Here is a 63,150-nt window from a genome sequence, read left to right as displayed (position 1 = left end):
TTAGAGGATTGGACAGAATAGGCGCAGGAAATTGTTTCCTGATGTTGGGGGAGTTCAGAACCAGGGGTCACAGTTTAAGAATAAGGGGCAGACCATTTAGGACTGAGATGAGGAAAAACCTTTTCACCCAGCGAGCTGTGAGTCTGTGGAATTCTCTGCCACAGAAGGCAGTGGAGGCCAATTCACTGGATGTTGTCAAGAGAGAGTTAGATTTAGCTCTTAGGGCTAAGGGAATCAAGGGATATGGGGGGAAAAGCTGGAACGGGGTACTGATTTGGGATAATCAGCCATGATCATATTGAATGGCGGTGCAGGCTCGAAGGGCCAAATGACCTACTCCTGCACCTATTTTCTATGTTTCTATGTTTCAAAGTAATCTGTGGCACTTATGTAACTCTGGCCCTTTTACATAGAAACATAGAAACATAGAAAATAGGTGCAGGAGTAGGCCATTCGGCCCTTTGAGCCTGCACCGCCATTCAATATGATCATGGCTGATCATTCAACTCAGTATCCCGTACCTGCCTTCTCTCCATACCCTCTGGAGTACAAGGGCCACATCTAACTCCCTCTTAAATATAGCCAATGAACTGGCTTCAATTACCTTCTGTTGCAAAGAATTCCACAGATTCACCACTCTCTGTGTGATAAAAAACTTTCTCATCTCGGTCCTAAAAGACTTCCCCCTTATCCTTAAACTGTGACCCCTTGTTCTGGACTTCCCCAATATCGGGAACAATCTTCCTGCATCTAGCCTGTCCAACCCCTTAAGAATTTTGTAAGTTTCTATAAGATCCCCCTCAATCTTCTAAATTCCAGCGAGTACAAGCCGAGTCTATCCAGTCTTTCTTCATATGAAAGTCCTGCCATCCCAGGAATCAATCTGGTGAACCTTCTCTGTACTCCCTCTATGGCAAGAATGTCTTTCCTCAGATTAGGAGACCAAAACTGTACGTAATACTCCAGGAGTGGTCTCACCAATGCCCTGTTCAACTGCAGCAGAACCTCCCTGCTCCTATACTCAAATCCCCTCGCTATGAATCTGTTCTGGACAAAGTCAGCAATAATGAGTTCACTTTTTACAATCAACAAATTTAAAAGCATCAACTTTCGAACTACATTTTAAGCAGGGAAGATAGACACAAAATGCTGGAGTAACTCAGCGGGTCTGGCAGCATCTCTGGAGAAAAGGAATAGGTGACATTTTGGGAGACCCTTCGTCAGACTGAGAGCAAGGATCTTCAGATTTTAAGCAGAGGTTTGTGGGAAGCACTGTAACTTTATGGGTGGCACGGTGGAGCAGCGGTAGAGTTGCTGCCAGACCCGCAGCACCTGCAGCGCCGGAGACCAGGTTCGATCCCGACTACGGGTGCTGTCTGTACGGAGTTTGTACATTCTCCCCGTGACCACATGGGTTTTCTCCAAGATCTTCGGCTTCCTCCCACACTCCAAAGACGTACAGGTTTGTAGGTTAATTGGCTTGGTGTGTAAATTGTTCCTAGTGCGTGTAGGATAGTGTTAATGTGCGGGGATCGCTGGTCGGCACGGACTCGGTGGGCCGAAGGGCCTGTTTCCGCGCTTTATCTCTAAACTGAGAACGCATGACTTTGGGACTTAAGCTTTTAAACGTAATTCCTTAATGGGGAAAATATCTTAAAATTGTTAAGACGCAAAACTGATGCCAGATTCAATGTGATAATATCATCTCGTATCATTTTTACTTCATCATATCATATCATATACATACAGCCGGAAACAGGCCTTTTCGGCCCTCCAAGTCCGTGCCGCCCAGCGATCCCCGCACATTAACACTATCCTACACCCACTAGGGACAATTTTTACATTTACCCAGCCAATTAACCTACATACCTGTACGTCTTTGGAGTGTGGGAGGAAACCGAAGATCTCGGAGAAAACCCACGCAGGTCACGGGGAGAACGTACAAACTCCTTACAGTGCAGCACCCGTAGTCAGGACCGAACCTGAGTCTCCGGCGCTGCATTCGCTGTACTTGTTAACTCATAAGTGTTTCTGAGAATTAAATTAAAGCATGCATCATTGAATCTTTAACAATAGGACTTAAAGAAACCTTTGATTAATTAAGATGTGCTTTGCTTGCAGTGCCACGATAATATCAATAAAATCAATAATATCTTGTGCAGTAGCTGTGCACTATATCAATAGAATCAGGAAACAAATCCAATACTCTTTATTGGGTTATTTGTAATTTACACGGACATGATTTAGTTGTTTATGATTTATGGTAATGTTGTTTTATGTCACATTACCCTGCCTATATTTCAACAAAAGCATTAGAAGCAAAAAATAATGACTCATATTGTATTGTTTAGAATAAAGGCAGGAATTAAATCGCAGAGCAAATAAATTAGTCTGGTGTTCGGAAGAAATCTCCTGCAGCCTCTACAATGAGCAATATCTTATCTTTGATGATTTAAAGACACTTGACTGATTAAATCTAATTGAAAGATACAGCATCATAAGGTCACAAGATCATAAGTGATATAAGCAGAATTAGGCCATTCGGTCCATCAAGTGTACTTCACCATTCAATCAAGGCTGATCTATCTGTCCCCCTCCTAACCCCAATCTCCTGCTTTCTCCCCATAACCCCTGACACCCTTACTAATCAAGAATCTAACTATCTCCGCTTAAAAATATCCATTGACTTGGTCTCCACAGCCTTCTGTGGCAAAGAATTCCACAGATTCACCACCCTCCGACTAAAGAAATCCTTCCTCATCTCCTTCCACTTCCTCCCCACGCCCACTCTATCCAAACCTTTCACGATTCGGAAGGTTTAAGTAAGATCCTCCCTCATTCTTCTAAACTCCAGCAAGTACAGGCCCAGTGCCATCAAAGGCTCATCATATGTTAATCCACTCATTCCTGGGATCATTCTTGTAAACCTCCTCTGGACTCTCTTCAGAGCCAGCACATCCAAGTGCCCTTCGGCCAACCGAGTTCATGCCGACCATCGATCACCCATTCACACTAGTTCCATGTTATCCCACATTCACATCCAAATCTTACACACATGGAGCAATACGTTCAAGGACGTATTAACCTACAAATCCTCACATCCTTGGGATGTGAGAGGAAACCAGAGCACATGGAGAAAACCCACGCATGCAAACTCCACACTGACAGCACTCAAGGGCAGGATCAAACCAGGTTCTCTGGTGCTGTGAGGCAGCAGCTCCACCAGCTGTGCTACTGTGCTGACACTTCAATAACTAGTGACAAAGCTTATGATATCCTTGTCACTAAGAATAAAAATCTTGTGGTTCTGCTCTCTTTCCCTATTGTGTCCGCCTCCTCTCCTACATTTAATTTCCTTGTACATCTAAAAAAGCTTCCTCCCAATTCATTTATATCTACCGTTCTGAAGTACAAATACCGTCCTGATTCAGGGAAATGGGATTAGTGTAGAAGGGCAAACAGGTTGGCAAGGGCTAGGTGCGTCCATTTTCATTCAGTACAACTCCGTGACTCTATGAAGAAACAATGAACTGCAGATCCTGGAATCTTTCGCAAAGCACAAAATGTTGTGGTAATTCAATAGGTCAGGCAGTATCTAAACATAGAAAATAGGTGCAGGAGTAAACCATTCGGTCCTTCGAGCCTGCACCGCCATTCAATATGATCATGGCTGATCATCCAGAATCAGTACCCCATTCCTGCTTTCCCCCCATATCCCTTGATTCCCTTAGCACTAAGAGCTAAATCTAACTCTCTCTTGAAAACATCCAGTGAATTGGCCTCCACTGCCTTCTGTGGCAGAGAATTTCACAGATTCACAACTCTCTGGGTGAAAAGGTTTTTCCTCATCTGAGACCTAAGTGGCCCACCCCTTATTCTTAAACTGTGGCCCCTGGTTCTGGACCCCCAACATCGGGAAAATGTATCCTGCATCTAGCCTGTCCAATCCCTTGAGAATTTTATATGTTTCTATAAGATCCCGTCTCATCCTTCTAAATTCCAGTGAATGCAAGCCCAGTCGACTCATTCTTTCAGCATACGCCAGTCCAACCATCCCGGGAATTAACCCGGTGAACCTATGCTGCACTCTCTCAATAGCAAGAATGTCCTTCCTCAAACTAGTAGGATAGACAATGTTTTGGTCAGGACCCTTCTTCGGACTCCGGAGATTTTCAGAGTCTGAACAAAGGTCCCGACCCAAAACATCACCTATCTATGTCCTCCAGGAGATGCTGCCTGATCCATTGAGTTACTTCACCTCTCTGTGTTTCGTGTCCAATGACTCTATCATTATGACTTGATGAGTCAGCAAAAATCTCAGATGCCCAGCCTTTGATTCTCTGCACACTGTAGGTTCTGTGCAACCGTGCCTCCAACTTCGAGATACCCTGGGTCCTCACTGAAACAATCACAATCACTCACTATGGCCACTGCCAATTCCAACCCCAGCATTTTACCTCTCATTTTCCAACCCATCCTTTACTCTGCTCCCTTAACTCCAAGTAATGCAGACCTGAAGGGGTGTGAGTAACATCGGGTCATGCCACCTATTGTCAGGCCTGCCTGCACCACTTAACTCACGAGAGAGCAACGGTTCACATTGTCAGAACTGATCACTTTTTCAGGATCATCTAGATTGCTTTAACAATCCCAGTTTTTCCCTGCCTTAGATAGACGCAAAATGCTGGAGTAACTCAGCGGGTCAGGCAGCATCTCTGGAGAGAAGGAATAGGTGACGCTTCGGGTCGAGACCCTTCTTCAGACTGAGAGTCAGTGGAGAGGGATACTGGAGGTATGAAAAGGTTCAGAACAAATTAGACCCGGCACCAATGACCAAGGAAAGATGGAGCCCACAATGGTCCATTGTTGGCTGTGGAAGAGGTGATAACGAAGGGATCTAATGAAGCAAACAGTGAAACAAGCAGGACAACTAGGGACAGAGAGAGAGGGAATGCAAGAGTGACTTGAAATTAGAGAAATCAATATTCATACCGTTGGGCTGTAAGCTGCCCAAGTGCAAAATGAGGTGCTGTTCCTCCAATTTCAGTGTGGCTTCCTTGGTCCTCTCTTTAAACCTCTTTTCCTTGTCTCCACTATCTTCCATTCCAATAACTGTCTCATCCAACATCAGCTCCAAAAAAGTTTACCTCCAGGCTCAAATCAAATAACAGCTACAACGAGTTAATGGCTTTCTAGTTCTGCTTCCCTTCCTTCACCTGCCCTACCCAACTGGACACTAACTTTATGATGCTCCCACCTGCTTTAATCCCGTACTCACACATTGCACTTATTTCCCCTCTATTCCCTGCAAGCCCATTACATCGAAGAGAACCACCTTATTTTATTATCTCCATGTTCTCATCAGCCTCGCCCAGATTTTACTACACACCTACATAATGAAGGTCGTAAATTTACTTAGCAACCTGCACAATCTGGGTTGTGGGAGGAAACTGAGAAACTGAGATGGGAACTAGCCAAAGTAAGTTTGCTTAAAAGGTAACTTGGACAGAGTATTACAAGATAAATCTGAGATATTGCATATTGGGAAGTGAAACCAGGGCAGGGTCATCACAGTGAACAGCGGGGCACGGAGTGCTGCAGAGCAGAAGGATCTAGGAGTATGAATACATAGTCCTCTGAAAGTGGCATTGCAGGTAGATTAGGGTGGTGAAGAATGCTTTTGGCACGCTGGCCTTTATGAGTCAAGGAACTGAGTATAGAAGTCGAGACATTATATTACAGTTTTACAAGACGTTGGTGAGGCCACGCTTGGAGAACTGTGTTCAGTTTTGGTCACTGCAATAGGAAAGATGTCCTTCTGCTGGAAAGAATGTAGAGAAAATTTACAAGGATGTTGCCAGTAATCGAGAGCCTGGCCTATAGGGAGAGGTTGGTCAGACTAGGGCTACTCCTTGGAGCACAGCAGGCTGAGAGGTGATCACACGGAGGTGTATAAAACCATGAGGTGGACGGACAGGGTGAATGCATAAAGTATTTTACCCAAGGTAGGGGGATGCAGCATTGGAGGGCATATGTTTATGGTGAGAGGGGAAATATGTAATAGGAACCTAAGGGACAACATTTTCACACAGAGGGTGGTGGGTGTATGGAACAAGCTGCCAGATCAAGTTGTTGAGGAAGGTACTATAACAACATTTAAAAGACATTTGGACAGGAACTTGGACAGGAAAGATTTAGAGGGATACTCGACCAAGTGGACCCCTTGGGTCCAAACCTCTCCTGCATTGGTGCAACATGCTCCACTCCCCCCCTCCCCTCCCCTCCCCCTCTCCCCCCCTCCATCCTCCCCCCTCCGCTCCCCTCTCCCTCCTCCCCCCTCCCCTCTCCCTCCAACCACCCTCCCCCTCCCCTCCCCCACCCCCCCCCCTCCCTTCCCCCTGCCTCCTTCCCTCCCTCCTCCCCTCCCTCCTCCATTCCCCCATCCAACCCCCCTTCCCCTCCTCTCCCCCTCCCCTCCCCTTCCGCCCTTCCCCTCCCCCCTTCTCCTCCCCCTTTCCCCTCCCCCCCACTCCATCCCCCTCAACCCCCCTTATCCTCCCTCCGCCCCCTCCCTCCCCCCTCCCTCCGCCCCCTCACCCCTCCCTCCCTAGGAGATAGATTTAAACTTTAAAATGTGAATAACTTTAAAAATATAACACCGATTTAAATTAAACTTCTTCCATTAGCACCAAAGGGACGACATTGAGTAAGGTGGGCCTAACATTGCCAGGCTATCGTGTACCATTTTGGCTGTAGTTCAGGAACAAACAAACAAACAAATAAGAGTTTTAGTATATAGATAAATCAAACACGGGCAAATGGGGCCAGCTTAGATGGCATCTCAGTAGGCTTGGACGAGTTGGGCTAAATACACTGTTTCAGTGCAATATGACTCTATGAATCTAAATGCCAGCCAGCTAAATAAATTAATCACGTTCAAATGAGAGGCTGATGTTAACCTCTTCACCCAGGCAGTAAGTTTACTTTTATTTCATTTGAATTTACAGGAGATGCAGAACATCACAGTTAATTAACTCATTTTACATTTATTGTCTTAAAACAGAATTCTTCATTGTCTATCATCCGGTGTGGCCAGTGTTTTCTTTCTGGATTCTGGACACCTTCAAAAGCAGAGAAATGTGAGCATGTAAAGCTAGGGATATTGGGAAAGGATGTATCTTGAATTGAACCTCTTGAAGTAAAATTATCTGAAAGGTAAACAGAATTAAAATGCATGAGAGGAGAAGTCATTATGCAATTTCCAAAGCTCATTATTGATCATAAGATAACATAGACAGTAAATCCTCCCAATAACAGACATCTATACAACGGATTGTGGTTTAGTTTAGTTTAGTTTAGAGACAGGCTTGGAAACAGGCCGTTCGGCCCATCGAGTCTGTGCCAACCAGTGACCCTCGCACACTAACATTATCCTACACACACTAGGGACAATTTACAATTTATACCAAGCCAATTAGCCTACAAACCCATACATCTGTGAAGTGCGGGAGGAAACCGAAGATCTCGGAGAAAACCCACGCGTTCATGTGGAGAATGTACAAACTCCGTACAGACGGCACCCGTGGTCAGGATCGTACCCGGGTCTGTGGCACTGAAAGCGCTGTAAGGCAGCAACTCTACCGCTGTGCCGCCCATTGGTTACAGCGGATTGAAGCACCTGTGGCACCTCCACCCCCCCCAGTTACACCGTGTGGCGGGAGCTTCTGGTCGTGGGAGCGGAGAGAGCGAGCAGCCTGAAGGTGGCGTGAGTACCGGGCCCGTCCCTGGTGCACCGTGTGCGAGCCAGGGGCTCTGCGGCTCCCCGACTTGTGAATTCCCGCTGGTTTAACCCCCGCCCCGCGATGCCGCGTTTCTTCCCTCCCAGCCGTGGGTTAAACGAGTTAATATTCACCAATGACATTCGGTTATAGCAGACATGCGGCAATACCAGACACCCCCCCCCCCCCCCGTGTCCCCCCCCCCCCCTCCCCGTGGTCCGTTATAGCGAGGGCTGAATGTACTCACATTCCTGTGAATATATTCCTGTGCCGCACCTGAGACGATTTAAGGTAACTGACCTACAACAACACTCCCCCACCCCCTGCCCTTTTTAATGCCCTGTCCCTTTGACCCCCCCCCCCTCCTCTCTTCCCTGTGCCCATCCTGGATTTGCATCCGTCTCTCCCATCTATCTCTTCACGGTTCACATTTCTTCTATCCTTATATGTATAGAACTGGAGGACATGGAGCACATGCAGACAGACGGGATTAATTTAGCTAGACCACATTTGGCAGAGCCATTGTGAGCCGAAAGCTATTCCTGTGCTATACTGGTCAATTTTCTACGTATTTTTAAAAGGCAATTTCTGCATTGAACTCGTACAACGTAGAATTCAGATATTCATGGCACAGCCGAGAAACATTACGTAATTAAGAAGATTAATGCTCTTCCATACTTACTGCCCAGGTGGGGCTTTAGCAGCGTCAAACATTTTCTTCCTGCCTTCCATTCCGGACATTGCTTCCACATTTTTACGCCAGTCACTGACTCCGGCTGGACGTTCCTAAGGGTGGGATACAACACCTGTCAACAGCAGTCGCTTTAATCACAAAGGAAACGTGTTAATGTCTTAACGCTCCCATTTTACCCAACAGAAGGAACGGGTGCAGAGAGGATTTACAAGGATGTTGCCAGGACTCGAGTGTCTGAGCTACAGGGAGAGGTCGAGCAGGCTGGGTCTCTATTCCTTGGTGCGCAGGAGGATGAGGTGTGTAAAACCATGAGAGGAATAGATCGGGTAGATCAGAGTCCTTTGCCCAGAGTAGGGGAATCAAGAACCAGAGGATATAGGTTTAAGGTGAGGGGGATAGATTTAATAGGAATCTGAGTGGTAACTTTTTCACACAAAGAGTGGTGGGTGAATGGAACGAGCTGCTGGAGGAGGTAGTAGAGGCAGGTACTATTGCAATGTTAAAGAAACATTTAGTCATCTACATGGATAAGACAGGTTTTTGAGATATGGGCCTAACAAGGTGTGACTAGTATAGAAGGGGCATGTTGGTTGACATGGGCAAGCTGGGCTGAAGGGCTGTTTCTACTCTATGACTATAAAGTGAGCTACCACTGATTTTATACAACCTCAGAATGAAAGGTTGATGAATGTATCTATAAAAGGGCACCTTTCACAACTTCAAGTTATCCAAAAGTACTTCTGAAGTGTGGCCTCTGAAGGTAAAGTTATTGAACCTTTTTGAATACAGGCTGGCTCTGAAATTCAATGACATTATAAACTAGGCTATATCATCTTTTTACATTTACAGTTAAGCAAAAAAAGAATTAAGTGCCAACTATAAACACAGGTCTACCACCGATTTTCGACAACTGGCACCTCCTTTAATCCTGACAAAATTATGAGAGAGCATTTGAAATCCTCCCTGGAAGTCCCCCCGAAATAAAGGCATGTGGAATTGTAACAAAGGATTTGAACTTAAGTCCTGGTATTAATTCTTCAAAGTGCCCCCAGTAAATGGCTTTCTCAGTTTGAAGCAGGGTGCAAATAATAGTTACCAATGCACGGCATTCAATCATGGGAAGTAATGAGAGGACAAGTATATTCCAATTATCCATAAACTACTAAGGTATCACTGAAATAGATTTAAGGTGAGAGTGGCAAAGTTTAAAGGAGACTGGACCAAGTGGACCCGTTGGGCCCAAACCTCTCCTGCATTGGTGCAGCACCCTGTCCTCCCCCCTCCCCTCTCTCCTCAACCCCCCCTCCCCTCTCCCTTCTCCCCCACTCCCCCCTCCTCCCCTCCCCCTCCCCTCTTTTTAAACTTAAAAATGTGAATAACTTTAAAAATATAACACCGATTTCAATAAAACTACTTGCATTATCACTAAAGTGACAATGGTGAGTAAGGTGGGCCTAAAATTGTGGCGCTATCGTGTACCGTTTTGGCTGAAGTTCAGTCACAAACAAGATAACAAACGAGAGTTTTAGTATATAGATGTGTTTTTACACAGCGGGTGGTGAGTACCATGAAGGTGCTGCCAGTGGTTGCAGTTGAAGGAGATACATTTGGAAAGGCATATGGGTAGGCAGGGAATGGAGGGATATTGGTTATGTGCAGGTAGATGAGTGAAGGTCTTGGATGTTCGGCATGGACATTGTGGGCCGGAGGACCTGTTCTTGTGCTGTACTGTTCCATGCCCTATGTTCGATGTCTATGTCTATGTCCTATGTTCGATGTCTATGTTCTATGTTCGATGTCTATGTTCTATGTTCGATGTCTATGTTCTATGTTTGATGTCTATGTTTTATGTTCGATGTCTATGTTCTATGTTCGATGTCTATGTTCTATGTTCGATGTTTATGTTCTATGTTCGATGTCTATGTCCTATGTTCGATGTCTATGTTCTATGTTCGATGTCTATGCCCTATGTTCGATGTCTATGTCCTCTGTTCGATGTCTATGCCCTATGTTCGATGTCTATGTCCTCTGTTCGAAGTCTATGTCCTCTGTTCGATGTCTATGTCCTATGCTCGATGTCTATGTTCTATGTTCGATGTCTATGTCCTATGTTCGATGTCTATGTCCAATGTTCGAGGTCTATGTCCTATGTTAGATGTCTATGTTCTATGAAATGGCCGTATATCTTCCTTGGTGAATGGGTAACGAGACTTTTCTCTGGTTGCTGTTTGTTCTTGTACCTTTTCTGAATCTTCCTTTTTGACCGACTTCAGGTTGGCTCTGAGGTCCATGGACACTTTATGCTTGGAACCCAGCAGAGCCCTCAACATAGCATCAGCGGAAACGCGGACCCGACGAAGGGTGGGGCGCTTGAACTTCCCTCTCAGATCAAAAACTTTCAGACTCAGGTCCTGGATCTTAAATGTTAGACAAAAAAACAGAAAGCAGAGTCAGACAAAAAATAAATGCTACATTGCATTCGTTGGTCAAACAAAGGCCTACTTTGATTTATTGATCGAAAGCTCGTCCATCAATCACCCGTTCACACTTGTTATATGTTGTCCCACTTTCACACCCATCCCCAACACGCTAGTGACAATTCTACAGAGGCCAATTAATGTACAAACTCACACGTCCAGGATGTGGGCAGAAAATGGAACACCAGGAGAAAACCCACGCGGTCACAGGGAGAACATACAAACTCCGCACAAGCAGCACCCAAGGTCAGGATCGAATAGGGGTGCCAACTATGTCACTCCCAAATACGGGACAAGGTGACGTCACTGCCCCGTGCCCCACGTGACCTCACCCAGCCAACGGCCACGTGCTCCAGCTCCACCAATGGCGGCCGCCCGGGCTGGGAGGCAGGTTGCTATGCAACCTCCATTAGGCGGCAGAGGTCAGCAAGGAGGTAATAAGCAGGAATACTGCACCCTGCACCAATATCTTGGGGCGGCACTGTGGTGCAGCGGTAGAGTTGCTGCCTTACAGCGAATGCAGCGCCGGAGACTCAGGTTCGATCCTGACCATGGGCGCCGTCTGTACGGAGTTTGTACGTTCTCCCCGTGACCTGCGTGGGTTTTCTCCGAGATCTTTGGTTTCCTCCCACACTCCAAAGACGTACAGGTATGTAGGTTAATTGACTGGGTAAATGTAAAAATTGTCCCTAGTGTGTAGGATAGTGTTAATGGGCGGGGATCGCTGGGTGGCGTGGACTCGGTGGGCCGAAGGGCCTGTTTCCGCGCTGTATCTCTAAATCTAAAATCTAAATCTAGTAGATGATGGGAATTAGTGGTCTGAAGAAGATCCTGACCTGAAATGGCACCTATCCATTCCCTCCACAGATGCTGACTGACCTGTTGAATTCCTCCTGAATGTTTGTATTTTGTTTAAATTAGTGCTTAGCCTGGTTAAAACTTAGAAACAAGGAACTGCAGATGCTGGTTAATACACAAAAGGACACAAAGTGCTGGAGTAACTCAGCAGTTCAGGCAGCATCTCTGGAGAACATGGATAGCTGGCTTTTTGGGTCAGGACCCTTCTTCAGATTGATTGTGATGGAGGGGGGGGGGGGGGTGGGAAAAAGTTAAATGAGAGGAGAGACAGGACAATGCCTGGCGGGGAATAGGTGGAATAAAAAGGAGCCATTGATGCAGGACTAAAGAAATGTGAAGAAGGGTTTCGACCCGAAACAGCACCTATCCATGTTCTCCCGAGATGCTGCCTGACCCGCTGAGTTACTCCAGCGCTTTGTGTCCTTTTCTGGTTGGAACTTGCAAGTACACGGCACAGGGTGGCACGGTGGCGCAGCAATAGAGTTGCTGCCTTACAGCGCTTGCAGCACCAGAGACCCTGGTTCGATCCCGACTATGGTGGCTGTCTGTATGGAGTTTGTATGTTCTCCCCTTTCTCCCCTGCGTGGGTTTTCTCCGAGATCTTCAGTTTCCTCCCACGCTCCAAAGATGTACAGGTTTGTAGGTTAATTGGCTTTGTATGAATGTAAAATTGTCCCTAGTATGTGTAGGATGGTGTTAAGGCGCGGGGCTCGCAGGTCGGTGTGGACTCAGTGGGCCGATGGGCCTGTTTCTGCGCTGTATATCTAAACTGAACTAAACTACAGTTGTAAAGTCATCAACATCCTGCAGTGTTTAAGATATTTCAGCTTTTAACGTAACGTGTGTGCGTGTGCGTGTGCGTGTGCGTGTGCGTGTGCGCGCGCGCGTGTGTGTGTGTGTGCGTGTGTGCGTGTGTGCGTGTATATGTGTGTTCTGATACTAATTTAAATTGCTGCCTCTGGCGTCTTTATGCGTGAGGAACTGCATAAACTCACAAGGCTGCAGGCGGTGAACTTGTTTACAACAAGCAGCTCTCCAGACTGGTTTGACAAGCTTCTCTGGCAATTACTGCAACTCACAGAGCCACCAGTCTCATGACATTATATATAATGAGATTGTAACCTTAAAGTCACAGTTACCTTTTATGAGTAATTCCAGTGCATCACACGCTCCTAAATAATCACCTGAAAATTCAACCTATTAACTATTTTTGAGCCTAAATCTTCACACATTCTCTACTCGGGAGGGCTTAGAGAGAAGGTGGACACAAAATGCTGGAGTAACTCAGCGGGTCAGGCAGCATCTCTGGAGAGAAGGAATGGGTGACGTTTCGGATTGAGACCCTTCTTCAGTCCGAAGAAGGGTCTCGACCCGAAATGTCACCCATCATCTGTCTGAAGAAGGGTCTCGACTTGAAACGTCACCAATTCCTTCTCTCTAGAGATGCTGCCTGACCCACTGAGTTACTCCAGCATTTTGTGTCTACCTCCGATTTAAACCAGCATCTGTAGTTTTCTTTCCCACAGGGATTAGAGAGAGTTTAGAAAGAAACAGTGTGGAAACTGCCCCTTCGGCCCACTGAGTCCACGCCGACCTGCAATCCCTACACACTAGAACCATCCTGCACACTAGGGGCAATTTACAACTTTCACGGAAGCCAATTAACCTACAAACCTGTACGTCTTTGGAATGTTGGAAACCGGAGCAACCAGGGAAAACCCACACGGTCACAGGGAGAATGTACAAGCTCCATGCAGACAGCACCTGACAGAATCAAACCCGTGTCTTTGGCGTTACACAGTGCCCTCCATAATGTTTGGGACAAAGACCCATCATTTATTTATTTGCCTCTGTACTCCACAATTTGAGATTTGAAATAGAAAAAATCACATGTGGTTCAAGTGCACATTGTACATTTATACATTTTGGTTTCACCATGTAGAAAATACAGCAGTGTTTATACATAGTTCCCTCATTTCAGGGCACCATGATGTTTGGGACACAGCAATGTCATGTAAATGAAAGTAGTCATGTTTAGTATTTTGTTGCGTATCCTTTGCATGCAATGACTGCTTGAAGTCTGCGATTCATGGACATCACCAGTTGCTGGGTGTCTTCTCTGGTGATGCTCTGCCAGGCCTGTATTGCAGCCATCTTTAGCTTCTGCTTGTTTTGGGGGCTAGTCCTCTTCAGTTTTCTCTTCAGCATATAAAAGGCATGCTCAATTGGGTTCAGATCAATTAGGTGATTGAATTGGCCTTGCAGTGTAGCCTCTGTATTTCTGTTCATGAAGTCTTCTGCGGACAGTGGTCATTGACAAATCCACTCCTGAAGAGTGTTTCTGATCTGTCGGACAGGTGTTTGGGGATTTTTCTTTATTAACGAGAGACTTTTTCTGTCATCAGCTGTGGAGGTCTGCCTTGGCCTGCCAGTCCCTTTGCGATTAATAAGCTCTCTTGCTTCTTAATGATGTTCCAAAGAGTGGGTTTTGGTATGCCTAAGGTTTGGCTGATGTCTCTTAACAGTTTTATTCTTGTTTCTCAGTCTCATAATGGCTTATTTGACTTTCATTGGCACAACTTTGGTCCTCATGTTGATAAACAGCAATAAAAGTTTCCAAAGGTGATGGCAAGACTGGAGGAAAGATTAGGCGCTGAGAACTCTCTTGTACCTGCATTGAGGAGGCATTTAAACACACCTGAGCAATTACAAACACCTGTGAACCCATGTGTCCCAAACATAATGGTGCCCTGAAATGGGGGGAGCTATGTATAAACACAGCTGTAATTTCTACATGGTGAAACCAAAATGTATAAAACTGGCCTTTAATAAAATCTGACAATGCGCACCTTAACCACATGTGATTTTTTTAAAATTACAAATCTCAAATTGTGGAGTACAGAGGCAAATAAATAAATGATGGGTCTTTGTCCCAAACATTATGGAGGGCACTGTAAGGCAGCAACTCTACCACTGTGCCACCATGCCACCCCCATAGTGTTATACTCAGTAGTTTTCGTACCTATCTTTATAGGAAACATGCTTACCATAGATGTAGTTCCTTGTGGTCATATATCTTCCCTAGTTTAGTTTATTATTATTGTAACATGCACCGAGGTACAGTGAAAAGCCTTTTTGTTGCATGCTATCCAGCCGGCGAAAAGACTATACGTGATTACAATCGAGATAGCCACAGTGTAAAGAAATAAAGATTTAAACGTGTGGAGCGATTGTAACAAATGATAGCAGATCCACTTCTGGATGCAAAGAGTCGCCTGGCTTCGGCCATCTTGGTCAGTCGGGCTGTTTAGAGGGGTGTCCCCACCAAACTCTGCCCCTCAATGTCCATCAGTGGAACGACTCTCGATTGTGGCCGTCAAGGAACAGTGAACATTTTACCCGCATCAGGACCGAGAATGGAAAGAGGAAGCGGTGGGTGTAAAGAGATGAGGGGGGGGGGGGGGGGGGGGGGGAGGTGAGGCAAGTGCTGTTAAGTGCTGCAGAGACACAAGAAACTGCAGTTGCTGGAATCCTGAGCAAAACACATAGCGCTGGAGGAACTCAGCGGGTCAGACAACATCTGTGGAGAGGATGCGAAGGAAGGAACTGCAGATGCTGGTTTAAACAGAAGATAGACACAAAATGCTGGAGTAACTCAGCGGGACTGGCAGTAACGCTGGAGAGAAGGAATGGGTGATGTTTTGGATCGAGACCCTTCTTCAGTCTGAAAAAGGGTCTCAACCCGAAATGTCACCCATTCCTTCTCTCAAGAGATGCTGCCTGTCCCGCTGATTTACTCCAGCTTTTTGTGTCTATTATCAGTGGATAGGATGGACAGATGACATTTCAGGTAAGAGTCCTTCTTCGGAACCATCTATTTTGCATCAGAGATGGGGACATGAGGAGGATAATGAAGATTTCACAGGAGGGCGGGTTTGGGATCAGTCACAGGATAGAACTAATGTATGGGTGTGATTGTTGGCGCGGACCTGGTGGGCCAAAGTGCCTGTTTCCACTCTGTATCTCTAGAACTATAACTGAGAAACATATCCTCCAGAGATGCTGTCTGAACTGCTGAGTTACTCAAGCTCTTTGGGTTTAACTTGAAACTATCGTTCAGTTCAGTTCTGTTCAAAGTCTGAAGAAGGGTCTCGACATGAAACGTCACCCATTCCTTCTCTCCAGGCATGCTGCCTGTCCCGCTGAGTTACTCCAGCTTTTTGTGTCTATCTTCTGTTCAAAGACTGTCTTTCGTCGAAACGCAAGTGTCTCTGAAGGGGAACCTGCAACAGCGTGAGGGTGAGGGTGATGAACCCACCACGGATGCCATACCTCTCTCTTGTTATGTAGCACCTTGGCCTCAAAATCATACCGCTCCTCGTCCACGATGTGTACTTTCTCTTGAAGTTCGCTGCACAGTTCCTGAGATTTTGATGAAGCCAATGTTGGTTTTGCAGCAAAATTCAGAAGCAAAAACATAACATTAATTATTAACAATCCATTCTCCTTTTCAATGACAGCTTCATGTTTTCATTTATATGAATCTTTAACATGCAGGAGAATATTTGTCACGGGTTGAGCATTTTGGATTCTGGATGCCAAGTGTATAAGAGAAATTAATGCTTACTACCATTGGAAAACAGTTTTTTTTTTACAGGAGAAATGTGTAGGAAGGAACTGCAGATGCTGGTTTACACTGAAGATAGACACTAAATGCTGGATTGACTCAGCGGGTCAGGCAGCATCTCTGGAGAGAAGGAACGGGGGACGTTTTGGGTTGAGCCCTTTTTCAGACAGTCTGATTCCATGCTGTCTCTCTAAACTAAACTAAGCTCATCACACTAATGCTAGGAAGAGGAACAAAGGTATCAGAAAGTGATATTTTAAGGTGTGACAAAAAGGAGGAGAAATATGGAGAAGTTGAGAGAGGGAAGTGCAGAGTTATCTCTGGATTGGTCCAACCAGCAATGATAAGGAAATAACATCATAGTCTAAGGTCCTTCCTCTACTGGACATTGAGGGGCAGAGTCCAGTCAAAGCTGCTGGTTGGCGCGGAATCGGTGGGCCGGAGAGCCTGTTTACGCGCTGTATCTCGAAACTAAACTAAATTAAACTAAACTAAACCCTTCAAACAGGGGAAGGGATTTCATTCCAGAGGGCCACATCAGTGGCAAGGGTGTTTTGTTTAAAGATAGGCATGAAAACTACTGAGTATGATACTATTGAACATATAGAGAATACGCATATATTTTTTATTCTGAATAAAGTTTATTTTTAAAATTAAAACAAAAACCCAGGAAAGCAAATTAAACGCGAATGAAAGAAATTCAGTGTTTCCTATGTCACAAAGACCTTGTCCAACGTGTGGAAACCAAATGGAAAATGAGTCCAAATTCTGCAGTCTGCACTTCTTTGATAGATCCTCATAATTTCAAGGTTTTTTTTTCTTAATATCAAAATCATATTAAAACTCATTGCATTTCAAAATAAAAGGGTAAACGTACCTGCAGCTGGCTGAAGGACAGCCCTGCTATTTTTATTATGGGGACCCGTTCTCCAAGAAACTTTTCTTTTTCTTCATCTCTTTCCATCATTTCTTGCTCTAATTCCTCTTTAGCCTTTGCCAGCAACATGCTCTAGAGAGCAAACACAAAGTTGTTTATTTCCCGCCCTGCCCTGAACAACAAGTTCTGATTTTAGTAATCCGTCACGTTGAAAAGAAAATGGTGTAAACAAAGATTGACTGCTGGCAGGAAAATTACTGTGTTTTCTAAGATAAATCGCACACTTTAAATGCTGTGTTGTTTTTATTTGTACAAATGTAATATAGTTCTGGTGTAAAAGACTGGAACTTGGTGCGTTGGCCAAAAATACCTGAGTTATTTATACTTGTTCTAAAACATATGGTAAATCCTGATAAATGCTGGTAGAGTATGTGTCACTGTTTAAGTAGGTACTCATGCAAATGTCAAGGACATCAAAGGTTATAACGGCTACAAGGGATTTCATTATATACAACTGACTTAAACTGGCAGAAAACCATGATAAAGTTGTCTGAAAAGCCTAGTCATTCAAATATTCTAGAAATCAGAGACAGTAAAGGATTCAGAAATGCTATTAAAAGAGATTGTTTTAGATCGAGTGAGTTTAGTTTAGCTTAGTTTATTTTATTTTAGTTTAGAGATACAGTGCAGGCACAGGCCCTTCGGCCCCATGTCCATGCCGGCCAGCAGCCACCGTGCCACCCATTAATAATGTATAATGTGATCTTCCACATACAGAAGGTTTTGAAAAACTAGTCTTTGAGATACAGATAACCCTTGTTATAGCTAAAAATGTATTTATGTTGCTGCAAGCTAAAAATACTAACGTATGTTTGTTACATTGTTTAATCGAGTATCAGTGCATAAGTGTCGCTCAGAGCAATTGATTGTCAATTTCTATGATCTCCACTGTGTAACTTGCAGCCTGTGTTTACTTTAGACTTTAGAGATGCAGTGCAGAAACAGAACCGAGTCCGCACCGATCACTATCCTGCACACTAAAGACAATGTACAATTTTACCGAAGCCAATTAACCTACACACCTTTAGCTCTTTGGAGTGTGGGAGGAAACCGGAGCACCTGGAGAAAACCCACGTGATCACAGGGAGAAAGTACAAACACCACACAGATAGCACCCGTAGTCACGATCGAACCCGGGTCTCTGGCGTAGCAACTCTGTAAGGCTGCAACTCTTATGAAACAAAATACAGAGCGGAGGTGCAGAACCTGGCGGACTGGTGCTCGGATAACAACCTGTCCCTAAATACCACCAAGACCAAGGAGCTGATCATCAACTTCCGTAGGTCACATAACGGGGAATATGCCTCGATCTCTATCAACGGGGACAGTGTGGAGAGAGTGTCCAGCTTCAAGTTGCTGGGCACTCACATTTCGGAGGACCTAACATGGTCCAATAACACTGCTGCGCTGGTCAAGAAGGCACAGCAAAGACTGTTCTACCTAAGAACACTGAAAAAGTCTGGTCTACCCCAACAGCTGCTGACGACCTTCTACCGCTGCACCATAGAGAGCATCCTAACGCATGGCATCCCTGTGTGGTACCTCAGCTGCACGGAGGCAGAAAGGAAAGCTCTACAGCGGGTAGTCCATAGAGCTCAGAGGGCCATCGGAACACAGCTACCAGACTTGGAGGGCATCTACAACACACGATGCCTCAGAAAAGCCACCAGCATCCACAAAGACTCTTCACACCCCTGCAACAGTCTGTGCGAACTCCTTCCATCGGGCAGACGATACAAGGCCTTCTACGCCCGCACCTCCAGACTCAGGAACAGCTTCATCCCCAGGGCCATAGCTGCTATGAACCGGTCCTGCTGAGCCGGATGGTCACATCGCACAGTGATCCGGCACAGATCTACTTGCACTTTATCCTGTCTAAAACTGTTACAATTGTCCCGTTGGGTTGCTGTTGTCTAAATTAATTAAACTATTGCATCGTATGGGAGGCGCATTCCCAATCTCGTTGCACCCCTGGGTACAATGACAATAAAGATATATTGTATTGTATATTGTATTGTACCTCTGCACCACTGTGCAGCCTCTTCCCCACTGTGTTCTCAAAGAGATGGTGGTGTCTGATTACTGTGGCGACGTTTATAACCAAACTCCGTTATAAAGAGGTCTGTAATAATGAGGATAGACTGTATATATACAGGAAACATCTTTTTGCCACCAGGTATCATGTGGCCTTTCTCCAATGCATGTCCTTATTGATAAAGGGCAAAAAGCAGCTGAGAGGAGAAGAAATAACAGGCGTACTTGTCCTTCAACTGTTGCCCATCCTACAGTGAGACAAGTTGCATTGAAGGGAAACCCATTTTTTGGACTAAAATAATCACCTCACTGAAGGAAGATTGGGTGAAGACAAGCACCCTTGTGTGAAAATTACTGAGGTACACCTGTGGTTAATTCAAATGAAAATGTTCAAATTTATACAAGATTACCTTAAGCATGAGCTTGCGAGATGCTGAAATCTTTGATTTTTTCTATAGAGAAATTGAAAAACTGGTTAATTGCCAGTGAATTAATCACTCAATATTTTTTAGCTAATACATGAAAGGACGCAGTGCTGGAGTAACTCAGTGGGTCAGGCAGCATCGCTGGAGAGCAGGGATAGGTGACTTTTCGGGTCGGGACCCTTCTTCAGACTGATTGAGGTGGGTGGGGAGAAAGAAAGCTGGAAGAGTCTAACTTTCTTTCCTCCGCAACCCTAGGGATTAATAAAATAAAATGTGAAATTGCCTATTTTGGCAGGAGAATAAAATGAAAAGAATATTGTTTAAATGGTGGAAGGTTGTGGATCTGTGCAATGCAAACTGCTCTTGGTATCCTTATGGATAATTAACAGCAAACCAATATGTAGATACTGCAAATACTGAGAATGTACAACAGAACATTACTTCTCAGAGAAATTATAACAAATGTAGCGAGGTTATGCTTCTTTTATTAAGGTGATAGGTGAGGCCATACCTGGAGTCCTTATTAATGGAAGGATCTTAACAAATTGGCAGCTGTTCAGGGAAAATATAGCTGACCAGGACTTGTGATAGTTCATTAGGTCATAAGTGATAGGAGCAGAATTAAACCATTCGTCCCATCAAGCCTACTCCTCCATTCAATCACGGCTGATCTATCTTTCCCTCTTAACCCCAGTCTCCTGCCTTCTCCCCATCACCCCTGACACTCGTACTAATCAAGAATCTATTTCTCTGCCTTAAAAATACCCATTGGCTTGGCCTCCACAGGCTTCTGTGGCAAATAATTCCACAGATTCAGCACCCTCTGAAATTCATCCTCATCTCCTTCATAAAGGAACATCCTTTAATTCTGAGGCTTTGGCCTCAGATCTTAGACTCTCCCACTAGTGGAAATATCCTCTCCACATCAACTCTATCTTGGCCATTCACAATTTGATAAGATAGGTGAGTTACCTTAGAGGAAAGAGTGGACAGATTAGGCTTGTATCCACTGGAGTGAGAGTTAACTTGCTTGAAACATATAAGATCCTGGGGGTGTAGATGTGGATAGAATGATTTATTTGGTTGTTAGAACCCAATGTTTAAAATAAGGTGTCATTCAATAAAGACAGAGATGATATTTTTCCTTTCATTAGTTTGTGAATGTTTAGAACTTCCTTTAATGAGTATGAAAGCAGAGTTTTTAAACATTACTAAGGCAGTGGTAGAGAGATATTTGATAAAGAATGGTGTGTAAAATTATCGCAGGTAGGTGGTAATGTAATGTTGAGGTTACAGTCAGATTAACAAAGATCTTATTGAATAGCAGAGCAGGCTTGAAGGGCTCGTTGGCCTTCTCCTATCTAATCGATATGTATTTAAATACTGGTACCAAGGTTAAGTCAATGATTACTGCTCCGTACATTAGACAACAGATTACAATAAATCTTTCTTCCAACATCTGTGTATTAAAAAAACAAATTTATCATCAGCACATTTTGTAAGTTGATGAGAAAATAATCCTGGTAAGTGTTGCCATCACTGTGAAACAAACCAATCCAAAAACTAAAGAAAACACTACTTCTATTAGAACATAACAATTAGGCTACAAGTTGGTTATAACTAACATGCAAGTCATCATTATATTTTTCTACAACAATCAGAAATTCAATATCACTGTCCATTGATTTATTTTTGTTAATATTCCTTAGAAAGGTTTATCGTGAAAACATTACACACACATGCACACACACATACACACACACACACACACACACACACACACACACACACACACACACACACACACACACACACACACACACACACACATACATGCACACACACACACGTACACATGCACACACACACAGATCAGTACCAAATTGTGAGTTAGTATGAAAGAGTAAACTGCAGGCAGGAGGAAATAATTAAATGAATGCAAGGTTTCAAAAGAAGTAAGTGAACTGACCTCTCGTCTGTATGAATAATAATGGAGAAAAGACGCAAATGTTATTGTAAATCTTAAAGATTAGAACTTTTATCAGTTATTATTATTGTGATACGTTAATTATACTTACACATTTTCAGGCATTTTGGCAGTAGGGCTGGAATAAAGAAAGAAAGAAATTAAGACGTTGTCAGGTTGCAACCTCACTCCTAATTGTGTGGTGGCCACACTACAGTAAACACTGATAACAGGGCACTCAGCTAAACGTACGTAAAAATCTGTGATTACTTTACATGGCCTGGACCTTACATTTTAGATAAGAAGGAAATGTCACTGAAGTGCCTGTAACACTAACACATTAAACAGATTGAGTTACATAAGACTTTTTGTTATCTCGCAGCCTTTCAATAAAATTAGCTACTAGAATTTAATATGATCTTTACCGAGCAATTCCAATAAATAATTGTGACACTGAAATTTCCAAATTTAAACACTCATCAGGAGATGAACTTTATGAAAGATAATCCTAGATCTTGGCTGGGTGACAATTACATTTATTTCACTATACTATTTAAAATCCAATGAGCAACAGAATCTAGTGTAATATTTCCTAGTATAGTGCCATTGTCATATTATTCATGAATGTAGTTTGGTACAGATCCCAATTCACGGGCCTGGAAGACCTATTTGTGTGGCTATCTTCTCAAAGTGACCTTACAATATACCAAATATTTTTTTATATTCAGGGAAGTCAATTATCTTCCAACAGTATAAAATCATTATCAAAATTTGATCATTTCTTGGGATTGTCAGAGGTTGGGGGAAAACCTGATAGAATTATGTAAAGGATGAGAGGCATGCATAGGGTCAATAATAGTCATAACCTTTTATACAGAGTAGAAATGTTGATGATACTAAGCTGGGGGGTAGTGTGAATTGTGAGGAAGATGCAATAAGGCTGCAGGGTGACTTGGACAGGTTGTGTGAGTGGGCGGATACATGGCAGATGCAGTTTAATGTAGATAAGTGTGAGGTTATTCACTTTGGAAGTAAGAATAGAAAGGCAGATTATTATCTGAATGGTGTCAAGTTAGGAAGAGGGGATGTTCAACGAGATCTGGGTGTCCTAGTGCATCAGTCACTGAAAGGAAGCATGCAGGTACAGCAGGCAGTGAAGAAAGCCAATGGAATGTTGGCCTTCGTAACAAGAGGAGTTGAGTATAGGAGCAAAGAGGTCCTTCTACAGTTGTACCGGGCCCTGGTGAGACCGCACCTGGAGTACTGTGTGCAGTTTTGGTCTCCAAATTTGAGGAAGGATATTCTTGCTATTGAGGGCGTGCAGCGTAGGTTCACTAGGTTGATTCCCGGAATGGCGGGACTGTTGTATGTTGAAAGGCTGGAGCAATTAGGCTTGTATACACTGGAATTTAGAAGGATGAGGGGGGATCTTATTGAAACGTATAAGATAATTAGGGGATTGGCCACATTAGAGGCAGGAAACATGTTCCCAATGTTGGGGGAGTCCAGAACAAGGGGCCACAGTTTAAGAATAAGGGGTAGGCCATTTAGAACGGAGATGAGGAAGAACTTTTTCAGTCAGAGAGTGGTGAAGGTGTGGAATTCTCTGCCTCAGAAGGCAGTGTAGGCCAGTTCGTTGGATGCTTTCAAGAGAGAGCTGGATAGAGCTCTTAAGGATAGCGGAGTGAGGGGGTATGGGGAGAAGGCAGGAACGGGGTACTGATTGAGAGTGATCAGCCATGATCGTATTGAATGGCGGTGCTGGCTCGAAGGGCTGAATGGCCTACTCCTGCACCTATTGTCTATTGACTAAAGGTCTTATAGTGATGTACGAAATCATGAGAGGAATTGAACAGGTAAACACACAGTCTTTTGCCCAAATTAGGGGACTCGAGAACCTGAGGACATAGGTTTAAGGTGATGGGGGAAAGATTTAATAGGAACCTGAGGGGTAAACTTTTTTCCACAAAGTGTGATGGGTGTATGGAACGAGCTGGCGGAGAGGGTAGTTAGGGCAGGTTTAAGAATAGGTACATGGATAGGATAGGTTTAGAGGGATGTGGGCCAAACACAGACAGGTGGGGCTAGTACAGATGGGACATGTTGATCAGTGTGGGCAAGTTGGGCGGAAGGGCCTGTTTCCACGCTGTATGACCCTATGACTCCATGAAACTAAAGGACATAGATTTAAGGTGAGATGGACAATGGTCCAGATGATGATGATACATGCTGATAGATGCACCTCCTTGAGGCAGCACCTCATGAAGATACTTTCAATGGTGCTGAGGTCTGTGCCTGTTATGGACCAGGCTGAGTTCTTTCATTTCTGTGTGTTGAAATTGCCAACAACATAGACAGTCAGAATGATTTGTAGGAGCAGGGAACTGCAGATGCTGGTTTACAAACATTGTATAAACATTGTATGCACTTATTTTAATGTGATTGCATCCAATTCTGATAGCACTGGGCATCCATGGGTGAAAATGATCTTAGCCTGAATGTGTTTGTTGTCAATGAATTGCTGCTGCTCTGGATCCAGGAATGAGGGAATCATTTTATGTTGCTCACTTTGAGACAACTTCCTGTGGGACCTTCCTTGTGTCACCAACTTTTTGTCTGCTTCTTCCTGTCATTGAGAGCATTATGCTGGGATTGTATGGAGTCCATTTTTTGACCATCTTGAATCAATGCAGACTTCATTAAAACAGCCTTGAAAGTTTAGAGATACAGCATCCAACATAGCAAGTCCACACATTGGCCACGCTAGATCTATGTTACCCCACCTGCTCATCTACTCCCTGCACATTAAAGGCAATTCCCACAGCCCAATTAACCTATAAACCTGCACAGACTTTGGATGTGGGAGGAAATCAGAGAACCCACAGAAAACCCATGCAGTCACAGGGAGAACGTGCAAACTCCACACAAACAGCACCCAAGGTCAGTATTGAACCTGGGTCTCTGGTGCTGTAAGGTAGTGGTTCTACCAGCAGTGCCACTGTGCTGCCCACATGAAGTCACGAGAAGCTGAAATTGAGTTCTACATGTTACCATCACAGCTACTTACTCTACCTTGGAACAGTTTATTAAATGTATAATTGATATGTTGACACTTTGTCAAAGGCATGGGAGGAAATGTTGGTTCTCTTCCATTCCCAGTCATCCCATCCCTGTAACACCACCACTGTACCCCCCCCCCCCTCCCACACACCTCTTTTATTGCTAACATCATGAGGTAGACAGTAACTCAAGACCGCTCTCTGGTGGGATGGTTCAATTGCCTGATCACAGCTGCGAAGAAACTATCCCTGATTCTGGAGATGTGTGTTTTCACACATCAAAGGTTTCAAAGGTCTTTTATTGTCACGTGTACCAATTAAGGTACAGTGATATGCGAATTACCATACAGCCATACGGGAAAAAAAGCAACAAGACACACAACTACATAAAAGTTAACATAAACATCCACCACAGCGGATTCCCCACATTCCTCATTGTGATGGAAGGCAAAAAGGTCCAAGCTTCTTCCTCTTTATTTCTCCTGCGGTCGGGGCAGTCGAACCATCCGTCGGGGCGATCAAAGCTTCCGCAGCCGGCGGTCGAAGCTCCCATGTCAGGGCGATCAAAACTCCCGCGTCAGGGCGGTCAAAACTCCCGTGGCTTGGAGTTCCCAATGTCGGACCCTGACCGGAGACCGTGGGTTCCGTGATGTTAAGTCCGCAAGCACCCATGGTTGGAGCTCCGAGGTAGATCCATGGCAACGGGATCACGGGCTCCATGATGTTAAGTCCAAAGGCTCCCGCGGTGGAGCTCTCAAACGTCGGTCTCCAGCAAAGGCCGCCAACTCCTCGAAATTAGGCGGTAGTGCGGACGGAGATACGATATGGAAGAAAATCACATCTCCGTCGAGGTAAAGATTAGAAAAAGTTTCCCCCAACTCCTCCCCCACACCCCACATAAAAGAAGCTAAAGAACACTAAAAACATACATTTAACACATACTATTTAAACACAAAGAAGGAAAGGACAGACAGACTGTTGGCATGGCAGCCATTGCTGGCGCCACCCGGTGATGGGAGAGGGGAGATGAGGGAGTGACCAGGATGAGACTCGTCCTTGATTATGCTGGTGGCCTTGTAGTAATTGAAAATCTGGCAAATGTAAAAAAGGTAATATTGGGGGAAAAATTGTAACTCCTTCATTTTTCGACACACCTGGCTGCAAAGGGAGCAAAGAATTAATAAAACTCAATTTGCTTTAAATCACAAACATTCACAATTACGCAATATTTACAAGAACTGTTCATCATTTTTATACATGTCTGGATTTGTATAGATGTGTGTGGCATTCCTTTGTAAAATCTAGCTTTTCCCTTCCCAATTCTTCATGCAGGACAGGTCGTTTGTAAATGTTCTTTTCCTATGTGGATTCACTCTGATTTAGACTTTGCTTTTAGACTTTAGAGATACAGCGCAGAAATGCCCACTCGGCTTACTGAGTCCGCGCCGACCAGCTGTCACCTTGTACACTAGCACCATCCCACACACACAAAGGACAATTTACAATTATACCAAGCCAATTAGCATTTTTGTTTTCCCAAAGTCAATTAACCTACAAACCTGTACGTCATTGGAGTGTGGGAGGAAACTGAAGCACCCGGAGAATAGTCCTGCAGTCACGAGGAGAACATACAAACTCCGTACTGACAGCACCCCTAGTCAGGATTGAATCCGGGTCATGGTTCTGTAAGGCACCCAGTCTACCTCTGCACCACTGTGCCGCCTTACTCAGTATCTAGTTAACCCTGAAAGACTATTTGACATAAAGTAATTTAAGACAGTGACTAAATTTAAGGAATATTTGGCATAAAGTAATTTCAAGCCAGTGCCATTTAAAAATTGGAATCTAGACATACTTTCAATATCTCAGGTAGCTGTTGACTCCTGCATACAGGCAGTCACTGACGTTCTCCATTGAAAGAGCACTCATGGTATTTCAATCCTTACTGCCAGAGGGCAGCAGTCACAGCAATCCTCTCACTTCACAAGGACTGCAGTTTACCCTGTGAAGCAGGGAGCCGTTGACTTCTCAGATGTCACTGGCTGCACTCCGCATGTCAACTCTGAGATGTACTGAAAGTGAAGTGGACTCTACGCACTTGATATCTGGTCAGTGTGTGACCATACATAGAGCATCTTTCAGGTCAGTGCCCAGTGTTCCGTCAGTCTTCATGTTACCTTCATTGTGTGATGCAGCGGTAGAGTTGCTGCCTCACAGCGCCGGAAACTCAGGTTTGATCCTGTCGATGGGTGCTGTCTGTCCAGAGTTTGTACCTTCTCCCTGTGACTGCCTGGGTTGTCTCCGGGTGCTCTGGTTTCCTCCCACACACCAAGGATGTACAGGTTTGTAGGTCAATTTGGTTTTGCTAAAAATTGTAAATTGTCCGTGGTGTATAGGATAGTGCAACTGTATGGGGATTGCAACTCCCTGTAGCTTACACGAGTCCCACCAGCCTACGTTTGGCCCACATCTCTCTAAACCCATCCTATCCATGTACCTGTCTAAATATTTCTTAAACATTGCAACAGTACCTGCCTCAACTACCCCCGCCAGCATCTCGTTTCGTACACCCACCACCCTTTGTGTAAAAATTAAATCTACTAGACCAAGTTCAACAGTTCAACAGTTCAACAGTTCAACAGAGCTTTATTTCTCATTCGGTACCAAGGTACCGAACGAAACTACATAGCAGTCACACACAAAAAAGAACACAAGACACATGACCCCAACACAAACGTCCATCACAGTGACTCCAAACACCCCCTCACTGTGATGGAGGCAACAAAACTTCCACTCTCTTCCCCACGCCCACGGACAGACAACTCGTCCCCGACCGACCCGCACAGTCCCCGCAAGGGGATGGAAGTCCCCGCGGCCGAGTCGCACCGGGCGCTGAAACGTCTCGCGGCCGAGCCGGGCGATTGAAGGCCCCGCGACCGAGCCGTGCGCAGCTAAGTCCCGCGGCCGAGCCGCGCCGGGCGATGTGGAACTGGTTAAGTGGACCCATTGGGCCCAAACCTCTCCTGCATTAGTGCAGCACCCTCTCCTCCCCCACTCCCTCCTCCCCCACTCCCCCCTCCCCTCTTCCCCAACCCCCCCTCCCCCTTCTCTTCCCCCTCCCTCTCCCCTCCCTTCTGCCCCCTCCCTCCCTCCTCCCTCCACCCCCCTTACCCTCCCCCACCCCCTTCTCCTCCCCCTTCCCCTCCCCCACACCATCCCCCTCAACCCCCCTTATCCTCCCCCTACCTCCCTCTGCCTCTCCCTCCCTCCCTCCCCCTCCCTCCCTAGGAGATAGATTTAAACTTTAAAATGTGAATAACTTAAAAAATATAACACCGATTTCAATGAAACTTCTTCCATTAGCACCAAAGGGACGACGGTGAGTAAGGTGGGCCTAAAATTGTTGCGCTATCGTATACTGTTTTGGCTGTAGTTCAGGAACAAACAAACATACAAACAAACGAGAGTTTTAATATATAGATGTCAGATTGCACTGAGAGGTTAACCAAATAGTCTTAGCGTGTCTCCCACATCTGATCGAGGTGCAGAGTGCCAATGAGCACCATCCACTGCCACTGACTCCCAGTCCTTTATGAATTGCGAGCTCACTTCAGGTAGTGGCAGACACCCAGGATATTGTGTCTCCTATTGAGGCAGCAACAAATAACCATGCAACAGTGGCTCCATGCAACCATGTAAATGAACAGGCAGCATAAACCTGGCATGCCACTTGCATCAGAAGCATCAGTTATAGATCGAAGATAGACACAAAAAGCTGGAGTAACTCAACGGGACAGGCAGCATCTCTGGAGAGAAGGAATGGGTGACGTTTCAGTCTGAAGAAGGGTCTCAACCCGAATCGTCACCCATTCCTTCTCTCCAGAGATGCTGCCTGGCCCACTGTTACTCCAGCTTTTTGCGTCTATCTTCAGTTTAAAACAGCATCTGCAGTTCCTTCCTACACAGTTTTCGATCGAATATTGAACGGTGAATTCTCTAATTTTAAGTAACTTTCACCTACATTCCCCTCCCCTCCCTTCTCCTCCCCACTTCCCCCCTTTCTCCACCCTAGTTGCTTAACCAGTTCCACAGTTCACCGCATTGTATCCCTCTTGGGATAACACCTTTCCCTAGCCAACAATGGGCCTACCTGGGCACCACCCTGCCTGAGATCATTAGTTGCTGGCCCCAATTGCTCCTGGACTTTTCTAGCCCCCAGCTCTCTCCCCCCCCCCCCCCCCCCCCCCTCCACTCCTCCACTCCCATCCCCATTCCCTCTTCCAGTATATCCATTTCCTCCAGAAATGCTGCCTGGCCTAATGAATTACTCCAGCACTTTGTGTTTATCTTATTTATAGATTGCACCTACCATTCGTTTCCAAAACAAGTCCAGTTTCCCTTCTGTGTATCTGACTCTGTGAATTGTGGATGGCAACTGCGAGTCAAGGATTGGGCAGAAGAAAGTTTTGGAAGCAAGGATCAGATCCAAGATGGTAATCCACTCTAGAATAAGTTTCACTGGTTTTTGTGTTTCTTAGTGTTTAGGGATACTGCGCTGAAGCAGATCCATCAGCCCACCGAGCCCGCCTCGAACAGCGATAACCCTGTACACCAGCACTATCCAACACACTAGGGACAATTTACAATTTTTACCAAAGCCAACGAACCTACAACCTTTGGAGTGTGGGAGGAAACCAGGCCTCACAGAGAAAACCCACATGGTCACGAGGAGAGCGTGCAAATTCCGTACGGACAGCACCAGTGGTCAGGATTGAACCCAGGTATCTGGCGCTGTCAGGCAGCGACTCTACTGCTGCACCACTGTGCCACCCAAGAACAGTGCTTATGTCGTGCCGCACTGTGTTGTTTCTGTAGCCTCGGGAAAATCAATGCTGTAAAATCATGCTCCAGGAGTCAATTGGCGCCAGTACAGATTGTCACGCTATCCCAGCCTGAGACCTGCCTGGGTACATGCCAAACGTCTGTCAGCAGGGGGGGCCTTGATATTGGATAATGCATTTCTCTGTTTCATATCACTGAAGAAATGTAATCAGGTACTTCTGGACAGGAATCACATTTGAACCACTGATCTGCTTCTAGTGGGAGCATTTCATGTTCTTAAGTCATAGGAGCAGAATTAGGCCATTCGGCCCATCAAGTCTACTCCGCCATTCATACATGGCTGATTTATCTTTTCCGCTCATTCTTGTTCCCCTGTCTTCTCCCCATAAGCTTTGACACTCTTGCTTATCAAGAAAGTCAATCTCCACTTTAAAAATACCCAATGAATTGGCCTCCCCAGCTGCCTGTCGCCATGAATTCCAAATAATCACTACACTCTGACTAAAGAAATTCCTCCTCATCTCCTTTCTGAAGGTACATCCTTTTATTCCAGGCAGGGCAGCAAACCATATTTTTATGGAAACAACCCTCCTTAGCCACTATTATAGAACCGTTTTAACAGCAGAGGAGTATTCTTGTTGGCCAACTTTCTAGCACTAATCCATCCTACCCCTGCTCTGAGCCATAACCCATTGATCTTGCTCCAAAATCACCAACATCGAGATTACCCAGACATCATTTCCCAAACACCAATTAGTCATGCCTTACCATCCAAACATTTAGTTCAGTTTAGAGACACAGCGTGGAAACTGGCCCAGTGGCCCACCAAGTCCATGCTGACCAGCGATCACCCACACACTCGTTCTACCCTACACACTGGGGACAATTTGCAGAAGTCAATTAACCTACAAACCTGCACGTCTTTGGAATGTGGGGGGAAACTGGAGCACCCGGAGAAAACCCACGCGGTCACAGAGAGAAGGTACAAACTCCATTCAGACAGCACCCGTTGTCAGGGTTGAACACGGGTCTCTGGCATTGTAAGACAGCAACTCTACCACTGTGCCACCCTCATTTACTAATATCCACAATCAAAACAACTGATCCATTGATTATTCAGTGGTTGAATGGTACATTATTTTCACATGTGCCCAGCTACAGTGAAGTTATGTTTTGGCTTACAGTTCAGTAAAAATCTTACTACGCATCCATGTGCAAAATATCAATTTTACCATTCTATCACCTGTCCCACCCTACCAAAACCATCCCAAAACATCCAAACAAATGGTCTTTCCATTCCTTATACAAACCCACCCCCTATCCTGTTGACCCCTTCATGCCACTACCCGAACTGAAAATGATAATATAACTTGGTTGGCAATATCTAATTGGATAACAGAGTGTACTAACTCAAAGTGATGAGTGATTATCAGGATGCTTCATGATGGTGTTATGTAATGTATAACTTCAGCTCAGAGCAAAGCTATAATCTAAGTCCCCCAGCTCTGAAATGTTACAATTGTATTGTTGCTGCCTACTCTCTCATTATAGTCTCATTAAGGGACTGAGACCTTGGTAATTATAATCAAAGTCAGCCTTGTGTTAATATATATACACATACACATTAAGAATTGGAAGTATGCGGTTCAGCATTAATTTAGCTTGTATTTATTATTAAGAACTTTAGGTATAAAGTAAAAAATCTCAGAACTGAAGTCTCTGCTTGAGTTTTTAGACTTTAGAGATACAGCGTGGAAACAGGTCCTTTGGCGCCGACCCGCGATCCTCGTACATTAACACTATCCTACACACTAGGGAAAATTCACAGTTTTTAACGGAAGCAAATTAATTTACAAACCTGTATGTCTTTGGAGTTTGGGGGGAAACCGGAGCACCCGGAGAAAACCCACGCGGTCACGGGGAGAACGTACCGACTCCCCACAGACAACACCCGTGGTCAGGATCGAACCCGGGTCTCTGGCGGCTGGCTATCAGGCAACAGCTCTACCGCTGCACCAGTGTGCCGCCCCGGGTTAACATTGTGCTTCTTTTAAAATTCCTTCTGCTTCCCCATTCTACAATAACAGCTGATAAACCTCTTACCTCACGGTCCACGATTGGTCTTCACTGCTGGGTGTAAAAGGAGAATCGGAGGAGAATAGAAGAGGACAAGAGTTTTTAATCCTCAACAGTTTTCAGAACGGCGCTCAACTGGTCAATAAAAATAGCTCCTCTATATTTTCCCCTTTGCCCGTTCCGACAACCAATAAGAAAAATGTGAAATTCTTGACCCATTTGATCGTTCAAGGTTGCCTGCTGTGAAACATCAGTCATGTTATTTTGGAGGCAGATCTGACGCCCATTTGCTGGCTGGGTTTTGTGTTGACAAGAGTCCTACTCTGCTTACACAGAAACCCGATCACTGGTGACTCCGGCACTTGTATTTAAATGCGGCCTGAAGCTGGTTTCAGTTCAACAAAAGGAGGCATCACACCAAATAAGTTAAACAACGGGAAGCTAAGTAACAGAGGACTCTCTGATTATTGGGCTGTTCCCTGGCAAGCATTTGGAGACAAGCATCAAATGGTGCTTTTTTTAATCGGTGCTTTTTAATTATAACATGTGCAAACATGCAGTGAAATTATTTTCTTCTATAGAGTCCAGTAGAGTATTGCCATACCTAAGTACAATCCCCGATTAGTAAAGTGTACAGGAATAGTCGACTGAGCCCACATGCAAGAGGCTCCACGTTCAAAGTCCAGTCCGCGCTCTACTTCTTATTGAGCGGCTTCTGATCCAGGCAAGCCCCAGGCTTCTGCAGGGCCTCCAGCCGTCGCCTTCCTTGGACCTCCCTCTCCTTGCTTGCCCCTTCCACAACCGACCTTGAGGGCGAGGCAGGCCAGACCCCCGACCCTCTCCTCTTCTGCCGGCCCCGCTTCTCGCAGGTTGCCCGCTCCACCCTCTTCAGTGGATGAGCAGGGGCCGGCTGGGCAGCTTCCACCCTGCAGGCTGCCTTCTATCTCACACCTTCAGTCTTTTCAAATGCTGGGTGGAGTGCTGCTGGAAGACCATCAATTTGGTGAAAGACCCTCTTTGATTTGCCCAAAACTCGTTGGCCTCCCAGCAGAGCGAGTTGCCCGACAGGGATCGTTATCGACAGGACCATTGCTATTGAGGGCGTGCAGCGTAGGTTTACTAGGTTAATTCCCGGAATGGTGGGACTGTCGTATGTTGAAAGACTGGAGCGACTAGGCTTGTATACACTGGAATTTAGAAGGATGAGAGGGGATCTTATCGAAACATATAAGATTATTAAGGGGTTGGACACGTTAGAGGCAGGAAACATGTTCCCAATGTTGGGGGAGTCCAGAACCAGGGGCCACCGTTTAAGAATAAGGGGTAGGTCATTTAGAACGGAGATGAGGAAAAAGAGTCAGAGAGTTGTAAATCTGTGGAATTCTCTGCCTCAGAAGGCAGTGGAGGCCAATTCTCTGAATGCATTCAAGAGAGAGCTGGATAGAGCTCTTAAGGATAGCGGAGTCAGGGGGTATGGGGAGATGGCAGGAACGGGGTACTGATTGAGAATGATCAGCCATGATCACATTGAATGGTGGAGCTGGCTCAAAGGGCCGAATGGCCTCCTCCTGCACCTATTGTCTATTGTCTATTCCAGACTGCAGGAATACATGCTGAGGGACGCACTGAAGCTCGGGCAGCCACCGACCGCCAAGGCTCTGTGGGGGAGGACCACCGTCTAGAGGCCTTCCATAGCTGGACATTGAGGTGCAGAATCCGGTGGGGACACCCCTCACACAAGGGAAGAGATATCACCTCGGAGGGGAGGGGGGGGGGAGGGGGGGGCAGCACATAAGTGGCAAGGGTGTTTTGTCTTAAAGAAGAATCTTAAACCAAAATGTCAGCTATTCCTTCAGACTGAAGAAGGGTCTCGTCGCAAAATGTCACCCATTCCTTCTCTCCTAAGATGCTGCCTGACCTGCTGAGTTACTCCAGCATTTTGTGAATAAATACCTTATATCAGATGAGTTTATCTTGTCATCGTGGCTGGCACAGATATTGTGGGCCGAAGGGCCTGTTCCGTGCTGTAGTTTCTACATTCTATCTTACGTACCTGGGGGTCTCATAATTTTATGCACCTCATTTAATTTTTCCCTCAACCCTACCCATTTCTAAGGAAAATATGCCCAGCTCCGTGTACCTAAAATCATTCAGTCCTGACAAAATCCTCGCAAACCTTCATGGCACCCTTTGGAATAAAATGTCACCCTTCCTTGTGTCATGGTTGATGGAACTTGGGAGGTGGAGATTGGCAGATGGTCTGGGGTGTAAAGTATGTGTTAGTTGTGCATGATCATTGCCAAGCGTGTCTGGGGGGAGGTGCATGCCCCTTGTCAACAATCACCCGCAGCAGCTGAGTAACAATAATAATAATAATATATTCCTTTATTCGCCCCACACAGGATAAATTTTCAGTGTTACAGCAGCAGAGTGGATGGCAAGAAAGCAAGAGATCATTCATTATAAATAAAAGATACATAAATTGTCATCAGTTTTCTGTGTGTTCTTAGCTGTTATTGTTGACTCGTCTGCTGGGAGCAGTGCTGATTGTGCAGTCTCACAGCAGCGGGAAGGAAGGACCTCCTATATCCTTCACGCACTTGGGGTGAAGGAGTCTGTCACTGAAGGAGCCACTCAGTGCAGTGACAGTATCCTGCATGGGGGTGGAGGCATTGTCCAGCAGCGATGTTAGCTTTGCCATCATCCTCCTCTCTCCCACCGCCTGCACTGAGTCGAGGGGGCAACCCAGGACGGAGCTGGCCTTCCTGACCAGCTTGTCGAGTCTCTTCCCTTCCACCGCTGAGATGCTGCTGCTCCAGCAGACCACTCCATAGAAAATGGCCGATGCAACCACCATGTTGTAGAAGGTCCTTAGGAGTGCCCCCCTGCACTCCAAAGGACCTGAGTCTCCTTGGCAGATAAAGTCTGCTCTGGCCCTTTCTGTATAGCGCATCGGTGTTTTCAGTCCAGTCCAGTTTATTGTTGAGGTGGACACCCAGGTACTTATAAGAATCCACCCTCTTGATGTTCATTCCCTGGATGTTCACCGGTGTCGGGGGGACCTGGCTGCGCCTGCACCATCTCCCTGGTTTTCCCTGCGTTAATCCGGAGGCAGTTCCGTTGGCACGAGTCCACAAACTCCTTGATCAGTTGTCTGTACGCCCTGTCCTCGTCGCCCGTGATGAGGCCGACGATGGCAAAGTCATCAGAGAACTTCTGTAGATAGGAGTCTGCAGAGCTGTGCGAACACAGGGCTTTGTGCTCCATGGGCACACACACAAACACACTCACACACTCACACACAAACACACTCACACACTCACACACACACACACTCACACACTCACACACTCACACACTCACACACTCACACACACACACTCACACACTCACACACTCACACACGCTCACACACACACACACACACACACACTCACACACTCACACACGCTCACACACACACACACTCTCACACACACACACACACACACACTCACTCACTCACACACTCACACACACACACACACACTCACACATGCACTCACACACACACTCACGCACACACACACGCACTCACTCACACACTCGCACACACTCACAGACACATACATATACACACACTCACACATATACGCACACATGCATACATTTACACACACACACATACACACACACTGACACACATACACGTGCATACATACACACACATACTCACACTCACACACACACACACACACACACACACACACACAAACTCACTCACACACACACACATATACATACACATATACACTCATACATACACACAAATACACACCCATATACATACACACACACATACATACACACACATACATACTCACACACACACATACATAAACACACACACACCACCACATGGACACATATACACATACAAACATACTCACACACATACATACACACACACACATACATACTCACACACACATACATACTCACACACACACATACATACACACACACACACACACACATACATACTCACACACACATACACATACATACACACACACACATACACACACATACATACACACACATACATATTCACACACACATACATAAACACACACATTCACACACACACCACCTGCTGCTGTAAGATCTGACCAAAAAAATTAGTTTTGTTTAATTTATTATTGTCACGTGTACAGAGGTGCAGTAAAAAGCATTTGTTTGCATGCTATACAGTCAAACAAAAGACTATACATGATTACAATCAAGCTTTCCACTGTGCACAGATAAAGGATAAAGGGTATAACATTTAGTGCAAGATAAAGTCTGATGATGTTCGAGTAAAGACAGTGGAAAGGTCTTCAAAGTGGGGGGGAAGTCAGGACCACACTCTGGCTGCTGAGAGGACTCACCAGCTAGAGTGCTGACAACAGCTGGGAAGACACTGTCCCTGAAACTTGCTGGTATTCCAGCGCAAGGAATTGTTCAGAACTTGCAGATTCCAAGGTCGAGGACTGTGTGTGGGTGGAACAAATGCAGCCATGGGAAAACATCACACTCTCATGCTCGAGGTCCTGTCACTGTTACACACTGAGGAACAGTGAGCCGTGTAGAAGCCCTTCAACATGTTTGCTCAAGGAACGGATATTTAAAAAAATTGATGTCATGCTGATGGAAGGTGAATAGTATGATATGACTTGTCCGGAGAGCGGTGACATATGAGCCTATTGTATTATGTATTGGCAAATTTATATAAATAAGGTCATATTTTAGAAGTCACAAGTCACAATACACCAAGAGTCATCATGTGTAGGACACTGACAAAGTTACAAAAGTATACATTGTATTCCCAATGGCCCCTCTTTGTTCTCGGCGGACCCCCACGCCGGGTCCTTCTTTGTTCTCGGCGGACCCCCATGCCGGGTCCTTCTTTGTTCTCGGCGGTGCGTCTTCGACCGCCCGCCGCCAGGACTTCTGTGGCACGTCCTCAGCCTTTTTGTGGAACCTTTGCGTTTTGCTTAATACAACCCATGTAAGGTCGATAATCTTCTAAGAAGCCTCTTAAATATAGCCAGAGACTTTGGTTCCACCATTGCTGCCTTACAGCACCAGATCGTGACAACTGGGTGCTGTCCTTGCGGAGTTTGCACGTTCATTCTGTGACCGCGTGGGTTTTCTCCGGGTGCTCCGATTTACTCCCACATTCCAAAGATGCGCAGATTTGTAGGATAATTGGCTTCTGTAAAAATATATTCCCCAGTGTGTAAGATAGAACTAATGTTTGGGTGATTGTTGGTCGGTGAATGAATGAATGAATGAATGAATGAATGAATGAATGAATGAATGAATGAATGAATGAATGAATACTTCATTGTCACATGTGGCAAGTCACAGTGAATTTCTTTGCTTGCATGCGCAGGGTAATTGGTGTGGACTCGATGGGCTGAAGAGCCTGTTTCCACGCTGTACCTCTAAACTAAACTAAACTAAACTAAACATTCTCTTGGGCAATGTATTTCAGGTACTCACCATTCTCCGGGTGAATAGACAAACCCTGTACCCTCCCCTCTACTTTCAGTCTAAAGAAGGGTCCCAAGACGAAACGTCACCCAACCTTTTCCTCCACAGATGCTGCTGAGATACTCCAGCAAATTGGGATCTATCTTCGGCATATACTGGCATCTGCAGTTCCTTTTGTACAGATCCAAAATTAGTGCTGAGCAGGTTGACTCCCTGGGTACACAAACATCCCAATGATGGATGGATAGAAACATGTTTGATGTCCCAGGTGTCAAAATATCCGATCTGGAGGCTTCCCTGACCTCAGTCACAATGACGCAAAACAAGTTCGGTGATGGAGCCTAGTTTGGTGTAGGCCGATTGACTTACATTTGTCAGATGCACACAAGTCCATCTCATGGCCATGTCAGTTTCCAAACTATATCTCTTGAATGGGCTTCTGCTGTGGCCCAGTACTCTGTGCTCTATTGAGAGTTCTGTTCGTTGTAAAGCCATCCTACTAAATTCAAAACTGATTACCTAGTATTACAGATTGTATGTTTATTGTATTTTTTATTATTGTATATTATCTGTATGTTATTGCATTTACTTATTAAGTTGCAACGAGTAAGAATTTTATGAAATTAATCATGGCATTAATTGTCATAATTGTCAGAACCTTGACTTGATTATCAGTTGTAATTTATATTTAAACAGATTTTGTTCTCATTTGTATTAATGCCTGCTATCCACATAATTCTACCTCCTGAATAATCCATAACAGTATTGTAAAACAAATGCATAAAAGAAGGCATGGTATCTTGATGATATTGCCCTATTTGAATTACAAATCCCCAGTATAGGAATGCCTCTGAGGAAAGAGTCTGAAAGAGTCCTGACCCAAAATGTCACCTATCCATGTTCTCCAGGGATGCTGTCTGACCCATTGAATTACTCCCAAAATGCTGGAGTAACTCAGCAGGCCGGGCAGCATCTCGGGAGAGAAGGAATGGGTGACGTTTCGGGTCGAGACCCTTCTTCTGAAGAAGGGTCTTGACCCGAAACGTCATCCATTCCTTCTCTCCCGAGATGCTGCCTGGCCTGCTGAGTTACTCCAGCATTTTGTGAATAAATACCTTCGATTTGTACCAGCATCTGCAGTTATTTTCTTACATTGAATTACTCCAGTATTTTGTGTCTATCCTTCGTAAGCCAGCATCTGCAGTTCCTTTTTACTGCACTTAATTTTCATATTTGGTCTTTTTAATTTAATTTTATAGAAACAGTGTGGGAACAGGCCCTTCGGCCCACTGAGTCCATGCCGACCAAAGATTACCCGTACACTAAATTCAATCCTACACACCAGGGACAACTTACAAGCCAATTAACCTTCAAGGCTGTACATCTTTGGAATGTGGGAGGAAACTTGAGCACTTGGAGAAAACCCATGTGGTTGCAGGGACAAAATACAAACTCCGGAACCCGTAGTCCAAATTGAACCCAGGTCTCTGGCGCTGTAAGGCAGCAACTATCACTGCACCACTGTGTCACCCATATTGCCTTCCATACTTTCACAATTGCTCCATGCCAGTAGTTTCAGGTCCCATACAATGATGTTAAAACAACTCGCTCAGATAATAGACAATAGACAATAGACAATAGGTGCAGGAGTAGGCCATTCAGCCCTTCGAGCCAGCACCGCCATTCAATGCGATCATGGCTGATCACTCTCAATCAGTACCCCGTTCCTGCCTTCTCCCCATACCCCCTCACTCCGCTATCCTTAAGAGCTCTATCCAGCTCTCTCTTGAAAGCATCCGACGAATTGGCCTCCACTGCCTTCTGAGGCAGAGAATTCCACACCTTCACCACTCTCTGACTGAAAAAGTTCTTCCTCATCTCCGTTCTAAATGATAATGTTTTAATGGTTTCGTTTAAAAAGTAAATATTGGACTGAGCATAATTATAATTATCAGATTTTCCCGTATCTATCTGCGACTTGATGTGTCATCTCCTTAAATGGGGGATGGCACAGTGGTGCCGTGGTGGAGTTGCTGCCTTACAGCGCAGAGACCCGGGTTCAGTCCTGACGAAGGATGCTGTCTGTGTGGAGTTTGTACGTTCTCCCCGTGACCGTGTGGGTTTTCCCCGGGTGCCCCAGTTTCATCCTGCACTCCGAAGACGTACAGGTTTGTAGGTTAATTTGCCTTCAGTAACAATTGCAAATTGTTCCTAGGGTGTAGAGTTGTGCTGGTGTACGGGATCACTGGTCGGCGTGGACTCGATGGGCTGAAGGACCTGTTTCCACGCTGTATCTCTAAACTAAATTAAACTAAGCTAAAGTGAGATTTTTGTGGTTCATTCGCGGTTAAGGAACATTCTTTGTGGCTAAAATTAAAGTGTTTCAGTAGCAATGTGACTTGACTGTCCCTTAGAATATTTTTTCAATGTAAATTGATTATAAAAAATAAACCAGAAGATCCAAAAGAATGCTTTTCTTCAGGGAGATTCATATTGTTGTTCCCCAGTGTGAATGCCTTGCATTTAAGTTGAAGAGGGAAAGATTTGATAGGAATCTGAGGGGTAACTTTTTTACACAAAGGTTTTGGGTGTATGGAACAAGCTGCCCGAGGAGGTAGTTGAGGCAGGGACTATTGCAATGTTTAAGAAGCAATTAGGGAGGTACAGGGATAGGACAGGTTTAGATGGATATGGGCTAAACGCAGGCAAGTGGGACTAGTGTTTGTGGAACATGTCGGTCAGTATTGGGCAGGTTGGGCCAAAGGGCCTGTGTCCTCACTGCATGACTCTATGACTCTAAATGAATTGAATGTGGTATTAGAGCGTTTCAAAAACCCCAGCCCTTGTGTTTCAAAGCCTTCACATGCTGCAACAATATTGAATGATCCTGTCTTACTGACGGCAATGCATTTCAATTACACATCCCTTCCACAAATAGATAATTACACTTATTTTGGGATAAATATCGTCAGTGGTTATAATACTGAGTAATATGAACTGCCTGCGTGCTATAACGCAGTTCTCCAATGATGTACAATCACAAATATAATTCATATATTTACGATCCAGCAATAAAGGGTTGAACGCCGTTGAAAAGCTTTTCTTTAGAGTTTAGAGAGTGTAGAGACACAGCACAGAAACAGAAACCCACTGAGTCCAAGCCAACCAGCGATCACCTCGTACACTAGCACCATCCTACACACGAGGGACAATTTGCAATTTTACTGAAGCCAATTAACCTACAAACCTGTACGTCTTTGGAGTGTGACAGGAAACCGGAGCACCCGGTGAAAAGCCACGCTGTCTCAGGGAGAACATACAAACTCTGCACAGACAGCACCCGTTGTTAGGATCATAACTGGGTCTCCGCTGCTGCAAGGCAGCAACTCAACCACCACGCCACTGTGCTGCCAACTTAACTTCTCTCCAACCTAGTAAAATGATTTCTCCAATTGTACCGTCTAAATTTAGAACAAATTAATAAAATAGGATGCAGAACTATGGAAGCAGCTGCAAAATATTTGACAAAATGTAATTAGTAGACCTCTTTTAATTGGAAACAGTTGTGTATTTTGGGGATACATATAATAGAGTGATGTGTTTTTTAAATACAGGTTATAATTTAGATTGTTTCAGAGTTAATAATCTCAATGAAGCAAATGGATTTAATATGTTCCAACATTTAAACTTCAAAGATAATGGAACATGTCAAGTAGCAATTAATAAATACCTGTACTAAAAAGATTAATCTTAATTACCATCTGCAAGAGACAAATAATTTAGTCAGTGATCGTATAGAATGCTGATATATATTTAAGTGTGGTTATTGCAGCAGAGTTTGTTAATTGAAAGATAAATGATATACATATGCATATGCAAAGAAAAATTAAAAGCGACTTATTTGGAAGGGCATATCTGAGGATGGAGTTGGCAATTTTAGTTCCAGATAGATTTAACACTTGATCTTACATTAATTTTGCATTGCTTCCTGCCTTGGACTAAGTAAACAGAAAGTACCCCCAAACCAAACATCTTTCAATCCAATACTTTTCCCCACCCATCCCTTTATGTCTGATATCATTGATAATGCAACAATGTAATTTTAATTTGTTTCATAATTACAATGACGTCATGCTCCAAATGGGAACAAAATACAATTAAAATGGATGGACACATCCTATAACTCCTTTGTAATAAAAATGAACTGCAGATGATGGTTTATACCAAAGATAGACACAAAATGCTGGAGTAACTCAGCAGGTCAGGCAACATCGCTGGAGAAAATGGAAAGGTGATGTTTTGGGTCGCGACCCTTCTTCAGACTGAAGAAGGCTCCCGACCAGAAATGTCACCAATCTATTTTCTCCAGAGATGCTGCCTGACATTGAGTTACTCCAACATTTTGTGTCTATCTTTGGTATAAACCATCATCTGCAGTTAATTTCTATTACAAAGGATTTACAGGATGTAGCAAAAAATGGGGTTATGTTTCAAGTGAGAAAACTTAAATTCTAATGGTGATATTTCAGGTGGAAAAATAAAAGTCCAAGACTCCCCATCTCTCTGCTCTTCCCCTTACATTCCTCTATTCTTACTACATCTGATTGTTGTGGTAGCCTGAGGGACCTCTACTATACAGAAGCATGGAACTGCAGATGTTGGTTTACAAAAGAAGACACAGAGTGCTGGAGTAGCTCAGCGGGTCGGGCAGCATCTCAGGTAACATTTCGAACCAAGACCCTTCTTCTGAGTTACAGTGAAAAGCTTTTCACAAGTTCATAAGTACTTGGAGCATAATTAGGCCATTTGGTCCATCGAGTCTACTTTGCCATTCAATCATGGCTGATCTATCTTTCCCTCTCAACCCCATTCTCTTGCCTTCTCCCCATAACCCCTGATACCCTTACTAATCAAGAATCTGACAATCTCCGCCTTTAAAATATCCATTAACAACCTCCACAGCAGTCTGTGGCAATGAATTCTGTGGCAATTAATTTTGTTTACGTGCTATCCAGTCAAAGAAAGCCTGTACTTTATTTTGGCCGTTTTCAGGATATGCGGGTTATGAAGAGTTTTTACTGTACACACGCCCATCCTCAGTAATGGAAGTGAAGTTAACCCTCTCCCTATAAGATAGACACAAAATACTGGAGTAACTCAGAGGGACAGGCAGCATCTCTGGATAGGAGGAATGGGTAACGTTTCGGGTCGAGACCCTTCTTTTCCCTGTAAGCTTGGCTACAGTAGGTTTGCCTGCACCTTGCACTGTTATTGTTGCTAAGGATAGCACTGCAAGGTTGATTTAAAAAAATATTAAATGTGCATGGGCATTCATCAATTGGTTCAGAATAATCACTGCACAAGTGACCATTGTCGAACAAAATTGAACTTTTCTGGTCCAAGGCAATTTAAAAAATGAGTACAGAAATTTCTCTTTACCGGAGATACCCCTGGGAGGTATTGAATGGCCATAGTGATTATTGCTCTTCAAAAGAGAAAATGCATGTCAATGGCACATATGGAAAAATGACAGCTGAACTTCTGTTGCTATTAATGTCATTACATTAATACCATCTCAGAGCCTAATATGAGAAACCTCCAATTAACAGTTATTGTGGGCCATGCTCTATGCATTTTTTTCTATCTGTTAATTCCTCATTGACATGATGAGATCAGGCAAGTTTTCCTCTTAGGTTATCCTTTGTCACAGAGCATGATGTACAGATAATAATTTGATACAGTCATTGAGTCATACAGCGTGGAAACAGGGCCTTTGGCCCAAAGTGCCAACATGTCCCAGCTACATGAGTCCCACCTACCTGCATTTGGCCCATATCCCTCTAAACCTGTCCTATCCATGTACCTGTTAGGTTTTTTTAAAGCGTTGCGATTGTCCCAGCATCAACTACCTGCTCTGGCAGGTTGCTCCATACACCCACTACCCTTCATGTGAAAAAGTTACCCCTCAGATTCCTATTAAATCTTTTCCCCTTCACCTTAAACCTATGATGTTTAATATTTATTCTATTGAAAGGGCAGCAGAGACAAAAGTATCACAAGTTTTTGAGATAATAATCAAATGGCTTTGTTGAAACTAACACAGTGGTTTTAATGAGAGACAATGCTGTGCACTCCATTACACTGTTGTACACTACGTAGAAACTCCACACAGACAGCACCCGAGGTCAGGATCGAAGATGGGTTTCTCTAACACTCTAAATTTACCAGCTGGACCGAGGTGCCACATCTGAGTTGTTAACTTTTATTTCCTACTGGACCAAGTGGACCCGTTGGGCCCAAGCCTCTCCTGCATTGGTGCAGCACCCTCTCCTCCCTTCCCTCCACTCTCCCCCTCCCATCTCCCCCTCCCCCCTCCCCTCCCTCCCTCCCTCCCCCCTCCCTCCCCTCCCCCTTCCCCTCCGCCCCCACTCCTTCCCCCTCAACCCCCCTTATCCTCCCTCCTCCCCTCCCCCCCATCCCTCCACCCTCCTCCTTCCCTCCCTCCCTGGGTGAAAGATTTAAACTTTAAAATGTGAATAGCTTTAAAAATATAAGACCGATTTCAATGAAACTTCTTCCATTAGCACCAAAGGGAGGACGGTGAGTAAGGTGGGCCTAAAATTGTCGTGCTATCGTGTACCGTTTTGGTTGTGGTTCAGGATCAAACAAAAAAACAAACAAGAGTTTTAGTATATAGATGAAGTTATGAAATTTACTTGATTGTCACATGTTCCGAGGTACAGTGAAAATATATTGTTGCGAGCGAACCAGTCTGTGGAAAGACAATACATGATTACAATCGAACCATCCACAATGTATAGATACATGATAAAGGGAAAAACATTTAGGGCAAGATAAAGTCCAGCAAAGTCTGATTAAAGATAGTCCAAGCGTCGCCAATGAGGTAGAGAACAGCTCAGGACCATTCTCTAGTTGTTGATAGAGTGGTTCAGTTGCCTGATAACAGCTGGCAGAAATGTTGGTGGGGGGAAAACTCTCTTCTGGAGGAGAACTAAAAATTGGGCGTGATAGTCTCCAAATAAGGCATCAGCCATTTAGAGTTTATTTTGAGAGGCATTTCTTTATGCACAGAGTTGTAATAATATTACCTTTGTAATATTATGTTGCAAACGCTGTGAATGCCTAGTCAATGAGTGTTTTCAAGGCTGTGATTAGTGATTTTTAGAAACTAATCGAATTGGAAGGTAAAGGAGACTAAGCATGAAAGGCATTCTATCCGCCATGATCTCATTGAATAAGTTTGAATGGCTGAATGATCTATCCCTGCTTCGTCACCTGACGTTCTTATCTCCAGAGTTGTGAAGCCTCATTTTTGTGTGGGCCCGGCAGAAACTTTGGCCCAACTTGCCCACACCGACCAACATGTCCCATCTACACAAGTCCCTCCTGCCTGCGTTTGGCCCATGTCCCTCTAAAGATATCCTATGCATGTACCTGTCAAAATGTTTCTTAAATGTTGCGGTAGTACCTGCCTCAACTACCTCCTCTGGCAGCTCGTTCCATACACCCACCACCCTTTGTGTGAAAAGGTTACCCCTCAGGTTCCTATTAAATCTTTCCCCCCTCACCTTAAACGTATGTCCTCTGGTTCACGATTCCCCTAGTCTCGGCAAGAGACTCTGTGCATCTACCTGAACTAATGCTCTCATGATTTTGTACACATCTGTAAGATCACCCCTCATCCTCCTGCGCTCCAAGGAATCGAGTCGTCGCCCGCTCAATAGGTCACAATAAACAAATAAGTGAAACAAACAGCACCTTAACAAAGGGAAAGTAGAACCCTGTGGCGGATCAGGCCACTCCTTGGGTCAGCCCCCTCGTTACGTGACGGACAGGCGTAAGGGGTTAAAAGCCAGCCCATGGGGAGGCGTGGCTCATCCCTAGGTGGACTACGCTGTGGGCAGGAGCTCACAGCCTAATAAAGAACCTTACTTAAAACTGCCTGGCGTCTTGCCTTTTCTCTGGCCTCCGCCAGGCCACTACATTGGTGACCTCGACATACATCACACGTAGTGATGTCGCGCAATAATGCGCAACCCGGTCCTGCCGACCTCGATGCCGTCTCCCTCAAACTCCCGACCCTGTGGACCGAAGAGCCTGAGGTCTGGTTCCAGCAGGCAGAGGCACAGTTTGCTGTGCGAGGGGTAACTGTTGACTTAACAAAGTATTTTTATGTCGTCGGCGCCCTGGACCAGGAGACAGCAAGGCGAATAAAGCCCTACCTAAACAACACCCCCGCGGATAACAAATATGCGGGCCTTAAAGAACTCCTTATCAGGAGGTTCGGCCTCAGCGACGCCGAGAGGGCAACTCGAATTATGAGCCAGGGGGGGCTCGGGGACCGACGGCCGTCGGCCCTTCTGGAGGACATGCTCGCCCTTATGGGCAACCACCCGCCCTGTTTTCTATTTAAGCAGGCCTACCTTCGGCAGCTCCCAGTCGACCTCCGTTCTCAGCTCGCTGGGGACCCCTTCACCGACACGCACTCAACAGGCTTTGGCCTGCCCCTCCTCTCCTCCAGCTTACTCCCCACACTTCGCCACATTCAGTCTGAAGGAGGGTTTCGACCCGAAACATTACTTATCCCCATTCTCCAAAGATGCTGCCTGACCCGCTGAGCCACTCCAGCATTTTGTGTCTTTTTGTGTCAGATACTTATTCAATTTAGGCCACAGATCAAAAGTGCACTGTTGTCCATGATGCCAGCTTCCAAGATAAACCATCATGAAAACTGAAATATCTGGGAAGTGTTGATTTTTATTTATTCTGACGCGTTTATGGTCTGTTTATGTTACTTGTCGCATGGATTAGAAACATAGAAACATAGAAAATAGGTGCAGGTGTAGGCCATTCGGCCCTTCGAGCCTGCACCGCCATTCAATATGATCATGGCTGATCATCCAGCTCAGTAACCCGTACCTGCCTTCTCTCCATACCCCCTGATCCCTTTAGCCACAAGGGCCACATCTAACTCCCTCTTAAATATAGCCAATGAAATGGCCTCAACTACCTTCTGTGGCAGAGAATTCCACAGACTCACCACTCTCTGTGTGAAGAAATGTTTTTTCATCTCGGTCCTAAAAGACTTCCCCCTTATCCTTAAGCTGTGACCCCTGTTTCTGGACTTCCCCAACATCGGGAACAATCTTCCCGCATCTAGCCTCTCCATTTCCCATTCTGTCCCCGAAGTGAAAGTTTGAAGAAGGGTCCCGACGCGGAACTGCACCTCTATCCATGTTCTCCAGAGATGCTGCCTGATCTGCGGAGCGACTCCAGCACTTTGTGTCTTTTTTCAGTATGACGTTTGAGGCTGGCCGCGTTCTGAGCTAGATTTCTCAGTAATGACTCTGCTTGCAAGCATGTACGTAACAAATCCCCAAAAGCCAAACCAGCTGCAATTGCTATTTGAACTGGCACAAACAAACTCAGACCAATAGCTCTGTTCCTCACTCACTGCTTACATTATGGGGGAGGTATTTGCATCTAAAACACAGCTGTTCCTGTTTTATTTGCACCCAGTGTCAATCACCAATGCTATTTGCTATTATCACTGATGCAACTCATGATCCAGTGCCTAGCCCAGGGTCTTAATGAAAGGGTTTGCATTAAATGCAGACCTTTCAAGACCTCAGAGGACTAGCAACCATGAAGGGATTTGCAATGTTTTTACTGCTGCAATGTTGAAAGATCACAAATAGCTGTAAGAATAACATAAGTATTTGGAGGGTCTCGACCCGAAACGTCACCAGAGATGACGTCTCTCCAGAGATGCTGTGTTACTCCAGCTTTTTGTGTTTAAAGCAGCATCTGCAGTTCCTTCCTACACATAAGTATTTTGTCCTCATAAACTCAGATCATTATTATTGCAATACATTTTAATGTGAGGCTGGCTATTATTTGAGAACTATGTGGTAGAAATCCCTCGCCTGTTTCATTTGCATGACAGCAGCAACTGCTTTATTTACAGAGTTTTCAAAACTTGGTTTCATCCACTGTAGAAAACAGTACCATGCACTGTCAGGACAATATTGCACGTTTTACTCATGAAAACAAGAGCAAGTTTCTCCCAGTGCACAGAGATAAGTTGCAAGCTACATCATTAAATTTAATTTTAAAATACATTTAAATTAAATTTAATACATTTACATTTCACAAAGCCAATCCTGACCTGAAACATCACTTAACCATGTTCTCCAGAGAGGCTGCCTGACCCATTGAGTCACTCCAGCACTTTGTCGCTTTTTTTTTGTAAACCAGCACCTGCAGGCTTGAGCACTGATTTTATTCGGAGTGGAGAGGGCTGAGGGATGGTTTTGTAGAGATCTATAAAATCATGAGAGAAATAGATAAAGTGAATGATCACAGTTTTTTCTCGTGGTAGGGGAGTTCGGAACTGGAGGGCGTAGGTTGATGATTTAAAAGAATCTTGCGGGGGGATTTTTTCACGCAGCGATTGGCGCGCCCAATGAACAAGTTGCCAAAGAAAATAATATTTGTGGGCACAGAGGTAACGTTTAAAAATCAATTCAACAGGTTCATGGATAGGAAATATATTGAGGGAAATGGGCCAAATGCAGGCAGGTGGGACGAGCTGAGCTATAAAACCTGTTTGGCATGGACAGGTTTGGCAAAAGGGTCTGTTTCCATGCTGTTTGATTCTATGAATCTAAATATGGCAGATCAGTCTGAAGGAGTCCCAACCTTAAACATCACCTGTCCATGTTCTCCAGAGATGCTGCCTGACCCATTGTTACTCCAGCACTTTGTGTCTTTCTTCAGTGGATCATTTACTCTGTAGTGTATAACTTTGCACTGTTGCTCCTTTTAGCATTTACTCTCCCTTTCCATGTCAACACTGATCTTTCATTCTTTACTCTCCTCTCCACAATCTGTAAATTAAAATATATCAATTATTATTTCCAATTATCCTGAGGAAAGATCACTGACTTCAGTTCAGTTCAGTTCAGTTCAGTTCAGTTCAGTTCAGTTCAGTTCAGTTCAGTTCAGTTCAGTTCAGTTTAGTTTATTTTCACATGCACCGAGGTACAGTGAAAAGCTTTTGTTGCGTGCTAACCAGTCAGCGGAAAGACAATTCATGATGACAATTGAGCCATTTGCAGTGTGTAGATACATGATAAGGGAATAACTTTTAATGCAAGGTGAAGCCAGTAAAGTCCGATCAAAGATAGTCTGATGGTCACCAATGAGGTAGATAGTCGTTCAGGACTGCTCTCTACCTGTGGGTAGGATGGTTCAGTTGCCTGGTAACAGCTGGGAAGAAACTGTCCCTGAATCTGGAAGTGTGTGTTTTCACATTTCTGTACCTTTTGCCCGAGTGGAGAGGGGAGAGGAGTAGCCAGGTTGCGACTCAATAGACAATAGACAATAGGCAATATGTGCAGGAGTAGGCCATTCGGCCCTTCGAGCCAGCACCGCCATTCAATGTGATCATTCTCAATCAGTACCCCGTTTCTGCCTTCTCCCCGTACCCCCTGACTCTGCTATCCTTAAGAGCTCGATCTAACTCTCTCTTGAATGCATTCAGAGAATTTGCCTCCACTGCCTTCTGAGGCAGAGAATTCCACAGATTCGCAACTCTCTGACCGAAAAAGTTTTTCCTCATCTCCGTTCTAAATGGCCTACCCCTTATTCTTAAACTTGTGGCCCCTGGTTCTGGACTCCCCCAACATTGGGAACATGTTTCATTCTCGACCTGAAATAATACCTCTGATTCTCCATCAACCGATGTTGTCCGACCTGCTGATTATTTACCCGCTTTATCTGTTTTTATTTCCCCCCAGTGAAATGAAGACCAACGAATTAGATTTCTAGTGAGTTTGGAATTTGGATGACATTGAGTTGTCAGAGAATGGATAATAAGAACGTCTTGAATAATCGCACCTAACGAGTGCAACAGTGGTGTGGAGGCTTGATCGGTAGCTGAGCTACGGTAAAGACAACATCAGATTGTGCAGGAAAGTGGAGGATGGTGCAGTCAGCTGGTTGGATGGCACAAAGGTTGGAAATAATCCAGAACAACCGCTTAAGTATCAGAAGATAGACACAAAATGCTGGAGGATCTCAGCGGGTCAGGCAGCATCTCTGAAGAAAGGTGGCGTTTCGGGTTGAGACACTTCTTCAGACTGAGAGTCAGGGAAGTGGCAAACTCGAGGTCTGAAAAGGTTCAGAAGAAATCAGAGCCGGCACCGAAGACCAAGGAAAGGTGGAGCCCAATCACGGTCCATTGTTGGGCGTGGAAGAGGCGATAACGGAGGGATATATGGGTGCGAACAGTGGAACCATCGGGACAACTCGGGTGGGGGAGGGACGGAGAAAAAGGGAATGCAAGGGTTACTTGGAATTAGATAAATCAATATTCATACTGCTGGGTTGTAAGCGGTTCCTCCAATTGCTGTGGGGCCTCACTCTGACAGTGAAGGAGGCTGAGGACAGAAAGGCTTAAATATCAGAACTGATAAGTCAGTCCCTGTTGTCATCTCCCCATTATAAACCCATGCGATGATCAGAGCTGATGGGCTGGATTTCAAATTTAATCTTAAAAATGTAATGCTATGAGAAGCAATGGATCAGAGTTGATGGAAAAAACATTGGCAGCTGCATCTATAACTGCCAGCAGTCCATCACCGAGCACCACCAAGTTTCAAATTACTTCCCTGTATATGCAACTTGCTCCTCCGTTGCCTGAGTGAGGCCACACGCAAACTGGAGGAACACCTCATATTCCACTTGGGTAGCTTACAACCCAACAGTTCGAACACTGAATTCTCCAATTTTAGGTAACTACAAAACCCTTTTCCTCTCTCTTGTGACCTCCAAACACCCCCCCCCCCCCCATCGCCCACTGCCCTGTGCCCCATCTAGACACACCTACTTGTCCTTTTCCTCTCCATTAGCTTCACAATTCGCAACTCCTCAATCCTTTCATCTCATACCTTCTGTCTTTTCACCTCTGACCTTTGTCCACTGTCTGCTTAGCTTTCACCTGTATCAACCTATTACCTGCCAGGCTTTGTCCTGCGCCTCCTCTCAACCCAGCTTTCTTCTCTACCCCCCTCCACAATCAGTCTGAAGAAGGGTCCTGCCTTGACGTCACCTTCCTGGCCCGCTGACTTTTTGTTTTTGCATGTATTCAACGTTGTTATTTTTTTCCAACTGCCCACTAATGCACGGTGGCGCAGCGGTAGAGTTGATGCCTTACGGCGCCAGAGACCCAGGTCCGATCCTGACTACGGGTGCTGCCTGTACGTTCTCCCCGTGACCTACCTGGGTTTTATCTTTAGTTTCCTCCCACGCTCCAAAGACTTTCAGGTTTGTAGGTTAATTGGCTTGGTATAAATGTAAATTGTCCCCAGTGTGTGTAGTATAGAGTTCATGTGCGGGGATCACTGGTTGGTGTGGACTCGGTGAGCTGAAGGGCCTGTTTATGCGCTGTATCTCTAAACTAAACTAAACTAAACTAAACTAAACTAAACTAAACTAAACTAAACTAAACTAATGCTGAATTGCTCATGTTCTCCAGGGCAGTAAATTCCTGTCCATTGACTTCCAACGAAGGAGAATAGTTGCAAGCTAGATTAATATCAACTATTTTTTAATTGCATGACTTTGTTTTAAGGTTTTAAATATTTTAAGTATCTTAACTGTTGAAAATACTTTTGTTATTTCTATTCCGTTTCAATTTTCGAATAATCTTCCAAAACTCTTAATGCCATATATCATGGTCATAGTTTTAATTGTTTTTAAAATATTAAAAGACCTTAGCCTTTGCGACAGCCAATTCAACAAGAGGTCATGGATTAGCCACCTGTCAGAGTTGTCTCCACTGTGTGTGTGGGCACAGGTTGAAGTGAAGTGACCTGCCTCAGTAAACACTGCCTAATAAGGGAGGGTTTATTGATCAGAAGGAAGTGCTTTCTTATCTGTGGAATTCTCTGCCTCAGAAGGCAGTGGAGGCCAGTTCTCTGAATGCATTCAAGAGAGAGCTAGATAGAGCTCTTGAGGATAGCGGAGTCAGGGGGTATGGGGAGAAGGCAGGAACGGGGTACTGATTGAGAATGATCAGCCATGAAAATTCCCCACTGGTTAAAATTCCCCGGTTTATTTTGGCTTTTATTTCACCGAGGTGCCGGAGCGGCGCTCTGGTGAGCTCCAGCAGCACTGCACACCTGATCCTTTACGATTTACACGCCAGAGAAAGAAAGGTTTCTTGTGGCGTAAAAGAAAACACCATCTCCCTTACACTACGTTCAGCTCTGGATTATCCTGGGAGAGTAGAATAAAAGCAAATAGGTTGTCGTGTGTCTGATCGGGCATTGGATTGAACAAAGACAACGATAAATAATGTGTGGCCTTTTGAAACCACGTCCCCTTCACAAATACTTGAGGATGTCATCAAAAAGAGCAAGAGTTGTTCCTTGGACTGGACCCGCATCAGCCTGGCACAGACAGTGTTGTTGAATCATATCCTTTTTCCCAATTCCCAGTCCCCTTCTATAAACTTTTTTCTTCCCCCTCCAGGCATGGTACAGCTGTGTATGGCCAGGAGGGGCTCCCCAGGGCACTCTCGCCATTAGCTCAGGATCCCATGACTACACAAGGCATCAGTTTGAATGTCCTGCAAGAAAACGTCCTGTTAACTACCACCAACATCTCCTTTCCCCTGTGCTCCACTCAATCGCATCTACTTCTCCCCTCCCCCTCCTCCCCTTCCCTCCCACCTACGTTCCTTCTTTTAGCTTCACAGTTCGTAACTCCGCAATCTTCTGTCTTTTAATCTGTGCCCTTTGTCAACACCCCCTCCCTGCTCCCCTCCCTCACCAGTTTCAATGAATTACCTGCCAGGCATTGTCTTTAGACTTTAGAAATACAGCACGGAAACCGGCCTTTGGCCCACCGAGTCCAAGCTGAACAGTGGTCACCCCATTCACTACCACTATCCTAAACATTAGGGACAAGTTATAATTTTTACCAAAGTTAATTAACCTACAAACCTGTACGTCCTTGGAGTGTGGGAGGAGAGTAGAGCACTTGGAGAAAACCCATGGGGTCACAGGGAAATCATACATACTCCATACAAACAGCACCCAGCACATACAAAAAGTCAGTCTCTGGTGCTGTAAGGCAGCAACTCTACCCATTGTGCTACTGTGCCTGCCCTGTAGCAACCTATTACCTGCCAGGCTTTATCCTGGCCATCTTTTCTCCCACCCCCCGCCCCCGCCCCAACCACCTTTCATTGAGTCTGAAGAAGGGCCATGAACCAAAACGTTATCTGTCCATCTTCTCCAGCGATGCTGCCTTACCCACTGAGTTACTCCAGCACTTTGTAAACCAGCGAAGGCAGTTTCTTGTATCCATCTGTGTCCTCCAACAGTTGGTGAATCTGTACGTTTCCTTGTTGAACTTTACTTGGAAGAAGTATTGATGGTGGCAAGGATAAAGTTTCAAGGTTGGCCAGGGAACCTCAGTGTCCTTCACCTGGAGTGGGTTTGTCATACTGTCACCAGATGAGTTGCATTTACTGAGGCACAACACAGCCAGGTGGTTCTGTGGCAGGTGATGTGAGAAACAGCACAAGGTTAAAACCTGCCTAACTTTATTCTCAGCAATGTGCCCAACATGGACCTCCCATTCACGATCGCGGTTCTTCAAGAGCCAAAGACCTGCTTTCACACGATGAGACCACAACAGGTTCACTGAGCTGTTTGGGTCACTGCCTCTGTCAAGCCGGGCCCAGGGGGGGGCACACAGTAGCAGGAGGGTGGCACAATGGCGTGGCTGGTATAGCTGCTGCCTCACAGCACTAGAGATCCTGTCTTCAGGTCCTGTCTGTGTGGAGTCGGCATATTCTCCATGAAACCCCTTGGGTTTCCTCTGGGTGTTCTGGTTTCTTCCCACATCCCAAAGACCTGCAGGTCTGTTGGTTAATTGGCCTTGGGAAAATTGTCCCTAGTGTGTGGGATGCGAAAGTGGGATAACATAGAACTAATGTAAAAGTGTGATCAATGGTTGGCCTGGATTTGGTGGGCTAAAAGGTCCTGTTTAGATGTTGTATCTTTAAACTGAGCCTAGCCCCCGGGTAGATTATGGGTGACGTGTCTGATTTTGTTCTCAATATGCTTTCCCCATCATATTTTGAAGTATTATCACTTTGCCGACTTGGACAAACTCAGACCAGAGCCAATGGCTCAATCAGGTATCATGGAGCATCAACAACAGATTAGTGACGGCACAGTAGTGCAGCTGATCGAGCCACCGCCTCACAGCGCCAGAGGTCCGCATTCGATTCTGCACCTCAGGTTCTATCTGTGTGGTGTTTACATGTTCTCCCTGTGAACTTGTGGGTATCCTCCGGGTGCTCTGGTTTTCACCCACATCCCAAAGAAGTGTGGGTTTTGTAGGTTCATTAACTTCCTTAAAACTGCGCCCAGTGTGTTGGGAGCGGATGAGAAAGTGGATAACATAGAACTAGGGTAAACACTGATGAATGGTAGGCCTAGATTTGGTGGGCCAAAGGGCTGGTTTCATTGCTGTATCTTTAAACGGAGCCATGTCCCTGAGTAGATTCTTAGTTTTATTTCAGATCACAGCGAATGACTCAATGAAGTATCAGTGTAGGAAAATAACTGTAGATGCTGGTACAAATCGAAGGTATCACAAAATGCTGGAGTAACTCAGTAGGTCAGGCAGCATCTCTGAAGAGAAGGAATGTGTGACGTTTCGGGTCGAGACCCTTCTTCATACTGATGTCGGGGGGGGGCGGGACAAAGGATATAGGTGGAGACAGGAAGACAGTGGGAGAACTGGGAAGGGGGAGGGGAAGGGAGGGATTAGCAACAGATTACTGATGGCACAGTGGTGCAGCCAGTAGAACCACTGCTCACGGTGCCAGAAATGTGGATTCACTTCTTATCTTGAATGCTTTCCTCTGAGTGCTCAAATCCCAAACCCAAAGATGTGCAGATTTGCAGGCTAATTGGCCTCTAGAAAATTGCCCCTTGTGTGTAGGGAGTGGATGAGAAGGTGGGATAACATTGAACTGGTGTTAATGGCTGATCGATGGACAGTGTAGACTCAGTGGGCCGATAGGGCCTGTTTCCATGCTGTAGCTCAAAATTAAACTAAACCAAACAGGGTGTACATCACTTCAGTCTGTAACCTCTGCCTTAGGATATCCTTCATTTTGCTATTAAGCCAGAGACCAACTTTCGTGCAAGGAGATGGGAAGCAGAGCATGTCTGCAGCAGCACCGGACATGTCTAGACCAAAGGACTCGGCCAAAGCAACATGCTGTAGTCTGAACGAAGTGGCACTACAATGAACAGATCAGAAATCCCACAGACTTGCCATGTCCAAGCATGAACGGTGGCTATCAGAGGCCTGGGTCTTCACTGACATCAGACCTTGCACACAAGAAAGCAGCTTGCATTTGTTGGTGGCCACTCATCTCAGCCCGGGAGTGTTGTTGCAAGAGCTCGACAGGGCAGTATATTTGCCCCTGTAACGTACAGCTGCTGGAATGCCCGTGAGGTTCCGGACACTCTTGTCCTATCCCGTGAGTGTCGGTGTGGTCCCTGCCGAACCCAAAGTCATCTCCAAAGCCACGGCCTCAATGCCCTCAACCCCTACCACACTGTAGGACGGGAACTCCAGGCACATCTTCCCGCCAGCTTTTTCAAGATCACCTCAAAGTCACAAACCACCCTGACAGACATATATCATTGTTCCATTTTCGGTGCTGGGATCCAAATCCCCGAGCTTATCGGCTCATAGCACTGTGGGGCCATCAACACCACCCCCCATTCTCAAGGGCAACGAGGGATGGATATTAAATGTTGGCCTTGCAAGTTGCACGACTATGCGATGCATACATTTTTTTAAAAGAAATTAATAGCAAAACACTTTGTTACTCTAACATCTAAGAAATGAAGTTCTATTTTAGCGAAAGTCAATCTTTGACAGACGATACTTTAACATTCATTATGCAAACAGACTTAAGGTCAAAGCATCATAAGGCAGATAGTCTTTCACTCAAAACATCAGCAGCTCTGTGAGAGACTTAATGCATCTGGCTGACTCATAGCGATGGTTTATTTTCAGTGTCTTAGATGTTACAGACAGTAAAATGAGAACAGGGGATTGTTTCATGCGTTTGTTAAACCGAATTGTAACTTAAAACTTTGAAAACAATTCTCCCTCGTTGTTAAGGCTAATAAACCTGGATGAGGCAGGAGGGTCGAATAATAAATGAATACTGTCCCAGAAATTCTGATGCACAGCAATCGTGGAATCCCTAACAACTTCTGATATCAATAATAAAGAAAAATGACATGTAATGTCCACATCTTGGTTTAGTTTAGTTTATTTAGTTTAGTTTAGTATAGTTTAGTTTAGTTTAGAGATACAGTGCGAAAACAGGCCCTTCGGCCCACCAAGTCCACACTGACCATTTACACTACCCAACACACAATAGGGGCAACTTTACATTTACACCAAGCCAATTAACCAACAAACCTCTACGTCTTTTGGGGTGTGGGAGGAAACCAAAGATCTCGGATAAAACCCACATTGGTCACGGGGAGAACGTACAAACTCCGTACAGACAGGACCCATAGTCAGGAGTGAACCCAGGACTTTAGCGCTGTAAGGCAGCAGCTCTACCACTTAGTTGGACATAAGGGGACATAAGAGGTCTAAACTCTCAGACATCCGTGCAAGACTAACATGACCTCAAACAACTGCCACTGACATTGAGATGCAACTAAAGAAGGTAAGGTATTGAGTTATATTTACTTTGACTATGGAGCTGGATGAACTACTTAGATAAAGAGGTTATATTGCCATGCAAGTTTGAATAGATGCAGCTTAACTTCGAGAAGAGCGAGAGGTGATCTTATTGAAAAGAGCAAGGAAGTGGAAAAGCTTTGACCATAAATCATAGGAGCAGAATTCGGCCATTCGGCCTGTTTAGCTTGCTCCACTATTCGATCATGGCTGAGCCATTTTTCCCTCTCAACCCCATTCTCCTGCCTCCTCCTTGTTACTTTTGATGCCCTTACTAATCAAGAATGTATCAATCTCCGCTTTAAAAATACACAATGACTTGGCCTCCACAATGTCTGTGGCAGTGAATTTCACAGATTCACCACCCTCCGGCTAAAGAAATTCCTCCCCATCTCCATTTTAAAGGGTACATCATTTTATTCTGAAGCTGCCGCCTTTGGTCCTAGACTTTCGCACTTTGGACTTTCCCACTACTGGACACATACTCTCCACATCCACTCTATCTGGGCCTTTCAATATTTGGCAGGTTTTAATGAGATCCCCCTCATCCTTCTCAACTTGACCAGATGATGATGTTTCACTTGGTTGGGAATCTGGGGACCCAGTCTCAGGATAGAAGGCCACCCATTTAAGACTGAGATGAGAAAGGATTTATTTTCCTTGAGATATTTGAACCATTATAGAGGTACGATAAACTTCAGATGCTGGTTTACAAAAAAAACAGAGAAAGTGCTGGAGAAACTCAACGGGTCAGGCAGCATCTCTGGAGGACATGAATAGATGCCCTTTTGGGTCGGCACCTTTCTTCAGACAGAGTTCTTCAAGAAGAGTCCTGACCAAAAACCTTGCCTATCCATGTCCTCCACAGATGCTGCCAGATCGGTCGTTATTCCAGCACTTTGCGCTTCTTTTTAATCATTATAATTCTCTATTCCAGACTCATTGCATATACTCAAGGCAGAGATGGAAAGTTCTTTAGATTATAGGAGAATTTAAGATTATGGGGGGGAAAGACACAAATTGCTAGAGGAACAATAGGCGAGGCAGCATCTCTGAAGAACATGTATAGGTGAAGTTTTCGGTCGGATTCCTGCTTCAATCTCAAGATTATGGGAATTGGACAAGAAAGTCGAGTTGAGACCAATGATCAATCAGATCAGCCACGTTCTTGTTTAAAGGCGAGTTAAGTTTGAGAGGCTTTTATTCTTCACGTTCTCACGTTTTTATGAGCTGGGGGGAGTGAAGAGTTGAGATTCGAGCCCAAGATTAGAAGTCTCTTGAACCTTCCTGTTCACATTCAATACTTCAATAGTGCTTTATTGTCACTCGTGCAAAACGCAGTGAAATTCTTTTCGAGTCTCCAGATTTGACGCCATTGCCAAAGTCCGGCCTGTGCACTGGGTCTAATGGAGCAGAGCCCGATGCAGGCGAATCCTTGGATCGTTCAATGTACTGATGCACCTCTTCTGGAATTCTCTGCCGCAGAAGACGGTGGAGGCACTGGATGTTTTCAAGAGAGAGTCTGAAATAGCTCTCAGGGTTAACGGAATCAAGAGATATGGGGAAAAAGCAGGAATGGGGTACTGATTTTGGATGATCAGCCATGATCATATTGAATGGCGGTGCTGGCTCGAAGGGCCAAATGGCCTGCACCTGCACCTATTGTCTATGTTTCTCTCCCAGTCACCTTTGTGCCCTGGCGGCACTTCCCACGGACCACCTTGAGGGCTCGGAAGGTCCGACTCCGGTTCCCTTTCCCATTGGCCTTGCTCCTCACGACTGGCTCCCTCCTCGTCGGTACTCTGGTCCGGGGGGACGAGCAGGGACAGGGCTCCACGGATTCCCCCCTGCAGGCATGGCCGCGGCCTGCCGAGTCTTCCCGTGTCGCGCCCTTTGGGTCCTCCGAGCGGCTTGGCGGTCCGCGGCGGGCGAGCCAGGCCTGCTGCCGCGAATGGCCACGGCCCACCGGGATCCTCCTGCCACGCGGATGGGAATGTCGGGATACATCCTCAGTCCCATTGTGCTGATACTGGGCCAACATGTCACCGCCAACAGGCGCTAGAACGAAAACAATATTTGAACTATATACAGTCTTGAGATTTCAAGGACAGACCAGACAGCTGCGATGGAAAGTAGCTTTACTCTAATCCCTGGCATTGTTTAGCTTGCTTGTGAGGGCACTCTGGTAACTGTAGATCACAACCACATATTAACGTGATAATTGATCCACAAGATGTTATGGAGGGAGCTGGATATAGCTAACAACAACTCCCTTGTTTAGATTTATTGCTGCTTTTTAGAATTCTTTGCTTGACAACTTTATGCTATGACTGCACCTTCGGGCTGAATGTTAACATCCTGGCAACGGTGGCGGTGGAGATTAAGGGTGGCACAGACGAAGCTTCGAGAGGAACAGACTCAGAAAATGTTTTCTGCACATTTGCCCGATGTTTGTGTTTCTAATTGGCTACTGCACTAACGTATCATTGAAAGTTTTCCACACTAACTAGGCCGAGAGACAATCTGTCAGCTTTCAATTCACAATTCTGCGATTTAGTGCTGCAGCTAATAGAGCTGCTGCCTCACAATCCCAGAGACCCGGGTTCAATCCTGACGTCAGGTGCTGTCTGTGTGGAGATTGCACAGTCTCTCTGTGACCATGTAACTTTCCTCCGGGTGCACCGGTTTCATAAAAACATGGAAACATAGAAACATAGAAAATAGGTGCAGCAGTAGGCCATTCGGCTAATATTAAATATGTTAGCTCCCTCGTCCAATAACAAAATTAAATTTTTTTTAAAACATATAGATCCAAAGTAACTGGTCAACCTCAGTGTGTTTTAAGCATAAAACGAACTGCTGGAAGAACTCAGTGGGTCAGGCAGCATCTGTGGAGGCAGAGGGATGGTCGATGATTTGGTTCAAGACCGGAGGAATCGGGGACTATCTCTCTCTCTGCCTCGCAGATGCTGCTTGACCTTTCTTCCAGAAGTTTGTTTTTTACTGCAGATTATAGCACCTGCAGCATCTTGGGCCCCAGTGTGATTAACTTTAACACAAGGCTTCTCACTCCATGGACTTTCCTTCAGATCTGAATCTAATTGGTTGCAATTTCCCTGGACCTGGCATGTTTTCACTCTTTGTGGCTAGTTTAGCATCTTTAGCTTTCTACATCAAAGCTCTAAAGTCCTACCACAACTAGTTACAGCTGGTGGTGGACCATCGAACAGCTAATGGGAGGATAGGGCATAGAACATAGTACTTCGTAGAACATAGAACGTAAAATGGTGCAACACAAGAACAGGCCCTGGGGCCCACAATGTTGATGCCGAACACAATGCCAAACTAAACTGATCTCATCTGCCTGTATATGTTCCATAGTCTCTATTCGTTGCACTTCCCAGTGCCTATTGAAAGCCTCCTAAACCTCACTATTGTATTTGCCTCCACCATCACCTTTGGCAGTGTGTTCCAGGCACCCACCACTCTCTGTAAAAAACTTGCCCTGCACATCTCCATTACACTTTCCTCCTCTCACCTTACAACTATGCCCTCTAGTGGATATTTCCACCATTGGAAAAAGGTTCTGACTGCCTACCCAGTCTACGGTATACCTCTTATAATTTTATATACCTAAGAATATCCCCATCCTCAATGACAGTGGGAGTCTGCAACATCAGTCCCAGATATGTATTTGCAATAGATAGACACAAAATGCTGGAGTAACTCACTGAGTAACTCAGTGGGACAGGCAGCATCTCTGGAGAGAAGGAATGGATGACGTTTGGGGTCAAGACCCCACTTTCAGTCTGAAGAAGGTTCTCGACCCGAAACGTCACCCATTCCTCCTCTCCAGAGATGCTGCCTGTCCCGCTGAGTTACTCCAGCTTTTTGTGTCTACCTTCGGTTTAAACCAGCGTCTGCAGTTCCTTCCAACACACTAAGTATTTGCAACGTTCTTCATCTAGAAACGCCACAATGATGAGCACTCTCAGCTTCCTCCTGGAAACTCCAACATTACCAAAGACATCATCGGGCCAGTTCAATTCACTCCATGTGATGTTAAGACACGGCTGAGAGCATTGAATGCAGCAAAGACTATGGGCCAGACAACATCCCAGCTGCAGAACTGAAAACCAGCGTTCCATAACTAACTGCGTCACTGGCCAATGTGCTAAGGTGCTGTCACACCACAGCAATACCGGTCAATGTAAAACATTGAGAAAAAAGGAACTGCAGATGCAGCTTTATTTTAAAAAGTCATAAAGTATTGTAGCAACTCAGTGGATCTGGTGTCATCCCTGGAGAACAGGGATAGGTGATGTTCCTTATGCTTTTAGTGGTTACATTACAGGGTTGTAAGGATCAATTTATTCCAAAGAGGTGGAAAGACTCTAAGGGGAGTAAGAGATACCTGTGGCTGACAAGGGAAGTCAGGGACAGCATAAAAATTAAGGAGAGGAAGTATAACATAGCAAAGAAGAGTGGGAAGACAGAGGATTGGGACTCTTTTAAAGAGCAACAAAAGTTAACTAAAAAGGCAATACGGGGAGAAAAGATGAGGTACGAGGGTAAACTAGCCAATAATATAAAGGAGGATAGCAAAAGTTTTTTTAGGTACGTGAAGAGGAAAAAAATAGTCAAGGCAAATGTGGGTCCCTTGAAGACAGAAGCAGGGGAATTTATTATGGGGAACAAAGAAATGGCAGACGAGTTAAACCGTTACTTTGGATCTGTCTTCACTGAGGAAGATACACACAATCTCCCAAATGTTCTAGGGGCCGGAGAACTTAGGGTGATGGAGGAACTGAAGGAAATCCACATTAGGCAGGAAATGGTTTTGGGTAGACTGATGGGACTGAAGGCTGATAAATCCCCAGGGCCTGATGGTCTGCATCCCAGGGTACTTAAGGAGGTGGCTCTAGAAATAGTGGAAGCATTGGAGATCATTTTTCAATGTTCTATAGATTCAGGATCAGTTCCTGTGGATTGGAGGATAGCAAATGTTATCCCACTTTTTAAGAAAGGAGGGAGAGAGAAAACGGGTAATTATAGACCAGTTAGTCTGACATCAGTGGTGGGGAAGATGCTGGAGTCAATTATAAAAGACGAAATTGCTGAGCATTTGGATAGCAGTTACAGGATCATTCCGAGTCAGCATGGATTTACGAAGGGGAAATCATGCTTGACAAATCTACTGGAATTTTTTGAGGATGTAACTAGGAAAATTGACAGGGGAGAGTCAGTGGATGTGGTGTACCTCGACTTTCAGAAAGCCTTCGACAAGGTCCCACATAGGAGATTAGAGGGCAAAATTAGGGCACATGGTATTGGGGGTAGGGTACTGACATGGATAGAAAATTGGTTGACAGACAGAAAGCAAAGAGTGGGGATAAATGGGTCCCTTTCGGAATGGCAGGCAGTGACCAGTAGGGTACCGCAAGGTTCGGTGCTGGGACCCCAGCTATTTACGATATACATTAATGACTTAGACGAAGGGATTAAAAGTACCATTAGCAAATTTGCAGATGATACTAAGCTGGGGGGTAGTGTGAATTGTGAGGAAGATGCAATAAGGCTGCAGGGTGACTTGGACAGGTTGTGTGAGTGGGCGGATACATGGCAGATGCAGTTTAATGTAGATAAGTGTGAGGTTATTCACTTTGGAAGTAAGAATAGAAAGGCAGATTGTTATCTGAATGGTGTCAAGTTAGGAGGAGGGGGAGTTCAACGAGATCTGGGTGTCCTAGTGCATCAGTCAATGAAAGGAAGCATGCAGGTACAGCAGGCAGTGAAGAAAGCCAATGGAATGTTGGCCTTCATAACAAGAGGAGTTGAGTATAGGAGCAAAGAGGTCCTTCTACAGTTGTACCGGGCCCTGGTGAGACCGCACCTGGAGTACTGTGTGCAGTTTTGGTCTCCAAATTTGAGGAAGGATATTCTTGCTATGGAGGGCGTGCAGCGTAGGTTCACTAGGTTAATTCCCGGAATGGCGGGACTGTCGTATGTTGAATTTAGAAGGATGAGGGGGGATCTTATTGAAACATATAAGATAATTAGGGGATTGGACACATTAGAGGCAGGAAACATGTTCCCAATGTTGGGGGAGTCCAGGACAAGGGGCCACAGTTTAAGAATAAGGGGTAGGCCATTTAGAACGGAGATGAGGAAGAACTTTTTCAGTCAGAGAGTGGTGAAGGTGTGGAATTCTCTGCCTCAGAAGGCAGTGGAGGCCAGTTCGTTGGATGCTTTCAAGAGAGAGCTGGATAGAGCTCTTAAGGATAGCGGAGTGAGGGGGTATGGGGAGAAGGCAGGAACGGGGTACTGATTGAGAGTGATCAGCCATGATCGCATTGAATGGCGGTGCTGGCTCGAAGGGCTGAATGGCCTACTCCTGCACCTATTGTCTATTGTCTATTGTCTATTGTACTTTTAATCTAATATTATATGTCATCAGAGATGCAAGGAACTTCAGATGCCGTTGAAGTCTGTTGTGAATGAAGAAGGGACCCAACTCGAAACCTTGCCTTGCCATTCCCTCCAAAGATGCTGCCTGACCTATCGGTTTCCTGCAGCTCTTTGTATGTTACTGTCTTCAACTAATTGTGGACACTACAAGCTGGAATAACGCAGTGGGCCAGGCAGCATCTCTGGAGAAAAGGAATAGGTAGTGTTTCGGGTCGAGACCCTTCTTCAGACTGAAGTTTAGTGTGGGAATGGGAAGGGGAATTAAAGTGTTTAGCACCCGGGAAAGCGCGTAGGCCAAGGCGGACTGAGTGAGAATGTTCAGCGAAACGATCGCTCGGTCTGTGCTTGGTCATGGCGATATACAGGAGTCCACGCCTGGAACAGCGGATGCAGTAGATGAGGTTGGAGGAGGTGCAATCATCTGAAAGGACTGTCGGGGTCCCTGGACAGTCGCGGGAGGAGGTATTGGGGGGGACAGGTGTTGCATCTCCTGCGGTTGCAGGGGAAAATACCAGGGGAGGGGGTGGTTTGGGTGGGAAGGGATGAGTGAACCAGGGAGTTGTGGAG

General features: G+C 45.2%; 1 protein-coding gene across 1 annotated transcript; it reads right to left on the bottom strand.

Moving 5' to 3' along the window:
- Positions 1-6,974: 6,974 nt before the first annotated feature.
- On the bottom strand, positions 6,975-31,579 carry tnni1b (troponin I type 1b (skeletal, slow)). Its single transcript, XM_078420367.1, has 8 exons — positions 31,556-31,579; positions 21,909-21,935; positions 19,816-19,857; positions 17,312-17,443; positions 16,140-16,229; positions 10,713-10,889; positions 8,461-8,564; positions 6,975-7,208 (listed from the first exon to the last, which is right to left on the bottom strand). The coding sequence occupies exons 3-8, from the start codon at positions 19,822-19,824 to the stop codon at positions 7,205-7,207; spliced, it is 516 nt and encodes a 171-aa protein (XP_078276493.1). The 5' UTR covers positions 19,825-19,857; positions 21,909-21,935; positions 31,556-31,579; the 3' UTR covers positions 6,975-7,204.
- Between the last annotated feature and the right edge of the window lie 31,571 nt (positions 31,580-63,150).

This window comes from Rhinoraja longicauda, chromosome 24 (genome assembly GCF_053455715.1).
Source record: "Rhinoraja longicauda isolate Sanriku21f chromosome 24, sRhiLon1.1, whole genome shotgun sequence".
In the NCBI taxonomy this organism is placed as follows: Eukaryota; Metazoa; Chordata; class Chondrichthyes; order Rajiformes; family Arhynchobatidae; genus Rhinoraja; species Rhinoraja longicauda.
The sequence above is the reverse complement of the archived record's forward strand: the minus strand, read 5'-3'. Positions and strand labels throughout refer to the sequence as shown.

Coding starts and splice junctions, on each gene's coding strand:
- tnni1b (XM_078420367.1), bottom strand. Junction 16,230..17,311: donor TGTCCTTCAGCCAGCTGCAG/GTACGTTTACCC, acceptor TCAAAATCTCAG/GAACTGTGCAGCGAACTTCA. Junction 8,565..10,712: donor AAAAGGAAGATTCAGAAAAG/GTACAAGAACAA, acceptor TCCCACCCTTAG/GAACGTCCAGCCGGAGTCAG.